Source organism: Microtus oregoni, unplaced genomic scaffold (assembly GCF_018167655.1).
Source record: "Microtus oregoni isolate MIOR12 unplaced genomic scaffold, Mior012 000014F_ref0000157, whole genome shotgun sequence".
NCBI lineage: Eukaryota > Metazoa > Chordata > Mammalia > Rodentia > Cricetidae > Microtus > Microtus oregoni.
This window is the reverse complement of record NW_024543073.1, coordinates 10,290,411-10,362,499: the sequence shown is the minus strand read 5'-3', so window position 1 is coordinate 10,362,499 and position 72,089 is coordinate 10,290,411. Positions and strand designations below refer to the sequence as shown.

At 37.2% G+C, this 72,089-nt stretch overlaps 1 pseudogene; it reads right to left on the bottom strand.

Moving 5' to 3' along the window:
* Positions 1-13,381: 13,381 nt before the first annotated feature.
* On the bottom strand, positions 13,382-38,391 carry LOC121455605 (annotated as a pseudogene).
* Positions 38,392-72,089: the final 33,698 nt, after the last annotated feature.

Here is a 72,089-nt window from a genome sequence, read left to right as displayed (position 1 = left end):
TTCATCTCTTGTTTCCTTCACTTGTGTTTGATCCTGTCATCAAGATTTCTCTCCTCCTCCTTCTCCTCCTCCTCCTCCTCCTCCTCCTCCTCCTCCTCCTCCTCCTCCTCCTCCTTCTGTTCCTCATCCTCTCCTGTCAGGATGCTGCTCCTTTATGCTGGTTACATCAGCCTTATTCTTATACCTCTAGTCATTTGTGACCTCCTCAAGAAAGCCTTCCTGATCCTTTGGACACATCAAGCATTTTTAGACATTCTTTAGTTGTATATAATTCTTCTTCATGATACATTTCAGAAGAGCTCAGTTAAAATTATTCTGACTGGTCAAACGAATCTCAGCACCAGTACTTTGTGTTTCACTAGAAAAAGGATTTCATTTGTTTATTATTTTTTCAATCTTTATCATTTGTTCAAAAATAGATATGCTCAGTAAATATTTTTAGAATGAATTTTTAATGAAGGCTTAAAATCATGGCTTAAGCCTAAGCTTATTATTTCTCCTGCAGTGCACATTACATATGACGTAACCAAGGGCTTTTTATTTGTTTGCTTTCACTAAAAGTTTCATGTTTGCAAGTATTCATATGACAGGAGTTTCCTACTTTTGTTCCTCCAAATGTTGCAAGCAACAAAAATAGGATCACTGTCAGAAAAATAACTGGAAGTGGGAAGGGAAGGCTGACAAAAGACAGATGAAGGTATCTGCTGGTATTCAAACTATTCTGCCTCAAGTAGCTTAATGAAGAATGATGCTTCAAAGAAATCCTGCGTGTTGGCTGGTTTGCTTCAGCCTACATTAATACTGAGGCTCTATAATCTTTAGTCTTATTTTAGATCCTAAATTGTCCTCCGGTTCCTTGCACAGAATGTTTCTCAGTGAGACGTCTCTGCCCTGGATCCTCACATCCTGACTTTGCCACATATATCCTTCAGATCAAGATGAAATAGCTCTTCCCAAGAGTTTTCTCTCACAAACTTACACCCCTCCTTATGAACCAGATTCCTGTTCACTACATACATACACACATACATGCATACATACATACATGTATATATACATACATGCATATGTGTGTGTGTTTCTTTAGGTCTGCCCATTGTCTGATGGTGGAACATGTCTGATATTCCTTTCTATTGTATCACCAAGTATCATGATCAGGACATAAAATTTAGTACATTTGTCTCAGGTGAACAAATGAATGAATGACCTTTGCCATCTGAGTACAACTTTTCCCTCACACTGACTGTGATTCAAAGTTTATCTTCTATTTCTGTAACATTACATTTTCCTAAAATAGCAGTGCATGTACCTTTTGCTTTGATTTTATTATAAATCTCCATATTTCATCTTGGCCCATCCAAAAGCAATGCCATATGCTTCCTGTACTTTGTGTTTTTGTAACCAATAATGGTCCTTCTTTACTCAGCTCTCAAAACAGTTAGTTTGATAAAATTCATAAGGAGTGACACATCTTGTCTTACAGGAATTAATGAAAGGCTAATTTATCTCTAACTTGACTTTAAACTGCTTAGGTTCTCAGGCCACTGTGTACCCTTCTATCCTATATTTCCCATCATGGTACCTTGCATATATATTTGATTATTATTGTTAAAATGACTGAATAATTGCTATATTAGTTAAGTGTTTTTTTCTGGTTGTACTGTTTTGTTTGGTTGTTAGCCTATATATTTATGCCTCTTTAAAAATATTTTATTGTAGAGTCTTGATAATAATTTTTAATTTTACAAAATTTTTTCTCATCTGATTATAGGAATTGTCTTTAATTTAGTACATTAAGATTTCCAAGTAAATAAAAATGCCCAAAACTTAGTCATGAATCTCTCAAATCATAGACTAATAATAGAGCTGCTTTTCCTTTCCAAAACATTACTGAATCAAAACACTGATTTTAAAACCAGATTATTAGACTCTATTCAAGAATTATTAGAATTCAGCAGGGCACACATAACAAGTGAATTGAAAGTTAACATAATCTCAAGTCTTCTCAACTTCCAACCTATAGAGAGCAAGCTGTATTTGAGGATGAACAATGAGAATTGGAACAGAGACTGAGGAACTTGTCTATTGAAATATCCTTGGATAAATCTGTAGGCGAAAAACTGAAGGATTCCTGAAAAAACAGTAATTGGTAGTGCAGAAATAAATTTCTGTGCTCTCCTCTTTTCTCTCCCTTTCCTCTTCTTCCCTCCTTTCTTCTTTTTAGCAAGGCACTGAAAGTTCAAGAGACCCATGACATATTTTACAACATGAACATACTCAAACTTAAAGATCTTTTCCATACTCCTGTTCTCTTATAAGTGAGTATCATGGACTGGTAATTTGTAAAGAATAGAAACTCATTTTTACAGTGCCTAAGATTGGCAAGTCTCAAATCAAAGCTCCAGCATTTGACATCCTCACGTAACCTTTAATTGGGTTGTTAAGATTTTACTGAACAGTAACAATCCAATAACATACTAACAATCCAATAAAAGTTTGTGCCAAGTGCAGTATCATGAAGCTCTCAGACTCTATGTAGAAATGTGTTCATATACTCACTAGTTTATCCCCTTTCCCTAGATCAACAGCCTCCAGTGGTGATTTGTTATGCAACAAGCACAAAGAGTTAATACATAAATCTATTTGTATCTACTTTAAAGTATCACTTCCCTTATTAGATGGTGAAGAGACTGATGGTTACTACATGGTAGGGTTTATATGAGGATTATGCAGAAAATTCAATATATATATTACTGGTTCAAAAATATTCCTTTCAAGGAAACTCATACACTGTTAGTGGGGATGTAAATTAGTGCATCCATTATGATAACAGTGTGGCAATCTCTCAAAAAACTAAAATTGGGAGTATCTCATGATCTAGCAATTCCAGTATGGGGTATATATCTAAAGAAATTGAAATCACTATACCCCAAAGATACCTTTCATTAAATGTTTTTCACAGTGGCTAAGGGATCAAATCTGCAAAAGTATCCATCAGTACTAGACGGGGTATAGAACTGTCATGCAGTTGCACAGCAGAGTACTGTTTGGCCACAAGACATGAAATCTAATATTTTTTTATCAGTATGAATTACAATCAGATGAATCATCACAAGTTCTTGCTCCTTTGTGTAAGCTAATAGACCAGGATTGGTAGGAAAATGAAATGGAAGAGTTATCTCTGGAAACTAGCAAGGAGAGAAGGTAAGGGCAAAGACAAGAAGCTGAATAGCCATACCAAAGCACAGTTAGAGTGGAGGAATTACTTCTGGTATTTCTTTAACATAGTTGAGTAATTATTGGGTCAAATAATCTACAATATCTTTCAAAATGACCAGCGGGATATGAAATTGCTAGTACATGAAAATAGTAATGTCTTAAAAGATGATGCTTAATATGCTGCTTTAATTCTTATTCTACATGTACCTGTTGAATTACTATCATGCATTCAAAAATGCACAAACATTATGTCCTTCAATCAAATTATATCTCACAAAATATAAAAAAACCTATTCTTTTCTATGGACCAACCAAACAAAATGAAACTGCAGTGCAAGGTCTACAGTTGGGCATTGGGTCCGCTGCAACTTGTGCTAGTTTTTATTGCTATTATAATATTATTGTAATATTGGCTACACATGTATAGGATGCAAGAAACTGCATAAGCACTTTGAATTAGTTACCACACCTTTCTTCATAACTTGATTATAACAGAAATTTTGAAGGAAAAAAAACCTAACTGAGAATAAATGGACATTTTGTGATCAAATCACTTTTTGTCATTCTGGAGTTCAAACAGACATGATATCTTTTCCATTTCCACTGTGATGGGACCTTCTTGTGGGTGTTTGATCCTCCTGAGATCCACAGTTCACAGCTTAAGAACTGTAACAATTTCCTAAACAGTGCAGTAGCATGATAATTCTCATATCACATTGACAGTGTTTTCTGGGTGTTTACTGTTTGAATTCCTTGTGTAATTTAGGCACCCATTCTTTGTCAGAGGTACAGCAGGTAAAGATTTTCCTCCCATTCTGTGGGTTCTCCAGCTGATTATCAACAGTGCCCTTTGCAGAAGAGAAGCTTTTTGCTGCCGTTCATTTGTTTGCTTGTTTATGTTTTTGAATCCCAATCAAAGTTTGTCCTCAGTCCTCTTTTCCCAGTCTATCTCCTTTATCCCATTCACTCCTCCTCCACGGTTTCTCCTCAAATACAGGTAGGCCTCCCATGGCCATGGTATATGAAGTTGCAGGGATACTAGCTTCTCGTCTTCTCTTAGGGCTGGATGAGTCAATCTGGTAGGGGGAATGGGTCCCCAAAGCAGGCAACAGAGTCAGTGACAGCCCCTGCTCCCACTGTTAGGAGTCTCTCATGAAGACCAAACTGCACAGCTGTAACATATATGCAGAGGGTCTAGGTCAGTGGTAAAGGAGAACATGCTACCACCCACAGACCAAGAGAAATTAATTAACAAGGAGTACAGAGGCTTTTTAATTTCATGAAGTCCCACTTAACTATTTTTGGCCTTATATCCTGGGCCACCAGAATCCTTTTCACAACGTTCCTACTTGAGCTATGCCTTGAAGCATAATCCCAGCACTTCTAGAAATTCCAGAGTTTCGGGTCTAACATTGAAGTCTTTGATCAGTTTGGAATGGATTTGTGAGCAGGCTGGAAAAGAACTTCTTCATTCTTCTCTGTCCAGATAACCATTTTTCCCAACACCAGTTGTGATGATGCTATCTCATTTCCAATGCATCTTTATGGCAACTTTATCAAAAATCAGGTGGCTGTAGGTGGGTGGACTAGTATCTGAGTCCTAGAGATTATTGCATTGATTAATGTGTCTATTTGTGGCGGCATCATGCTGTTTTTATCACTATGGCTCCGTATTAGAATCTAAAATCAGGTGTACTTTCCATCACAGCCACATTTCCTCCATTCTCATCAACATTTTCTTTATAGCAGCCATTTTGTAGCTTTGATTTTTATTTCTACAATGGCTAGTGCATTGAGCATTTTCATACATTTGTCAATAATTTGTATTTTTTTAAAAGATGTACATTATTATGTTTAATTATATTTGTGATTGTGACAGTTTTTCATAACCAGAAAGGCGCTCATTTAACTAAAACTTACATGGTATTTCTAAAGATGTACAGCATAAATAACAGGTTGAGAAATATTTTATTTGATTGGGTTTTGAAAAATTTAATTTGGTTTCTTTCTCTTTCCTGCCTTTAATCAATTTAAAAGTGTCAAACCAATGCAATATATAATTCTAAATGCAGCTCCACTCATTTTAATCCTTTAGTAATTTTGTGAAGTTTTGAGTCTTTTCTAGAGACTGCTTTGATCACAGTAGAGCCTTCCCACTAGTTTCCTTCTGGAAGGCACTGGGTGTCATAGGTGCTTATGAATATGATCTACCCATTTCCTCTCAGATAGTTCATCATAAGAAAGCTCGCGTCGATGACCCGCCTTGGAAATGGCCATTTAAAGTCTTTCTGCTCTACCACACATTTCAGTTTGTGTAGAGTTCATCCATTTATTTTACAGAATATTTCAACTTGTAATTAAATCTGAATATTTGAAATTGTTACACTGATTAGCAATAGTGAGAGAAGCAGTTTGCTTTTAAACCCCCTAAACTGTGAGATACAAAAGAGTGACCAGGAGTGGTTCCATTTTTAAAACTTTTCGACTCTGAAAGAATCGTTATTAATATTGCAAAACATTCCAAGGCATTGCAAGCAGTGTATCATTTACAGATCTTAGAGTTGCATGTTTCTTAATGAAAAGTTTCTCATAGTAATGAAACATGAGAGTAATTACTGAGAGTAATGATACAAGCAAGTGGGGCTTTGAATGAAAAGATGGCTGTTCTACATCAGAGACTGTCCGGAAGTAATTTTCATGTCCTTCTGTTTTATAAAATGATCTTCCCTTCCGCTTTAAGTGGAGTGCAACCTTCAAACAAAAGCGGTCATGCCACATCTTGTTGTAGCCAGGCAGTTGGAAATACCAAGGGAAGAGACAGTCATTTCTTTCCACGTACTCAACTAGACGTATTGCTTTGAGGTTACGCATTCTGTTAAATTATGTTTTACATCATGCATGTACCTGGATGAAGTTCTGGAGCTGCTGGCTGCCCCTGTTTATAAGACATGTAGAAATCAAGTTCTACTCTTCCTACAGACAAAGGATGTAGTTCATAATCCTACTAAAGAAATAACTACATGACAAGCCAATGAACATTATTTTTTTCTATATTTTGCTCTTGTAAATCCATACATGTATTTCTACAGATACATTAGTCATGAGATTAACATATTTCTTGGTATTTTTACCCCCATGCCCAATTGTGTTTAGCACATAGAATGATTGTACTAATCATTCTATATAGCTCAGACAGAATCTACTTAAAATACAGTCACTATGGAAGTACAAATACTGTATACATATTCCCTCTTTTTACTTTTTATTATTTCTTTTAGATGCAATAAGGAAAATCATTTGCACTTGACTCCCAGAATCTCCTACACTGTTACAGATTTAGTTTGTCTGCTGGAATATTAAGGTGGGCATTCACTTTCTTCCCCTTTTGAACTCATGGTTCAACTAGGATGAATATTAGTAGGGGCTCAGTTGTCTATAATTATTTTTCTCACAAAATATCTGTATGTCTTTTCTGAGGGAAAGTGTTTTAGAATGGAAGGAAGCAGGGCCATGTGGCTCCTTGCAATGAACAGACCATGTGGACTTCACACGACCGTTGAGACTCAGCCCAGTCCTAAAATTCAGCAAGTTACCTATTTACTCTGAGACTCCAGAGGTTCTTCATACTCAGTTATTTTCACCTGGAAGATTTACCTTACTCTTCCATGAAGCTGTCCATAAGGATAGTCTACACCCATCACTCCATTTAGAAACATCCTGAGAATTTGAGGTAGCTAGGTTCTTAGACAGAATTTTTCTTCTATATAAAACTTCACGTTACTAGACTTATTTGACCTGTATTTATCAAAAACTTCTTAATTTCATCTAGCAAGATGTCTCAGCGGTAATGGAGAGTCCATTGGGTGATTGAGAGTCTGAAGGGAGGATAATTTCAAAGTCTATCTAGGAATTTATGTATTTTCCTCTATTTGAAGAGAAGGTTGAATTAATTAGGAAGAGGACCTTTGTTCTTTCCTCCGTTTCCTCATGGTGCTCTCATTCCTACAACTTTTTGCTCAGATTCCTACTCTACATATTTAAGAATTGAATATTTAAAAGTACAGAAACTGTGCTAAATAAACTATTGGCTCATACACTAAAGGTTTCATTGCTTACCACAGTGAAAGAAACCACCACTGAATTCAGTCTACACTATCCTCTGTCTTTGCTTTCCCTGTTATGCATCTGGCATTCTGCAATGCTGCTTCTTCCTCCTTTGGGCACATTAAATATTTTAAGACTGTGTTTGCTATTTAAACTCACTACTATTCTCTTATTGGCTAAGCCAAACATTTTCTGTGATTGTTTGATTCTCTTTTAATTGTGTATATATGTGCTCATTGTGTGTATATTGCTATAAGAAAATATTCTATAGTTTTAGAAGTTGTTTGCTCTGCACTTGCTGTTTACTCAACTCATATTTTATCCTCCTTGGGTCTTTGATTGAGTTAAATATCAGATACAGTTTCCCTTAGTTATGAATGATGGTAAATTATGTACAACACTTTAGACTCACCAAGATAGGATAAATAATGGAGTATTTTCTCTGAAATTGCAAAACAAAAATGGACTGGATATCATGAATGTAATACTTACCTAATAATGGTTCTTATTATGTATAGTTCATAGTGTTAGAGTTAAATCCTTTCCTTTCGTTTAGACAAAAGGGGAAATGTTATAGAATAACCTTTTTTTTTTCTACACGGTGAAAATGTGTCTTTGCCAAGATGCCTTCTTGTTGGTTTAATAAAAAGTTAAGTGGTCATTAGCAAGGCAGGAGGTATAGGTGGGACAGCCAGACACATAGGATGACGGGAAGAAGAAAGGTGGGATTGCCAAAAGACTCAGGGGCAGCATGCTGGATGACAGGTAAAGCCATGAGTGGCATGACAATTCATAAGTTAATGGAAATGGGTTAATTAAAGTTATATGAGCTGAGATTTCATAATTAATAAATCTCCCTGCAGTTATAACTGGCTGCTGGAACAGAAAAATCCACCTATACCAAGTACTATATAGTAGGGAGGGATAGACACAGGCTAATCTGTGGAACCAGACAGTCTAGTTCAATCAATGAGTTTCAGCTTTAGTAAGACCTTGATTTAAATAGCAAGATGAACAGCGATAGAGGAAACCATCCTAAAAGGACTTCTACTCTCCAAACACACTCATGCCATGTACATGTGCACTTGTGTTGTATGATATACACAAAATAAATACACATTACCCACTACACATATTAAATTTCACAATATTCAAATGAATTCTCGAGTGACAGCTCCCTGCCTTGGCACAGCTTGCTAGCACAGAACTCCCACTGCCCATTTTAGTGGTAAAAGCAGATTAGCACAAAAAGGCAACAAACTTTTTCTTCAAGGATTCACAGTCCTGTTTAGCATCTGGATGAAATTCTTAATGTTTATTTATGTGTCCAATGAGAAAAAACTATATATGCTAGCTGCCTTGGCCATGGCGGCTGGTTAAGAGCATGAATCCATGACCTATAATTGCTTTCATGATGAGAGCTTTTGTGTGATGTCTGATTTTTGCTTGTTACCAATGCAAACTTATAATTTTCGTCAGATGCTTGAATTATTCAATTAAAAAGTTTAGCCTGAGCAAGCCAGCCAAAGCTATAGGAAATGACAAGTCATATAAAATAAATTGTATTTCCACTGGAACACTATCAAGAATGTAAATGCAGTTCTGGAGGCATTTGGCCAAGGATGAGCTAGAACTGGAGAATTTCTGATCAAAATCCTGTTTTTCTTTTACACTTCACAGCAAATGGCATCAGCTTCCATTATGCTTAATTGGGAAGCTGAAAGAATTCTTCAGGGCCTATTTTGTGGAGTTACAGAGCTTACATTGACCACGACTATCTCTGCTGGGCCTCCTTATTAGACAGTTTTCCCTCTTGTAGCAACTTTTAAATGAGGCCAGATTCAAATGTAGGTGGCTTGAAAATTACCAAAACTATAATTGTGCAAGTAAGATAAGGCTAAGGATAACATCCATCCTCAGCAATGAATACAAATGCAGAAGGCTTCAGCCCAGACATATCTACTTTTGGTCTCTCTTCTGAAGAATTCAGAAAAGAACTGTCATAGGGTATGGTTACTCTTTATTCATTTTATACATTATAAATCATTCCTAAAATTCTTTACAATTTGACATATGTATACTTTGAATACTGACCATTCTTACCTCCTAATTCCCACCCACCCTAGTCCACGCCTGTAATCCCCACAAATCTCTTTCATACACAAGGGTCTATTTGTTTCATTTTGTAACCCAAGATTAACGAGGTCTATCTTTCTACATAACCATGGATTTGGAACTACTGACTGGAGCATAAGGGGGTCAGTTAGGAGCACACAACTGAACACAGTGATTCCCCACTCCCAGAATGTATCCATAGACATGAGCCTCTTCCCACATTCCTTGACTGATTGTTGATAGGGTTGGTCTTGTGTGTTGGCTCAGTGAAGATAAGTAGAGTTGATGTGTATTGATTATTATAATAGTTGTACTGAGTCCAGCGAATGGAATTTCTTAGCCCTTCACCCACTCTTCTGGTTCTTACATAGTTTATACATCCTATTCTGCATGTTTCCTGAGCTTTAGAAGGGATGGGACCTGGATGTGATTGTTTTACCTGGGCAACTGTCCTACAGCATGGCTTTGTGGCAAGACCCCTCCTGAATACCAGTGAAATCTGAAATGTAGGTGTCTGGAGTGAAAAGGATATTTTTCTGTTAAGCAGAAACCAGGGATCTTGTAAGGTATTGCCAGAAAAAGGGGAGGGAGCTGTGTTTATGCTCAATGGTTAATTTTTTCTGAAGGAGGCAAACGACAGCAAGAAAAATGAAAACATAAATACACAAATAATCAAATTCTAAGCATTCTAAGTAGGACTCTCTGGTTAGGATGGTGATATTTAATAGCATTTGAAAGTCACTAAAACTGGTGGGCTGACCAACCATGCAACTACCCATATTCAGAACCAGGGTTATGAGTTGTCCCATCCTAAGATCTACCCCATCTGTGATCTGCTGTAAAACATGAATTGTCAGGACCTGTAGATCCAAAGCTGCAGGACCTCCAATACACAGGACAGCAGCAGGGTACCAAAGAGGAGTCCCAGTGAGGGCCAGCATTGATAGGGTAGCAAAAATCAGAGGCCTTGAACCAGAGCAATGACTCTTTGCAAAGAACACTTGCATATATATATATATATATATATATATATATATATATTTCATAATGAGATTTATGACAAGGTTTTTGTTTTGTTTATTTTTTCTTTTTTTCTTTTCTATTAAATTTTATTTTCTTTTATTTTGTGGGGTTGGTTTCAAGGGCAAAGGGTAAATACAAAGAGATGGGGAAATGAATTGGATCATGATGGATGATTTAAAGGACACAATCTCTGATCACTTAAGTGGTTTTGGGTCAATTAACATGAAGATTTTGTCTGATATTTGTGTTGACAAGTTTAGCATTCTAAGAAATGTATATGAAGCATAAGTAATTTATTTAGAAAAAGATCAAATATGAAAGGTAATATATTGCCTATTCATAGACTTTTATAAATTCTTAATCATTAAATATGTATTTCTTTCTAATTATAATATTTCCTTATAATGCTTTGATTACTATCAATCTCAGCCTTTTGTTAAATACCTTAAGTTCAAGGAGGATGAATTCAGCCATTCATCTATGAGGAACTGTGCCTGTTGTCCCTGATCAGGGGCATTCAGAAGTCACCAGGCCATCTCCACACAAGAGATCCCGAATTCTTCCGGCACTGGCCCCATGTCTGGATGAGAACTGTGACTGAGAAAGGAAAGGTGAGCACCTGACCTTAGACCTTGATCCTGTGAAAATGATGTTTGGGCTTAGAAATAGATTTTATACCCTGTGCTGTTCACAATGTGTACAATGGCTGTGTTTTCAGAGGGCTGTGAAAGTGCACATTACCTTTGAGCATCTTTATTCACTTAATTAAATTAATTAAATTTAATCAGCACAATGCAGCTAGGTAGGTTATGTTGTCTCCCCAAAATTTATACATTCTGAATAAAATATAAATGTTCTCCAAATAAACTTTGAATGCTTCATATAAAAAAGAACTAGATATAAAGGAAATAGAAGAATGTGACATATTAAACCTCTAAAATTATGTTTCAGGAGCAACCAATCAAAATAATTCTGGAAATTGAGATAGAAAATATTTTAAAGGCATTAGAAATAGAATATTAAAATCTGTCTTATTTATTTCAGATGCCATCCTCAGATTCAGGGGACTCCCTAAAACCCAAACATATTAGATAGATAGATAGATAGATAGATAGATAGATAGATAGATAGAGATAGATAGATAGATAGATAGATAGATAGATAGAATCCTTTTAATTTTCATCTGAACTGCTGCATGCTGGCTGAACCCAAGACACTTGTCTGAACTATAGCAAAAGACTGCAGTAAGTGAATTACTAGCCCCAGATCTTCCATTCTTTAGTCATGCCTTTTGCTGTTATTATGAAACTTGAACAATCCGAATAACTTCTTAAATGGTCTAATAGGAATCCAGAATATTGCCCCATGTCTTAATGGGAGGCACTGTCTTATTACTTCCCTTGGGTAATGCAAACTTAGAACATGGAAGAGACTTGTGCTTGAGGTATTCCCCAGAAAATATATCTGACTAGTTTCCTTTCCCCAAAAGGATGAGATTTGTGAAGTTTATCCAGATCAATCCAACTCAACTTGGAAGATGCATGAGCCAAAAACTACAGATGATTGAACAAGCAGACAAGATCCCAAACAGTGACATCACTCCTCTCATAGCTGATCTAGAGTCTCCCATCAGTATGGGCTAAAGAAAAGGTATAGCTATCACTACAGAAACTGTAGAGAACTACATCCAGCAGAAGATTCCCTCTCTCCCATCTTCTAAAATCGTGTCTATGTATACCAGAGAAGTCGCTTTTAACTCATTGTATCGAATTTGTGTTTTTTTAATTTTCTATTGCAGAAATTTCTTTGGCATTGATAATAACAAAAAAAAGAATGTTTTTGTTTCAACATTGTGTTCAGTTAGTGGATTTTAGATGATTTTTGACAATAGGAACAAACTCAAGCATGATAAATTAGAGATAAGACAAGTAATTCTGTTCCCAGCTCCCAATGTTAAAGTATCCATCCAGGAAACCCCAGTCAGCTGAGAACCAGTCTGCATGGTGGATATTTCTTTACAAATAATAATCATTATTTTGTGTCTTACAGAATGAAAACAAAACCAATTTTATACACGGCAACATGACATCTGTGTTTTAGTTTTAGAGACTGTCACTCAAAGATTCACAAACATTTTTCAGCCTTTAAAAATAAACTTTAAGTTATATATTAATAATCAAGGACATTGTTAAATAAGATTTCATTTAAACTATATTCAAAGACAATTTGTCTTTCAACCCTTTGAAATGCCCTCCTTAGCTAATGGAATTTCAGATGTCTGTGAAAACACAGCCATTGTACACACTGTGAACAGCACAGGGTATAAAATCTATTTCTAAGCCCAAACATCATTTTCACAGGATCAAGGTCAGGTGCTCACCTTTCCTTTCTCAGTCACAGTTCTCATCCAGACATGGGGCCAGTGCCGGAAGAATTCGGGATCTCTTGTGTGGAGATGGCCTGGTGACTTCTGAATGCCCCTGATCAGGGACAACAGGCACAGTTCCTCATAGATGAGTGGCTGAAGCCATGGAACACCACTCTGGGTTTCATGCGCGGCACTGCTATATGAAACCCTGGGATTAATCTCTTGTACAGAGGGCTAATTAAGAATTTATAAAATGTAGGTCCAAGTGGTGGCGCACTCTTTTAATCTGAGGAGGCAGAGCTAGGCAGATCTCTGTGAGTTCGAGGCCAGCCTGGTCTGCAAGAGCTAGTTCTAGAACAGGTCCCAAAGCTACAGAGAAACCCTTTCTTGAAAAAACAAAACAACCAACCAAACAAAATAATTAAAAAATGCCCAAGCAATGGCATCCTGGTCTGGGCAGAGATTCTGCAAGGGTGGGGATGAGTTCACATGCCTGAAGATTCTCTCAGTTGTTTGCCAGTCCTTCTGTGGCCTTTTACATGGACTTCAGTACTATTCATTCTTGGTTCCTCTTTATTTTTTGTGGATTGCCCCATTAAAACTGTGGCAGACAGGCAGGTAACCAGTGATTGTCAGAAAAGTCCATCTTACAGCTAGGAAAATCCTTCTGAGACCCTGAGACCAGCAGTAGCACATCCACTGTCAATGCCCACAAGGCAATGCCTCACGATAGGTCTTGTGGTTTATACTTTTTTCTGTACTGCTTATAAGGATCTTATCTATAGTGTGGGTCTTGAAAAGACTGAGAATCTGCTGGCTTTTTGCTATAGTATTCAATGAGTACATTTAAGAACCACTAAATGCCTGGTGGGGAGTAATCTGAAATTTTCCCACCAGTAGGTATGCCATGTATTACTGATGCTCTAGAAGCTGCTGGATTTTAAACCAGGTCTGCAGGAAGTCCTGAGACACCAACCTCTTCCAACTGGATGTCTCAAGCATAGGTAATGTACTTCCCCCACAGAGGCTGCTGGAACAAATGGCTCCAGAGAATCATTTAACTCCTTGTATGTGTTTCTTCAGCAGCATCCTAAAGCTGACCGGCTTCTGAAGCATCTTGTCCTGTATGTTCATTCAACTGGGAGCACACTGACTGGTTTCATCCAGGTCACAGAAAACAAACAAACAAGCAAACAAACAAACAAACAAAAAAAAAAAACCCGTCCTCAGCAGAGTTTCTTTAAGGGAGTCTAAAGCAGATGGTTTGTCTTTCTCTACTGTGCACACAATGAGGAAGTCCTCTGGTCAGGACTTTGGCTCCTGAGTGGTTCAAGCGCTCTTCTCATACAATTGATGGTGTATGTGCGTAATCCACTAGCTTAGAGACGGGCGTGAGAAGGAAATGGTAGTTCATCAAGTTCATCTGCCGTTTCTACATCATTGCAGTTTTTCACAGCTGTTTTCTGACCCGGGTATAATTCTGTGCCCATGTGGAAGCTCACACCTGCTAGCAACGAGGGACGACCCCAAGAAGTATTGTCTCAGGCTTAGTCGCCTGCAGAACAATGATCATCTGAGGAGGATCCTCCACCCACAGACACCAACTGCATGAGAAGTACCTGGGTGTTGGGCATGTCTGGGGTGCTGTCTCCATCAGCCTGAGCTCCATTTGTAAGCAATACACACCTACTTTTCTTTGTTTCTTTATTCTCTTCCTTCCTTTCTAAATTCTTTCCTTCTTTCCTTCCTCCCTTCCTTCCTTTCTTTTGTATTTGTCAAGACAGGGTTCCTTTGTGTGTAGTTCTGGTTGTCCTGGAATTTGCTCTGTAGATCAGGCTGTCCTCGAATTCACAGAGATATGCCTGCCTCCGTCTCTGGAGTGCTGGGATTAAAGGTGTGTACCACCACTGCCTGGCCCCTACCTATTTTCTTTTTTTAAAAAAAAATATTTATTTATTTATTATGTACACAATATTCTGTCTGTGTATGTCTGCAGGCCAGAAGAGAGCACCAGACCTCATTACAGGTGGTTGTGAGCCACCATGTGGTTGCTGGGAATTGAACTCAGGACCTTTGGAAGAGCAGGCAATGCTCTTAACCACTGAGCCATCTCTCCAGCCCCCTACCAACTTTTCAATACAAGCTGGTCTATCCCCTGACAAGCTTCTGGGTTCCCATTGGCCCTGGTGTTTCAGGCATTCAATCTCCAAGCTGACTGTCAAGGACAGGGACTGGCTTGCTCTGTGACTACTAGCCTTATGATTTCTTCTTTCTAGAGGTTCTTCTCAGGGTCCTGGGCCAGAGAAGGACTCAAGCACAGGTGGCTACCTCTGCACTGACCAGAGATCTTCATGGTCGAAGGTGAATTTGTACAGTTTTTCCACACTGATAGTTAACAGAGCAGTGGCTCACTGCTAAAGGAAGGCAACCGTATGAATTATTGACAGGGGCTTCCCAGCATACACACCATATCCCCTGTCAGTCACATATAAAAAGATAATTTGCTTTGTTACGTTATGGCTTTTGCCACCATGTCTTTTTCTAGATTGTTATTTAAAAGTATTTTTGAGATGAATTGTGTGTGTTCAAGGGTTAAGAATGCAAGTCAGAAGGCAACTTTGGTGAGATGGTTTCCTCCTCGCACATTGATGAGGCAGGCTCTCTCTTCTTTCTACTATCTGACCTGCATGCATCTAATAGTCTTCTTTCCCCGCCCCTCATCTCAACGTAAGAGTGCTGGGATTTTAGATATGGATAACTGCTTCTCACTCTCTTTGTAGATTCTGGGGAGAAAACTCAGTTTGTCAAGAGTGTGTGGCTAACGTTTTCACAGGGTGGCCCATCTTATTGGCCCAGATGCTACTATGTACATGTTTTATTTACTTAAAACATGGTCATTACAGTCATGGAGGATGCTTTGATTGGTCCAGAATAAAGTGGGCTCATCAGCTTGTCGTGAACACTGAAATTTATGGCTATGATTTGTTGACATTCTATTACATTTATCTTTGGTCGTTGATAAATAATCACCTCCAAAAAGAACATTGAAGTTTAGAATCAAGAGGTATCTTTAGGAACTGTGCTATCTAGTTGTTTTCAGTTTCCGTTAGTCAGTGGAGTTCGGAAGGGAGACTATCCATGAGAAAGGAATCAATCAATTTTACAGCTATTTGAAACATGAGTGGGTTGGCAAGCCTATGCTTTCTGTCTAAATATAACCCTCCCAAACTCTTCCTTCATGCTTCTTGAAAATTTCTAACTTGGTATGACCTATAATTCAAATCTGAGCAGAGTGTTGATATGGGTTCAAACCAAAGCAGCTATAGAATCAAACCAGGTTGCTTGGTAACGAGCTCTCCTAATTGTTTTATTCAAGGACTGTCGATGACCGCCTGACAGAAAGACAACATCAAGTTGAGTAAACAACAGTTACTTGAACTCATTTCAGCATGAGCTTTTGGGACATGCTTCTTACTGATGTTTTGTAGCCCTGTTTTACTTCACTTTAAAATTTATTATTTTATTATTATCATTGTTGCTTATTTTTATTATAATTGCAGTGTTAGGGGATCAAACTCAGGATCTTGGACATGCTAGTCAAGGCTGTGCTACTGAGCTGATTCCTCAACTCCAGTACTCTGATATTATAGAGAGTTTACAATTGTTTCTAATCATTTAAAAATGTTGGTGCATGGTCTTTTTCAGTATATGTGATGATTTTGAAAAATTAGGTATCTACCCATTGAGTAGCATTTTAAGCCATTTTCTTTTGCTTGCAAACTGACGGGCAGCTTGGTGAGTTCCCAAACTTTCTATCATACCCCAAGTCTCTTTCAACCAAATTTCTCAAAATTTGATTTGCACAAACATTGTGGTGAACATTCCAGTTCACCATTAATTCCAGTTCTCATAATCACAGACTTTGATTTGGTAGAAGAGGGACAGATCTTAGGACTGTATAATTTTAACTATCTATTCCCTCTCTCTTGAGTGGCCAGTATCCTGATTAACAACCAAGAGTGGGAAATGGATGGTTTCACAAGCAAAGTTTAAACTTAAGAACAACACTTAACAATTTGCTTTCAATCTTTGCAAAAGTTTTAGAAGTCCCATGCCCCCCCCCCCAAATTAAACTTATGGTGTTTGAGGCCTTATCATGTCTGTTATGTGGTCTAAAGTCCTAGACTCTAAGATGATTATTCTAACCCTTAGGAAAAAATTTTCTCATTCGGCATCAAGCTTGTACCTATTCTTATGCAGCCTGTAGGCTTCCTGTGATGTACACCAGGATGGCAGGCTGTATGGCTTCCCTGCTCTACTGATGCTTGATGTTTGTGGCTCCCACATTTCCACCCTTAGCTTTCATTGGTCTTCATCTGGACTTGATGCATATTTCATTGAGATGTAATGGGAAAGGGAAACTGTTGGATAATGAGCACAGATAAGTAATTATTTCCTATAATAAGATTTCTTTCTTGTTGGTGCTCCTTAGGGAATATGTGTGGACTGTGGGATGTGAAGCTAATAAAAAGGTTATCAAGGGCTTCCTCATTACTCATGTTTTGGGTGGAGGATGAAAATTTAAACCATCTGTAAACATTATTGAAATTTTTAATCAGTGAAATATGTATATAACATTTACAAATAATTTGTTTGTGCCTTTTCACCACAGGAAATAGAAATAAAACACTATGGGGAAAATATACTGGTTCTTTGTGTTTTTTTTCCAGTTACGTGTTTAATAATTGGCTTCATCAGAGTTATAGTGCTGTGATGAAACACCATGACCATAAATGAATTGAGGAGGAAAGGGTTCATTCAGCTTGCATGTGCACATTAATGTTCCTCATGGATGGAGGTCAGGACAGAAACTCAAACAGAACAGGAACATAGGTGTGGAATTCCCGTCTGTATGATGTGAATATGTTTTATTATTCACATTGGTTAATAAAAAAGCTTCATGGGCCAATGACTTAGAAGAGTAAAGGCATGCAGAAATCTGAATAGAGATATAAAGAGAGAGTAGGCAGAGTTAGAGAGAGACGCCATGTAGCTGCTGAAGCAGACATGCTGGAAACCATACCAGTAGGCTACAGCCTCATGATGACATACAGATTAATAACTTAAGATGTAAAAGCTAGTTAGAAATTTGCCTGAGACTTCTGCCAAACAGTGTTGTAATTAATACAATTTCTGTGTGATTATTTGGGTCTTGGGCAGCAGGGAAACATAAGCACAGCCTCCGTTTACAGAACATTAAGGCAAGAGCTGAAGCAGAGGCCATGGAGGGGTGCTGCTTCTTGATTTTTTTCTCATGGCTTGCTCAGTCTGCTTTCTTATATGACTATCATTGACTCAGGGATAACACCACCCACAATGGTCTGGGTTCTCCCACATCTATCACTAATTAATAAAATGTTCTACATGTAATGATAAATGTCTTTAATCCAATAGGCAGAGTTAATTGGATCTCTGTGATTTCAAGGTCAGCCTGGTCTACATAGTAACTTCTAGGATAGCAAGAGAGCTACATAGTAAGACTCTGCTTCAAAAAACAAGCAAACAAAAAAAAAAACAAAAAAAAAACAGAAATAAAAATAAAATCCTTACCTACCAAAATGTCCTACAGGCTTGCCTATAGCCTATCTTATGGATGCATTTTGTTAATCGAAGGTTCCTCCTCTCAGATGATATTTTCTTGTATCAAGTTGGCATAAAACTATCCAGCACAATATTGCACTCTTTTAGACAGAGGACAGCTACCGTCACATGAAAGTAATGAAGACAGGATGCCTGGAAATAGCAAGGTATTCGTAAGAATTTAAGATGTGCTGCTGTAGCTTAAGTCCCACGGCTGAGATCTGTGCTGACAAGCATACGGCAGTCAGCAGCCACATGTGGTTATTATTATTATTAATTCAATAAACAAAATGATATAGTGATTAGTCAAATTAGTATAACATAATTAAAAATTTAAAAGTAATCTCTGAGTCACAGTAGTCGTACTTCAGCCTTAAATGGCTAAGTATCACTACAGATACTTAACCTTTTCTAAAAGTCGATCGGACACTTCTGCATCTGAGTCTCTCAGCTTATTGGTCCTATGTGGCCAGAGAAAAGTAAGAAGTTGCCATATAAACTGCTGGTATTTACTGCAGTCGACCTCTTGGGTTAAGATGATCTTGTGTAGATGAGTAGTCTAGAAATTTCTACTTATGACTGTGTGCCGAATAGCAATAAGTCTCTGATAAGATATGTTTTTGAAGTATGAAAGTGTGTTTTCTTCTTAAACTACAATTGTGCTGGAGATTTTTATTTCATTATAACCTGTAGAATTCTCAGTTGTGCCTGAGGTTTGCCTTGTTATTTTTATTTGAGAATTAGTTACTTTAAATTGTGTTTACAAATTACTGCATCTTTCCTGCTTAAAGAAATGTATAAAAAGGTGTGGATTTTATTTCATAGTTTTAAAAATAATCGTTTCCTTTATAGTAAACAGAAATGCTTTTAAATTCATTTTGTAATAAATAGAAAAAATAAATAATCAAAATGAAAAGATTCCTTAATGCTATTAAAATTCAGAAAGAGAAATATTTGTTAGTGCTTTCAAATTTTTATGTAAGACTATTCATCGAAATACCATCTGACTCCAAAGCATATATAGATCCACCCTCTACTGACAGCTTATGTACTTGCTTCCCAGGTCCTTGCCAAAGACTTCCCTTGAGCATTCTATAAGCCTGACTTATAAAAAGATTTGATTAAGAAAAGATAATTTATGGAGAACTGTGTTCAAATCTCTCTTTACTAGAAGAGGGTAATAATACAAGTAGGTATTCAGTGGGCATGGATATTAGGATACTAGTGTCCAGATATGTTCCACCTGTGATCATGATTCTTGATAATTTGTCTCTCTATTTGTAGACTATTAAAGATCTCATTGCTTAAAAACTATGAAGCAGTAACTCAGAATTATCTCCCTAACTCTTTGCTTGAACTCTTGCCCTAGCTTCAGCAAACTGCTTCTCCTGCTTCAGTTTTATTAAGAATCATGAGACCAAATCTAAATAAGAAAAGTCTTTATATGCTTGATCCAGACTTTTTCTGTTGCAAGCTTTCTTTATTGAAATAAAAGTGCACCAAAGTGAGTCTAACAGGTAAACAAATGTGTTTGTCCTTAGGAAATTCAAGCAAAGTAAAAGTAAAAAAAAATATAAGAAAAAAAGAATTGTGTAGTTATAATGGAGTTCATAAAGAGCAAAGGATAATTCATTTAACATTGGGGGCTGTGAACTTCAAGGTCATAAAAGCTTCATAAGGTGAAGACCTCTTTACATTATTTCATGGTAGAAAAAAGAAAGCAAGAGAGGTAACCAGTTAGAATTAAGGGTGCTTTTATTAAGCAAAACAAAGCAAACCAATAACAAAACATTCCCATGATTGTAAAACCACAATCGGTGATTAGGTATAGCATGGATAATAAAAATTCAGAGACAGATATTAGGGTTCAGTCTAAAGATCAGAAAAACAAAGCAATCAAGCACTAGAGGGACTATTTACCTCTACCAAATCTTCAGAAAGAAGGGGCAAGATCCTGTCTGCACGCATCCTCAAACTCCTCACTCCACTGAGTTCCTGTGTCTTCTGCTTTATATTATTCTCTTCTATCCAGCCATATCACTCCTGTCTTCACTTCCCTAGTGCTGGGATTAAAGTGGGTGTGATTTCCAAACATTAGGATTAAAGATGTGAACCACTACAACCTAGATCTCTTTCTGGATCAATCTTGTGTAGCCTAGTGTAGCCTTGAACTCACAGAGATCCATCTGTGAGTTCCTGTCTCCTGGGATTAAGCGTGTGTGCCACCACTCCCTGGAATATATGACTGACTTTTGTGTCTGCTTGGCCCTCTGATTTTCAGGCAAGCTTTATTTGTTAAAACACAAATAATATACCACTATAATTATGACTTAATTTATTCATTAATGGTGGAGTCATCATGGCTTAAACATCTTCTATAGATCAATCTTTAGCAGTGTTACATGGGGACATTAAGTTTCCAACATAGCAACCGTGGTAGACATCAAAGAACAAGGAATGGCAACATGATGGTGGTACTAAAGGAATAACAATATCGGTTTGATTAGAATAAGGACAGAAGTCAATAACAAACAGTTTTGCCATGATTATGCTTTGACCATAGGGCATACAGATTTAAAAAAGTCACAACTTGAATGAGAGATTAAGGAACAAAACTATCAAGAGTTTTGCTACAATATACTATTTTATCTCCCACTCTTTCTCTTTTCTCCATTTTTAATGTTTTGTCTCTTAAGATTTGTTTTATTTTTCAGTTGTGTATATGGGTGGTTATCTGTGTGTGGATATATGCATGGGAATGCAGGTACCTACAGAAACTACAGGTTTCAGATCACCCTGGAGCTGGAGTTACAGGCAGTTTTGAACTGCCTGAAGTGGATGCTGGGTATTGTGGGAATTCATCTAGCCACTAGCCTTTTAGAGATAGCCTTTTAGATACCAGCCCATTAGGGCATGGCCTGAGGTACTATAAGCACAGACAGGAAGCATGCTTGCCCCTCTTTCTCCTTTTGCTTGGTTGGTGGTCAAAAACACAGCCTTCAGTTTCAACTGGGAACCTAACATTGGTCCCCTGGAAGAGCAATACATGCTCTTAAACACTGATCCACTTTTCCAGCCCACTTGATCTGTTTTTCAAATTTGTGTTTGTAACAATATATGTACATATTTTATTGCATAATTTAAAATTTGAGATAAAGCATACACAGTGTACAATTTTCATTATTTACAATAACATTTTTATAACCTCACTGTGAATACTGACTTAGTTAAGACAGTACTTGATCTCTCAGAGTGTCCTCAGAGGCTCTGGTTAAAAGACTTTTGGTAAATTATTAATGGATAAACTGCTTTGTGAAAGGTTTGTTTTAATACAGAATAGATATTAGAAGTTATTTCTTCATTCTCAGGCAAGGACTAGAACTCTTTGTGAATAAAGCATATATGTAATACATATTTTCTTCACAAGGTTTGTCACAATTTTCTTGTGATTGGGAACATTAGACAACACTTGAAAACTACATTTTGGAGCCATTTTAAATAGCAAAATCTCCACCCAAAATAAAAGCCTAAAAATGTGAAAATGGTGCACTATATAAACCTTGCAAAGCTTTGTCTTACATCTTAAGAATTGAAAGGAAAATGCAGTGCATCCCTCTCCCCCTTCAACATTCTCATCATCATTTGCATACTTATGTCTCCAAATGACTCTGAACATGCCGCATATATCAATTAGAGGTTGGAACAGATAGATAGAGATATATTTCAGTTAAATAGGTATTCCTCATATCTTTCAGAGACCTTCAGAATATGGCATTTAAAATGTTTTGAGAACTTAGGACATTTCATGACAATGACACATAGCTACTCTTGGCAGCATCAATCTACTTCAAGAGGAAGATGGGCATCAAAGAGTCTCCTTATGGAGTTTGCTAGCCATTTGGGCAAGAGACTGCTTTTGTCTGGACTGCTTGATGTTATGCTGTGTGAACTTGACATGGAGACCCATGGAGAAATGACTGCTGAACTTGCCTAAAGGTGAGACTGTCCTTAGGGTTCCTGTTTCATAAAAGAATCTGCAAATTTGTTACATTTTTATCTTTTAGGATTGTGCTTACTGTGTTAATGTTGTTTCATATTTTTTATAACTTTATGAATCTATTATCATTCTTTCATTATTTATTCATTAAATAAAAATCTGTTGCATACAGGTTTTACTGAGTGTTGATAGGGCAGTGGAGTTACAGAAAAAGAAGCAAGTTGACAGTCAAATCTGAGTTTACCCTTTTCTTGATTACCAGTTCCAACTGTGGTACTTTGTGAATTTCCTTGTTCATTCATAGTTATTCTTCCTTCTCAATGCAAGAGGAAGAAATTATGAGATTTGCTTTTAGCCTGTACCCTCATTGTATCTTTTAGTAACAACTTTACTTTGGGTTTATTTTTTGTATTTTCAATTTTATTAGGTTCACAGTAAAATAGACAGCTCTTGATTTATTTATGATATTAAATAATGACAAAGGAAATAAAATTATCACAATCAAGTGTATCTGCATTTCCTATGAGGATGTTCCTTGCCTAGTGTTGTCAGAGGCTGCTTGTTTGTTTTCCCACTGCCCAGACCCAAAATAATCACACTCACACTGAAATTATATGAATTGCAACACTGTTTGACCATTGACTCTAGCGTATTCTTATTAACTCATTTCTATTAATCTGTATTGCCACATGGCTGTGATCTACCAGCAAGGTTCCATCCAGCATCCAGTGTCTGTCTCCTGTGGTATCTACGTGGCTTCTCCAGGACTCCACCTTCTTTCCTTCTCTATCAATATGCTTGGAATTCCCGCCTTACTTTTCTCTGCCCTATCATAGGTCCTATTAGATTCTTTATTAAACAATGATATTCACAGCATACATAGGGGAAACCCACATCAGCCTAATTTTATCTTTAGAAGAAAGTTGTTTCAGGAACACCTCTTTTATGCATCCTCACTGATTCTATACTGTAGGGAAGAACTTAACATACAGTGGTTGATAGTGATAGTGGGCATAACTTCCTGCTTCTAATGCTTTTAATGGGTCGAGAACAAAGATGACTGCCTTATATTTAGTATCTCAGTTAGTCATCATAATCTACCATTTACATCAGGTAATTTATATATCTTGGTAAAAGACCAAATAAAAGGAAAGTAACCTCTGTGTGTTCTAATGAAATTTAGTCATTTGTGATGCATACTTAATTCTTGGTGAGGTGGTTAGTATAAAAATGTCCCCAGTAGGTTTATAGGGAATGACACTATTGGGAGATATGACCTTGTTGTGGTAGGTGTGGCCTTGTTGGAGGAAGCATGTCACTGCAGGTGGATTTTGAAGTTTCAAATGCTCAAGTCAGGCCTAGCATTTCTCTCCCTTCTTGCTGCCTGCCAATTTAGATATAGAATTCTGGCTCCTTTTCCAGTACCATGTCTGCCTTGTTCACTGCCATGTTTCCTGCCATGATGAAGTAAACCTCTAAACATATAATTCTGTCCCAATTACACGTTTTCCTTTATAAAATTTGCTGTGGTCCTGGAATCTCTTGACAGCATTAGAAACCCTAACTAAAAGACTGTTTCCTTTAAGAAAGGAAATGAACCAAATAAAATTCAATAATAAAAGCCAAGTTCATGACAAAGCAAGTTTTTTCCTGATGTTTTAAGTGTGTTAACAAATTCATGTACTTATGCATCTACTGTACACTGTAGCATTATATAGTTCTTGGTGATAGTGCATTCCTCTGTTTTAATGTACAATATGAATACTGCTCCAGAAAACACTGTATATAGATTTTTCTTTCTCCTAAAGTTAATTATGTGGTTATGATATCAATTTCTATTTACTCAAGTATATTTCACACATTGTGCTAAGAACTTTGAAAGTATCTCTTTAATACCTATAATAATCAAGTGTGGAAAGTGTTATTATTATGTGCATTTTTAGACTGGAACACTCATTTTGGCTAGAACTCAAGTGAGGGATGCGGAAAACATAAAATTCCAATTTATACTTGCTTCTCTTAACTCTTGCCTCTCACAGATACTCCATTAGTTGTTCTACTTCCTTGTTGGTACTGAACAATAAATATATATATGGCCTGTTTAGTATTTCTACTCTAGTTCATTAAAGTACATGGATTCTGACATCTAGAAACTATTCTACATATTTTGGATACTGATATGGGATTCCCCTCTGTATGCTATGAATATCATTGGTTAATAAAGAAACAGTCTTAGGCCTGCACGGGGCAGAACAGGGTAGGTGGCAAAAATTAAACTAAATGCTGCAAGAAAGAAGGCAGAGTCAAGAGAAGCCTGTAGCCCCACTGGAGACAGATGCCAGAACTTTACCCAGTAAGCCATAGCCTCTTGGCAATGCAGATTAATAGAAATGGGTTAAATTAAGATGCAAGAGATAACTAATAAGAAGCTAGAGCTCATGGGCCAAGCAGTGATTTAATTAATGCATTTTTCTGTGTGGTTATTTAAGGAGTCTGTATGGCCAGGAAACAAACAAGCAGTCCCTTACTACAAATTGGCGTTAATGTGAACAACTAAAATCCACTTAAAGCCCGAGAGAGCTTGGAAAGAAAATCTAGACACAGAAAAGCAAAGTTTAGCCCCAGCTACACCAATTAGAGGAAAAGATGAGTAGACAAGATAAGAACACACACAGATCTACAAAGAGCAACACGACACCAGTGAAATCTAGTGAACCTACAACAGCAAGACTTGAACAACCAAAGATTGATGAAGGAGAAGAAAATGACCTAAAAAATAACTTCAGGAGAATGTTTGAGACATATGTTATATGTTTCCAACATATGATGGCACATAATATACATTATTATTACAAAACATAAGGAAAGGAGCATATCAAGAAAATACTCAACCAAAGCAAGACTGAAAACCAGCTGGGCAAACTACAAACTGCATCATCATGTCTGATATAAAAACATTCCTCAGATATCCAACTCTGTTCAGATCTCTTGACTGAAACATAATTCTTTCTCTTAGACTGGTTTCACTCCCAGTTAGCAGCTCTCTTCAGCAGGTATCGCAAGACTCTGACATTTTGTCTAAAAAGCTATCAAATGGAGAACTGCCATATATGCTCCTTAGATTTGGATGGTTAAAGATGGACAAGGTCATTTATGAACAGAACCAGGGGAAGTAAAGCAAAGGTGGAGACAATATTTTGATACAATGCAATGCCCCTAATGCTGTCAACATAGACTACAACAAGAAACACTTTGGAAGTCACTCATACACCAGAGCCTATGAGGAAATATTGAATACTGACAGGAGTGAGATAGAGAAAGATATCAAGAGAGGGAAACATGAAAGACCCCATGAGTGGATGACATCACAGTAGAGGAGCTGGAGGCATCTACAATAGGCTCAGGCGCCAAGGCGCTTTTCAGATTCTAAAGAGAAATATGGGAACACAAAGAGATACCCATGGAATGTTAGCCCTCAGTCATAATTCTCATATACAAGAAGAAGGACAAGCTGGACTTCTCAGAATACAGAGGCATTAGTTTGTTGTGCCATAGCAGCAAGATCTTCTCCTTCATTATCCTGCAAAGGATCAAGAACAGAGCAGAGGATGTCCTAGCAGAGACTCAGTATGGATTGAGAGCTATCAGGAGCATAATAGATTATATCTTCACTTTGAGGCAACTGGCAGAAAAATACAAAGAATTTTGAAAAGACTTATATGTCTGTTACATTGACTTTAGGAAGGCATTCGATAGCATTTGGAGGAAAGGACTTTGGGAAACAAAGGTACTCAGAGAAAATCATAAGAATACTAGATAATTTTGGTTGTGGACCTAGCCTTTAATGGCCAAGCCATCTCTCCAGCCCAGGGGAGGGAAGTGGGAGGTGGGGAGGAGGCAGAAATTTTTTTTCAACAAAAAAAATGGATAAATAAATAAATAAAAAATTTGGAAAGACAAAAAAAATGGAAATACAATCAAAAAAAGGAGCAGTAGTATAGCAACTGGAAAATTTATATATATATATATATATATATATATATATATATATGCAAGGAATATGTGTCCACATAATGCATTTATCTCTTTAAATTAAACAGACATTCATAAAATCAATTTTCATAAAAAAGAAAATGTAAAATTATCTCAAATACACACTAATTAATAAATTAATAAATGAACAAAATGTGTCATATGCACCCATATATTTAATTTAACAAAGAATGACACACTTTGGTTTTAATGAACCCTTCAATGAACACTTAATATGTATCTGTTATATTAAAAATTTTTTTTGTTTTTTGTTTTTAAAAACAAAAAACAACAAAAAAGAATAATAGATAATGCCTATAAAGATACCCTTGCATCAGTCATAGTTTGAAGAGAGAGTCTAGCCTCTTTGACATCTTTGCATATACCTTGTATATGCAGCTGTCTATCCTTCTTTGGTCTTTTTTTATTGATTTTTATTGAACTCTACATTTTTCTCTCTTCTCCTCCCTGCCTCTCCCCTCCCTTCAACCTTCTCCCAAGGTTCCCATGCTCCCAATTTACTTAGGAGATCTTGTCTTTTTTTTACTTCCCATGTAGATTAGATTTATGTATGTCTCTCTTAGGGTCCTCATTGTGGTCTAGGTTCTCTGGGATTGTGATTTGTAGGCTGGTTTTCTTTGCTTTATGTTTAAAAACCACTTACAAGTGAATACATGTGATAATTGTCTTTCTGGGTCTGCGTTACATCACTCAATATGATATTTCCTAGCTCCATCCATTTGCCTGCAAAATTCAAGCTCTTTTTTTTAACCTTTCTGCATAGAGATTTGTGGTGTTTAGCTGCCAGTGTTGCAGGGATGCATCCTCTCACCACTATTCTTTAATATATTTCTGGAATTAATAATAGCAACAGCCCTGGAGGGTGAGGAGAAAGGTGTGCAGATGGGTGGTGTGTGAATCAACAATTTCCATTTTGTTGATGATACAGCACTACTTGCTGAAAGTCCAAATGAGTTGCAGGCCATCGTAAATAGAGTGGCGGAAGTAAATGAAAACCTTGGTATGAAAATAAACATCAAGAAGATTGAAATACAATATATGGGAATGGCACATAAAGATTTTCACATTGTCATAAAGAATCAGAACCTCAAGCAAACAGGCAACTTTATCTATTTGGAAAGAAACCTCAGGTCAACGGAGGAAAATATTTCAGACATCAAGAGGTGAATAGGAATAGCAAGACTCCATTCCAGGTACTTGGAAAGATTTGTTCAGCAAGAAACAAAATGACAACAACAAAATTACAAATATATAAGGCGCTTGAGCTCCTTTCTTTATAACTCTAAAGCCTAGACAGTGAAATGCTCCTCAGAATAGTTGCTGACTATGTTTGAGATGGCATGTTTCAGGAGGATTCTAGGCATCACACTGAAAGATAGGTTGTGCAATGATGACATCTCTGTCTACAGAAGGAAGTAAACTACAGGATACAGCAATGGTGCTTGATATACTTTGGCAATAATATGAGAATGAGTGATGGCAAATACCCAAAGATAGCACTGCTTGGAGGAGTACACGGGATAAGGCAAAGAGAAAGACGCAAAAAACACCGGAGAGAGTCCATAAAGGAAGACTGTGGAACTTTGGGTATGACAATAACACAAGCATCTAGAACTACTTGCCATAGGAACAATTGGAGAACTGCCATAAATGGGCTGCCCATTCATGCTTAGCATTGCCGAGACACAGATGATGATGATGATAATGATGATGATGGTGATAATAATGATGATAAAAACTATCACACACACACAAGTAAAATGTACTCAATACCTGACTTGTATTGGAGTTCTTCTTGCTTTGTGGCAGTTATCGCAGGCAAAATATACAAAATACTAAAGATTAAGGAAACGTCTATCTTATTTAAGCCAAAGTCACCCAATTCTAGAATCGACAATAATGTAGTTCTGTATTGTTTAGAATTTTTGTCTATTTTCTCACTCTTTCTGTACAATCTTTTATACTCAAAATTTTATTGTCTGCACTCTCCTTACCAAATAAACTGACTACAAACACTTCCTCTGGTTTTCTTCCAAGGTAGAGCTAAACATGTTTTAAGTTATTATAGCCTGTTTGGGCTTGCTTTGTCTTTTTCTCTCTTACATTAACTTTATCATAATTGAAAACTCTGTAACAATAATAAGCATATAGTGGCATGTGTTCAATTTAAAAAGATTGTTTTTACTTGGATAATACTGTAGTTAACTGAGTTGAGAAACAATTCTTGACTTCTGAATCCTCCTGGCCACCAGAATATAATAATACTTAGGCATTCTTGTTTCTCATCTCACATTTGACAAAAAACAAAACAAATAAAACCAAACACTTATTCTATTTATTTTTCTAACCAGGATACTTAAGTCTAACATTTTATATCTTCTCAGTACTCCTTCATTTTCCATGTCATAGCCTTCATTTTCCATGCTTTATACTGATTATGACTTGAGAGACTGAGTAAATTGAAGATTAGAAAGATAGTTAACAATAGAATGAATAGGGATGTAGGGAAGTTTTTGAAAGGAGGAAGAAAGACCAGGGAAAGTACTTTTCTTACTGAGATATTTGGGCATGAATAAAAAATCTTGAATGATGTAGTGATGTGGGATTCCCCTCTGTATGCTAGGAATATGTTTTATTATCATAGGTTAATGTAGAAGCTATTTTGGTCTGTACCAGGAAAGAATAGAACTAGATGGGGAAAAAGGCAGAGTCAAGGAGACACATTTTAACCTCTGAAGAAGGACACCAGAACCTTACTGATAAACCACAGTCCCGTGGGGATACACAGATTAATAGAAATGAGTTAATTTAAGATAGAAGAGCTGGCCAGGGATATGCCTAAGCTATTGGCCAAACAGTTTTATAATTAATATAGTTTCTGTGTGATTATTCAGGTCTAAGTGGCTGGAAATGAGCAAGTAGCCTCTGTTTGCAAAATGGTGCCTAATGTTCATTAATGTACATACACATAAGCCTAAGAAATTATGTAAAAAGGGTTTTTAGACCCACGAAAATGGGAGTCAACTGGAGTTTATTGGTAGTCACAAATTTTCAGATAGGTTCTGTTTGCTGATGGTGAGCAGAGGCATAGCTCCTTCTCTTAAGAAGGTTTTCTGATTCCATATTATTAATAAAAACTGTAAGTTCTCATTAAAAGTTGGCTTTCTTGTTTGTGCTAGTAGCACAGCTCTGGCTCTTTCAGGAGGTCTTGCATTTAAATGGGGTTTGTGAGCAGTGGGCTCCCTGAAGCAGGGACAGTGAGTATGGCTCACAGAGGTGCTGAACATACCACCACCATATTGGATGGGGCAGAGCCAGCAAGCAGGGCTGTAGAGTTGGTTTGAGCTATGCCTGCTTAGCTTTAAAAAAAGGTGCTCCTGGTCACAAAATGATTATAGATGTACAATAAAGACATATTCAGATAAAAATAGACATCTGTATGAGTCATAGTGTATTTATATAATGTAGATAGGCTTGGAAGAGAATGGAGGAAAAGTATAGACATGAGTACAGTCATAGATTAAAAGAGTAAAGATAATAAAATATTAAAAATAGAGTAATAAAATGTATGCTTAGTAAGCCACATAAAAATGGAAAATATACAGAGAATTTGGATTATATGTTATTGTGTTTTCTTAGAATATTTTGACTGAAGAGAGACATTTGATTCTGGGGGCTACTAAGCAAAACCAACATGAAAGTATCTTGACTTCAAAATTTGAGTCGAAGGCTATGTTAAGAAGTTCTAATTTTGTTTTCACAGAGGATGGGAACCTGTGGATTCCTTCCAGACTAATATGGCTTGATGGAACAAAAATCCCCCCAAAATTCAACATGAACCCTAAAAATACTTTGTTCAACAAGTAGCAGGAAGCAGATTGGAGAAACCTGTGCACAAATTTCAAAAATGATATTTTATAAATGTTTATTTTTATTTTAAAGGGGGTGGTTACAAATGTTTAATGATCATAGTCAATTTCTAAAAAAAATAATGTGGATATGATATAGAGATGAATACTTTGCATTGTTATGAATCTTGGTCTACTGATACAAATTTAAGGTTGCTTTTGTTTCAACATATATATATATATATACATATATATATATATATATGTATATATATATATATATTTCTGCTCTTGGCTAAGGTATTGTGTTTATGCAGCTCATTTAAAAATTTAATGTGTAGTTAAGAAATACAGATTAATAGATAGTCATCTGTAACAATTACATTTTAATTATGCTAGTTATGTATTCTAGATATATAGAGATATATTTCAGTTAGTAGATAATCTTCAACACTTCAAAGACCTACAGAATATGGTATTTAAATTGTTTTAAGAACTTAAGACTTTTCTTGACAATGAGACATTTCTGCTTCTAGAAGAACCAATTACTTCAAGAGGATGTTGGGTATTGAAGAGGCTCTTTATAGAGTTTGTTAGCCATTTGGGCAAGAAACTGCTCTTGTCTGAACTGCATGATGAAATGCTGTATGAAATGGGAATTATGACCCACAGAATAATGACTACTGAATTTGCATAAAGAAGGTGAGACAGTCCTTCAGGGTTCCTGATTCATGTAAGAGTATTCCAGACATTCTGCAGGACACAAAAGAAAGTGACTGACAAACTGCCAATATAAGCTAAACAGTCTTTCAAATTTCCTGCTTCATGAAAATGTTTGCCAGATACTTTGAACCTGTAGGCTTGACGATGCCCCAATGTTACAGCAAAACTTTGGGTGATCAGACAGCAAGAAGTCTCTTTCAATTCTAGAGTTTTAGAAGTTGCTTACAATGCACTTTCTCTTTACTTAGGTAATATTAAATCCTTCTGGGGTCTTGATGGAGTTGAAGACAGGTATGATAAAAAATAAATTAGATATGAAACTTTAGACTCACAAAAAACTATTATAACTGTAATTCTTGCTTGATACCTGTTTTGTTATATGTAATTTTACTATTTTAATGTTAAACCCTTCTTTTTTTATTTAGACAGAACATGGGAGATGATGTGGGATTTCCCTCTCTGCTATCAATATGTTTGATTACCATTGGTTAATTAAGAAGCTTCTTTGGCCTATAGCAAGGCCCAGTAGAACTAGGTAAGGAAAGTAGGCAGAGTCAAAGAGATGCCATGTAGCTGTCATGTTCACCAGAAACTTACCAATCGGCCACAACCTCATGATGATACATAGGTTAATACAAATGGGTTAATTTAAGATGTAAGAGCTAGCTGGGAATACTCCTAAGTTATTGGCCAAACAGTGTTGTAATTAATATAGGCTTTGTGAGATTATTCAAGTCTGGGTGGCTGGGAAATGAACAAGCAGTCTCCTTTTAAAATGTAGGATACTTTTTCTGGTAGCATTTTTAAAATTTCCACATATTTAAGGTATATTCATGAAGAAATTTTCTATTTTTTCAATCAACATGACAAACAGACAAATCTTTCTACCAAATAAGAAAACAAAAATCACATTAAATTGAACAAGAGTAATACAGAACCAATAAAGCAAATCTTTTAGAAAGTCATTCAAGCACAAAATGGAATTAGATATATGACAAAGATGTCATTGTGGATCAGTGAAGCAATACCATTAATGTGTTGGAATGCTTATGGTCGTCTCTGCACACTGCCTGACAATACACAATAGTTCAGAATAGGAGTACAAATGAGAAACACAAATTGTTGAGGATTCAAGAAAATAAAAATGTCAACATTGTAAGAAATTCAGGACATTGAGTGATTATTTCAGTAAATCACAGCTTTAAGAAACTATTATATATTAAAACTTCTTTCATTTTAAAAAGTACCCATGAAGAGAATAAAAATTATGATGGAGAGAGGGAGACAAATGGCAACACACTCATATAAAAGGAGTTAAACAGCAGAATATAAAAATAAATATTGTAAATTAAGTAAACAAAGACAAACTCATGAGAAAGTTAATGTGAACGTAGTTTTGACATATCAGAAAAATGCAATTGGCTAATGCACATATGAGCACCTATTCTAGTTTTTATTCACCAAGACTGTCCTACAGCCAGAGTCAAGGCAAAGACTGAAAGCTCAAAGGTGCAGCTGAAAGGCATTGAAGACACAAGAAGAGCTTGATCCATGTGTCACTCACATTCTGGAGGATGAAAATCTGTGCTTCCAGAGGCAGTGCAAATACCCAAACACCCCTGAAGCATGCACCCAGTGAGCCACCATCAGGTTCAGACCCTGAGCCTACCACGAAGAAGACAGAAAAGAACAACACACTGTGTTCTTTCTAAATGTCAAGCCCCACAAGCATTAGCTCAATGGAGCTGTGAAGATACTCCGTGACACTGCTGTGGCTAAGACCAGAACTTTGATCAGGCCTGACAGAGAAGATGTCATATCTTAGACTGGCTCTTGATTATGATAGTTTGTATTTATCCAATAAAATTGGAACATTTACACTGAACGTAGCTGACTGATTCCAAACACCACCCACCTTTAACATTAAAAATTATTTATTTCATTAGGTACCATGAAAATTAGAAAAAGTATCACAATGAGATGATATGTTATGTAACCAACACTAGATTTATAATATTTTACAAATCTGTCATGAAGTGCTGGTGATATAATATTTGAAAAATTATTCTTCCTGTGGAGATCAGTTGAATGTATGCATACCATACATATCAGCAATTACATTTTTTGAGTTTATCCAAGATGATTTTTTTATATTAGGTGGAAATTAAAAGACAATTTTCAGGCTTGATACTAATCAAACAAATGAATAATTTTAAAGTTTTCACAATAACTTCATTATCTATCCTTAGGAAAAGTATAAACATATTGCTGTTCACAAAAACAGTGTACTGAATGACAGCCACATTTGTCAATCAGATTTTCCCAAAGTCCTTAAGAAGCAGTACCATCTCTCAGTGTGTTAGATGTTCAAATAGGCAAAGTAGCTTGTATATACATATTAGTTAACATTACAAAGCAATATGTAAGTGTGGTTAATATGAAAGCTTCTGGATAAGTGTTAGTGCTTGGAGGAGCACAATGGCATAGTCATGAAAGATGAAGATCACTTTCAAGGTATCAGGATCTTCTCCCTCTTAAGGTAGTTCAGGGTGCACAGATATTGATCACTAGTGTTTAATGTGACCATACATATTGGAAAGGTACATTTGGATAAGTCTGAATAACAAATGCTCCTCTCTGTCTCTCTCTGTCTCTCTCTCTGTCTCTCTCTCTGTCTGTCTCTCTGTCTCTGTCTCTCTCTCTCACATACACACACACACACACACACACACACACACACACAATTGATTCACTAAACAGTGCCTTTTAATACCGTGAAAGCTAGCCTTCGGGTTGGAGACATTCAGGTCAGCTCCAGCTTAGGGGCCTGTTGGGCCTACCAGTGTGAGTGCTGTTTTCATCAATAAGGATTTAACTTCTGCTTATGGGTGGCAACTGTGGGGAATAGCAGCAGGCTTTATGAGGAATAGCAGCAAGAGATATGGAGAATAGCAGCAGGCAATATGCTTACTTTTGTTTCTTCTTGTTCCCTCACCATGCACTCCTAATTCTACATTTATCCTATTTTATAACTTGAGAAAGCACTCTACATCATTTTTGGCATTTTCAGTTCTATAGCCATGGGTACTCTATTGGTTAATTTTAACTGATTTTTAAATATATTACTTTACCATATTCTGTTTGGCAGTAGTGTTTCCATAGTGCCTTCTCTCCTTTCTGAGTGGTACTGGTACTGAGGTCTAAATAATAGGCTGATCACTAAGAAGTTCCCCAAATAAAACTGGAAGAGATGTATTAAATCAATGTATTCACAAACTGCCAGGAATAAACACACACACACACACAAAACATGAAAAAGAAAAGTGTCATGGTAACTCAGTTATCAACCACAAAAATACTGCTATGCTTGAGATACTTGAGAAAGGATTCAAAGGTCTGTTTCTAAGAACATTAGTATCTACAAGGAGTAAAGAAATAAAAAGGCATGAAATAAATAAATAAACCAGTCCAGGACATAGACATGAAAGTCATTGTTGTCACATTCTCCCTTTTTGCAGTGATATCATCCTGTACTTAAAATGCTAAATATTCTGCCCAAAAGTCTAAGACCTTAATAGTCAACAAAAGAAACACACAAAAACTGACACATAAAACTCAGCAGTTTTTCCATGTTTCAGTAAGGAATTTGCTTAAAAAAAATTTAGGCAAAAAAAAAAAAAATCCCACTCCTGTAGTTTCAGGATAGATCTCATGAATCTTGAGAACACCATTATTATTTATTTTTAAATATTTATTTATTCATTATGTATACAATATTCTGTCTGTGTGTATGCCTGCAGGCCAGAAGAGGGCACCAGACGCCATTACAGATGGTTGTGAGTCACCATGTGGTTGCTGGGAATTGAACTCAGGACCTTTGGAAGAGCAGGGAATGCTCTTAACCTCTGAGCCATCTTTCCAGCCCCAATTATTTTTTTTATATTACTACATGTAGTTGTTACAATGAGAAGAAAAGCATATTTCAAAATCAGAATCTTTAAACCCTATATACAAATGTGGTAAAAGGTTAAGTGGTAAGTTGTTACATAATTGCAGATAAACATTTAAATGTTACATTGTTGGGCCAAAATTATCTCAGGGCCTGTACTTCAAGGCCTGTAGGAGAGAGAAAAGCCTGGCTCAAGTTTGAGGGAACCAAGTGAGGATGAGACAGCAAAATCTAGGTAAATGCCACTCTAGCCAGAGGGAGGGCTTGGCTATCACACGATGTCACTTAACCTATATAAGCTATTGCTCACAGTAATAAACTAAGTTCCTGCTTTAACTTAAACCCCATCATGTCTGATTGTCCTGCGTGGTGGGGCTGTGGAACGGTGGAGCACACTCATCTTTCTCTGGGGAATAAGAGGCTAAGGAGACCTAGCATTACATCATGAGGATTTCTTTGGTGGAATTACCTATACAGTGGTTAACCATGATCTATGAACTTTAGGATATTTATTGGAGTTTGCACATAGATTCAGAGTATATTCTGAGTTTTTTCTTCTTAGAATAATGAACTACAGTATTCCCTTGCCATATAAATATTTTATTTGTATGTATTTCAACAATGATCTTGATTTATGTAATGGAGGAGACTTATCTATGCAGTTTGTCAAAATAATAAGTGAAAAATGGTGTCTGGTTTTAATATGTGATTTTCATTATTACATAAGATATTAAAATCTTTAAATAGTTGACTGCCATTTGGTGTTCATGGTATTTATGTATGCTTCTTGTTTGTATGACTTAACTTTTTGTAATGAATTACATGTCTTAGAAATCAATATTTCATAGAAAAATAAATTTCATTCTGAATTTTTTGAGAGCCACCTTTTGTAATCTTGCTGTCAAAAAAGTGACTTTTTCATGCAGCTAAATCTTTACAGTTTTTATTCATTAACATGTAGCACCTGACTACAAATTTCTCTCTTTACAGTTCAATAGATCATCTTTTCAGATTGCGTCAGGTGTCTCTGTTCCAGAAACCGAAACCACAATGCACACATAAACCTCTTGTTTATCTTCTTGTATAAATGCGTGTGTGTTTTAGTTTATGATGGAAATCATATACTGTGTTTTGTAGAATATTCTAGCATAGAAGCCATTTAGCGCGTAAACCCGTCTTTGTCTTCCACTCTCCATGCCAATCACCTATGATTACTTTCCCTTTCCTGAAGGTGGGGCCCCTTTTCATATACTCTTCTCCTGTAGAGGATAGCACCTTCCCTTGTCTTTTCAGTTCACTCAACTGTTATTGTCCTGCTCAAGTATCATTTCTTAGAGATGTCTTATTGGATCTTCCTTTTTATTTTATTTTATTTTATTTATTTATTTATTTATATATTTTTTTTTGATTTTTCGAGACAGGGTTTCTCCGTAGCTTTTGGTTCCTGTCCTGGAACTAACTCTTGTAGACCAGGCTGGCCTCGAACTCATAGAGATCCACCTGCCTCTGCCTCCCGAGTGCTGGGATTAAAGGCGTGCGCCACCACCGCCCGGCTGGATCTTCCTTTTTATTTACCTATAATAGTTTATTACGGATATCTTTTGTCACACTGTGGGTTTGTGTGTGTGTATATGTGTTTCTCAGGGTGATCTTTAAAACTTTATAAATATTTGATGATTGCTTCTATGCTCCATAAGGTGATAGACCTCCTGGGTACAGAAGTCATGTTTGTGTTCACATATCATTTCATCCCCAGGACATGTGTAGTGTCTAACATGATACTGATCACCTTGTCTTACAAGGGGCTTGGATTTAATAACAAGTTGAGCTTGTTATTACTGGTCATTTCTCTACCCAATGCTAAGGTCATTAATTATTAACTTCTGAAGATTGCTAGTTCATTTCTCTTGTCTTTTAGGTTTGTGGCATTTATTAGGATTATGCTATTTAAACTCAGATTTTATTGTTTTAAATTCCTAGTCATGCCTAATGAGTGACTTACAGTGGTTTCCGGTAGATTTTCTATGGATGCCAGCATGATATATTTATGGGCTTGTTTGTAACATTCAACAGGAAATTTTATCCAGGTCTCAGGAACTGTGAGGATTTCTTCTCTGTGTATCTCTAAGATCTATCACAAGTATCTCTAGATGGAGCTATTTAACCTTTTCTTTTAAACACCAAAATCATAGGAAATAAAGTCAAAGGAATTTGTCAAGGTGTTTGGTTTATGGATTCTAAGTCACAGCTTTTTGGGAATTGCTAAATGTTGTTCCTGATCATGTGCCCAGATTTAATCCCTTCTTTTATCCTTTTCCTTATCACAAAAGCAGGTTATGTCTCTGAATGTTGTGTGTGAGCAAAATAATTCTTTGGTCTGAGTTAAATGAGACAGTTGATAAGAACATTGTTACTTACTATGTAGCCCAGGCTGGCCTCTATGGCATGTATTCCCCTGCCTCTGCTTCTGGGTGGGGAGGTTGCAGCTGTGTGCCACCACCTCAGCTTGCAACACTGTGTCTCTAGACAATGATCTCATTGAAGGGAGAAACCATAGCCTGGTTATGTTACAAGCCCAGATCCCAAAACTCCCTGATATAAAATGGTAGTTGCCAGCTACATCTGACTGATTACATTGTCGAAACTAATTAAAATGGAATAAAATTTAAAATTCATTCCCTCAGGTACACTGAATCAAGATTAAAATGAAATTGAAATTCAGTTTCTAGGCACAGTCCAAGAATAATACCGTATGCATTTAATAGGTTTCAGATGGACATTACATATATGGATTTTTTTTTCACCATAAAAGCGTGAGTTGACAACACTGTTCAGTAATTGATTCCTTACTCAAACTGTAAATATTTTAGGTATGTTCTTTTGAGAATTTTCATTGGAAAGATAGAATGAAAAATAAGCAAACCATCAGCTCCTGCTGAATTCTAGTATGTTGTAGAGAAGACAAAAGGTGAACAGCTTTGTGTAAAGGGTGTGGACTGCACAACAGATCCAATGTGCAGAAAGACAAAGGGGCTGACTGTTACTCCGGAGTACAACCCAGCTGAGCTGTTGTTTTGTTTTGTCTAATAGTCTCGAGCAGGTGTGTTGGTAAGCATGGTTTGCTTCAGAGATACAGAAAATGTCGCTTTCATTCTAGATCTGCTGAAGTAGTGAGGATAGGGATTTCATAAATTTCAAAATGTATAGATTCTTGCTCACATGCACAATGCTCTAAACCACATTCCTTATCAGAAGCCGTAGGAGAGAAAGCACTTACCACAGCAGGAGTACTATTAATGCCCGTACTAAAGCCGAACATAAGCAAAATTTTATGCTGGCTTTCGATGCCCATGATCTCATTAATTTTTTAAGTTCCATTTGCTTATATTATTTTCCTCTTGGTTTTTAAATAAATTAGTTTAATGTTTGTTTCTACATGAAAATCATGCAGGGGACAATAAAGAAATTTCTCGAAGGCATCAGGACCATAACTTGATGGTAATATGGCAGTATTCCAAGAGACAGCCGTGGCTCTGCTGCTGAATACAGAGCACTCACTTCTGCTATGTGCTGCACAGACAGACGATGCAGGTATAAATCTTCTGACAGTTGCTGTGCTCTGTGGTTTAAGTTCTGTCATTGGCTTGATTGTATTCTTTAGCAACCGCGAAAGGGTGTTTATGTGTGATTGCTGTCTCTGGGAAAGCAGCACCTTAATCGTGTTTTCTCTGTACTCAGCTGGGAAACTACTCACCGTCAAAAGTAATGACAGTAGAGCTTGCTGAAGAGGGAGAGCAGAAGACAGGATGGTCATGGATAGTGGGAGTATGGAGAGCAGAGAAGTCAGCATGTAGTAGCCAGTAGAAGGTCAGTTGTCATGTCCTGTTTAAGTTTGTTGAAAGACTAAGGGAATGAGGAGGCCCATCTCCAGCTCCCTCAAAACTGTGATCCAGAGGAAAGACTGACTTCCTAATTCTGTAGCCAGAGAAAATATAAAAAATCAAATATCTAAGGGCATAAAAATGGCACATCCTAAAAAATAGAAACTAACTATTTTCAAATTAAGTTGCTAGTGTTTATCCTGTATTGTGGAAATGCCTACAGTGGGAAGAAGAAGGTTGAAGCTCATTCATGGGAGGAGGATGGGGAGGACCCTCTGTCTAAGATTCTCTCCATTCGAACCTCTAGCGTACAGCCTCACTATTCCCAGGGGGTTGTGAGTCCCTGATTGGATGATGTCATTTATCTGCTTATCATTTCTTTTACTTAGAAGCCTCACCTGAGGGATGCACTGTTGTGCCTCAGTATCTCTCAGTTGGGAACCCCAGCTGGCTACTTCAACAGGTCTTCTCCCATTAGGTGTCTGCTGGATAGTAAGTTTCTGCGGGATGTTCAAAAGCCTCCTGATTTAATGGTGTTACCTTCTGTTTACTCTCAGAATAAAACTACTCCAGTTGTCTCTGCCAGATGTTAGGATCTCCAGGGTTGATGATCTTTTGCTGTCTATCTGTGCTGTCTCCACTGCTAACTATTTGTTCCACAACTTTTGCATGTTATACACATAGCTCACCTGTTCAAAATCTAAAGTCATATTATCCAAGATCCTTCCCTTGAAGAGGTAGAACTCAATGAAACCTGAGAAAAGATGTTTCATTCCAAAGAAGTGGTTAATTTCGTTTTTGATATCTTAGCATTATGAGAGGTAAGGAGTAATTTTTCACCTAAGGGTGGAGTGGCTAATGGTAGTTTCCTGTGCTTCTAAAATCTCAGGCAGGCCAGAGATTGACTGTGGGCTTTTTACTACCGTTGGTAGAAGCTGTAGTGGGAAGCACTGCCCCACAGAATTTGAAATAAGACTAGAATTCTTTCTCTGATTTCAGATAGTGTGTTTCTGTGTTGAGCAGCTGAGATAGCATCTGCCTGGAAAGAATTTTTAGTGAATACCTGCTGTAACATAATGTGCTCAGTTTTTATACTAAAAGAACATGTGTTGTTTTAATCATGTCTCACTTCAATCTACTTACTTAAGATTTTATTTCATTTAAGACCTTGGTTAAAGGCAAAGCATGGAAGACTAAAAGCAAATTACATGCCAACAAATAACAGTAAAGTATAATGTTTTTCATAAGGGTGGTTATTTCAGGCCTACTTCATTTAATTCTTATGCACTACCTAAAGATATCCTCAGTAAAACAAAAACCAATGTTAGAAAGAAAAGCATGTTGATGATATTCTTTTAGTTCTTGGCAAGCAACCCTTGTGTTATTTTGTAAGTGGGTATTATAAATATCAGTCTGAAACTTATAAGTGCTAATTAAAATATGATTCCTTCTTCTTTTGATACTAAAATGGTAAGAAATTTTAGGTTTATATGTATTCACTCTATATGAAAAAGAGAAAAATGTTATTATTTAATAGTTATTTAAGGCCTCAACAATTTAAATAAATTATATTTATAGTCTCTTTAAAATTAAATACAAATAAGTAATTGACATGACTATCATTCAAATATACTTAGCTATTAGTATAATACAATGGTTTATTGATCTAAAATCTTTAGATATACATTATAACATAGGTTGGTGAAATTATTTTATAGAATTCTTGGGACATGGGATTTCTACATAAAAATTATTGTAAAGTGAGTTTCCAGAAAGCAAAGTTGGAAGATACATTAAAATATCTGTAGGTACTTGAGTTACAAGTATTTGCTGATGCCTTACTTGTTTCCCCATTTCTTCTCTCCCCCTTTCTGTTCTTTTAAAGAACAAAGCATTAGTTTTTCATTATTTAGTCCTATACAAAAATTCCCACTCCTCAAGTGTAGCGCGCTGCGTGGTGTCACACCTGATGGAGATGTATAATCAACTCCTGAGATGTCTAAGGCCTGACCTATGCTATGATCACGCAATGATTATCAGCTGCCTGCATATGCGTGAACCTATGGGCAGTGCCCACCTGGCAGTTCGGGGTTGGCAGCCCTTGCCTACTTAAGGGCTGGGAGAGGTTTGCCCAGAGAGGAGAGAGAGAAAGAGAAGGAGAAGGAGATGGATTTCTGTGAATAAAGTCCTGAAAACTGCCGCAAGAAGAGCTCCGGGTGTTGCGTTTTCCTTGCTGGTCGAGGGTGGACGCGACACTCAAGGAAACTGACTTGATGTTCACTGTATTCTGAGAGCATTGCTCTACTTCCTTGAGTAAAATAATCCTTGCTACATGGCTTCCCTGTCTGCTAGATATCACTCATTCTTTCCATTTCTGTTTCTTTAGATATATCCCCCATTAAGAAAAATTACTCTAATATGTAATTTATGGATAAAGCTAGGGATGGAGTATAGGATCTGTGTTGATGCTTATGATTCTGTCCTTAGGAATTGGTATTCTTTATAGTTGAGAGATTATATTAAGTATATACATAAAGACATCTGACCTATTGGATGTACAGGACTTCTAAAGTATGTAGGTAACAGGATTTCTTAGAATTCAGGCCTAGTCAAAGGCAGTTCAGAGTAATAATTCTTAGGCAGAGTGACAATTCCTTGGGTAAATCCTAACCAAAGAGTTCCTATGTTGCGACCTAGGCGGTCTTATCTTCTTTGAGTTCAAATGCATATTTGAGCATTGGCACTAAATTTTTTCATTTTAAAAAAAATATTGATTTTTATAGAGCTCTACATTTTTCTCTGCTTTGAAGTTCAATATATTTCTAATAATTAACATTTTTCTTGTTTATTATAGCCAGTCATAGTCTGTTGCTTAGGATGGATGGACTTGAAGAAACACCATTCTTTCAAGAATTCAAAGTCTAATTTTGCAATTTTTTTTCTTTTTTCGAGAGAAGGAAATGTGCTGTTGGCATCTCATGGTGATAACCTAGAAGTTTATTCTGATACTAGAACCCTTCTTAAGTAGTCGCTTTCCTCAGTGTATCTGCCAGGGTAGTTATAAAATCCCGAATGCTCAAGTGGAAGACTGTAGTCTCACTTACTCTATTCTGCTGCCGGGTGTGGACCATCTGCAGCCTTCCATCCTCTGTGAATCAAGAAATCTCAGCTGCGCTGCTTGGCCTAGCCATACATAGATATGCATTTTTTATAAATAAAATAATCAAGATAAATCACGTTCTAATAAATTAGTAGTGTATATGACATTACTGATAAATGGCATTAGAAGATTGAATACTCCAATGAATTTTTAATTTCTCTTCAGAAGGAATGTTTGAAACCTGAGATTGTGTGGTTTGAGAATATTATTAATGTTTTGGTTGCAGCCTACGTCCTTATTTCTCTGCTCAGCTTATGTCCATCTCATGTCCATTATTGGCTTAGGCAATGGGCAGATATTCTACCACCTCTTATGTATCAGACAATCAGGCAATTATCTAATCTTTGAAGACTTTACTTCTGAGAGAATAAATAATTCCAGACTAGGCCTATTTTTCTCTTCAGGTGGAACCCAGTGCCCTCTATGAACCATGGTAAAGTCCTTGAATTTAGCTCTGGCTAACTATCAAACAGAGCTATCTCTTCTGACAAAGTAGTCTATCTCTTACGAAAGACTTAAACTCCAGACAGCCAATGCATGGGTGAAGGGGAACATATTTTAAGAGACACAATATTTTCAATTTAAAATATGGCAAATTTGGCCCAGTTAGTTTTAAAGTGCCCTACGGAAAGACTGAGAATATATCCTAGAGGTAGAATGCTTGCCTAGCATGTGAAGGGCCCTGAGTTTGTTCCTAAGCACTGCCCTGACATTCCCTCTACAGAAAAAACAGGAAAACCTGTCTTGTTCTTAAGAAACCTGCATTTGAGAGAAAACTGTAGAGCTCAATAAAAATCAATAAAAAACCTGCATTTAGAGACCCACCACTGGACAGTGTTTAGAAACTGGGAGCTTTTGGAACACTCAGTCCTAAATGGGATGTCATCTTCAAATCTCAAGAGGAAGCAGACAGATTGTTGAAGGGATGGGTGACTCCACGGAAGCAATGCCTTCTAGACACAGGAAGACTGATGCACATCTGAACTCACAGAGACTGTGGTAACCTGCAAAATTCATGTCAGATGAGGTTTCAGCACTGGGGGGGGAGGGGGGTGGAGACACATGCTCCCACCCCTAACCCAACAGATATCTATAATTGACACTCACTTGTGAATGAAAACTTAGTTTTCTTTAGTGGAGTCTCTCTGGGCATATTAGTCACACTTCAGGGGAGAGCCCACACCCAGGAGTGGACAGCCAACACAAAATGAGCTCAAAGAACTTTTTGTAAACATTTTGTCTTATATTACTTTGTTTGGGCATTTTACTATGTCTTAATGCCTTTTGCTTGTATGTTAAAGTTTCCGTGTATGTACTTGTGTTCTCTCTCTGTGTGTGTGTGTGTGTGTAAGAGATAGTTTATTGTGTGTGTTTTAATTCTGATCTTTTTTTTTGTTCATTTGACTGCCTCTTTGTTCATTTTCTAAAGAGAGAAAGAAAAGGCATGGAATTGGTTTGATGGGGAGGTTGAAGGATCTGGGAGGAAATGGCAGAAGGGAAATGATAATCAGAATACATTGTATGATCTTTTTCTGCATTTACTGTGTAATATGTTACTGTTCTTTTGCATGTCCTACCACCCCTTTCTCATAAAAATATTTTAATTATTATACAAATTATGCTTTGTTGCATAATTTTTGCAGATTGTTTTTGCTGATTCTCTTCCCTTTCTCTTCTCGCCATCCCCCTGACACATTGTACCCTTGTACACCAGTAGTCTTTTTTCTGTTTTCATGTTACCTGTGTTCTTTGCCCTCACCTACTCCAAGGGTCTCATACTTAATGTGACAGCCTATACAACACTCACTATATACATATACACACACTATATAAATATATATATGTATATATCTAGCATCATATAATATATATTATATACTGTTGGTTAGTTTTTGACAACTTGACAAAACCCTAGACATTTCTGAGAAAAAGGAATCTAAACTGGAGAACTGGCTTCATTAAATTGTCCTGTGAGTGTATTAGTAGGGAATTTTCTTTGTTAATGACTGATTGTGAGGTCCCAGCCCACAGTGGGTGATGCCCACTGTGGGTAGGTGTTCTTTTATGATATAAGAAAGCTGGAGACATTAAGGAGAACAAGCCAAGAGGCAGCTTTTCTCCCTTGTTCTTGTTTCTGCTGGTGCTTGAGTTCCTGCCCTGATTTCCTTTAGTGATCAACTATAATGGGGACACCAAAGCCAAATAAACACATTCCTCCCCTCCAATTTGTTTTTGTTCAGTATTTATCACAGCAGAAAAAAGAAAATGCATGCACACATGTGTAAATTTTAAAAGTTAGGATCCACATATGAGAGAGAATGTCTAATTTCTGTCATTCTGAGTCTGGGTTTGGAATGCCCAGGTTTAAATTCACAATAAAACCTTTTCTAAATAAACTTGAACTTCATTTCACAAACATTCACCAGAATGCCTAAAATCTGACAAATAAAAGAACACTTGTTATTGCTCAGCCTTCTGTTAAGACATAATAAAACCTTGCAAGTGAAAAGCAGCATATGCACACTCGACATCAAGATTATCAGAAGCCGTGCACGGATGACAGACACACTGCCAGCCCTGGTTTGCTGTCTACACCCTTTTGTTCTTGGATTCTCGAAGTATCATACCAGATGTTCCTAAACAGTTCTTCAAATACCGAGACTGTACAGAGAATGTTGTGAGTTTTTTTTTTTCAGGCCACAGTGTAATAGAATGGTTGAAATGACACCTTTAAAGAAGTGATGTCTTCAGGTGTTATTAAACTTTACACCTTCCAAAGATAAACTATTTTTATAATATTGGTAGAATATCAAATGGAATATGTTTCAGTGTCACATCTGTAAGGTAGACTATCTACATTAATCACGAGCTCTCCACTACCCCAAATGGTTTTTTCAGGTTTATTCTATTTGATGTTGCCTGTGAATATATTTAAATTGTCTAGGAGTGGTGCTAAGGAAAACACAAATTAAAATGATCTGTTTTGTTAATGTTATAGAATGAGAAATAACACAAATATTTTTAGTTCTGAGATAATGAAGTCATCTACTTAAATTTTTCTCTTGCCCAAATTTTAATCTATTCTTTACTTTGCTAATATCTGGTACTGAATACCATTAGGTCTTGATTGTTTCTTTTACAAAATAATTGCACACGTTTATACATGCTGTATAGTCACTGTCTGTTCAGTTAATGAAATATGTGCACACTGTGTTCTTTTTGATAATTCGACTGCCCATTCACACCCTGCCAGAGAGAAGGTGGGAAAACACCACACCCTGAGACAAAAGTCCCTCTTGCTTTTCTGTTTCATTGGCAATGTGTCACGGATTTGGGAAAGTCTTGAGGAGCCTCTGACCAAGTCCCATCCACAGGAAAGGGAAGGAGAGCATTGTGGACAAAGGAACTGGGGCTGAAGAAGAAAGAACAGAGAGACAAGCAGGTGGGACCTCCGCCGCTGGATGCTGCCTGGGTGTGAAGTTTGCAGTGCACCTTTGGTCGTGTCCCTCATCATCTTTCTATACCCCCAGTTCTCCACTTAGTTGATAGTACTTGGAATAAACTAAAGATTTTCATCTCTTTCCTAGAATTAAAGCTGAAATGCATGCCTTACCTTGGAATAGAAGCAATGACCTGAGTGCAGAGTCTACTATAGGTGATTCTCAGTACTCTTCCTTAGGGGAGCTATTGAGCAGTAGGTGTCTCCAGAATAAGATAAATAAATGAAACCAAGGAATGCAGTTACATTAAGAAATGAGCAAACAGTGTCTTGCCAGATCTGGAAGAGGAAGGGGCCCAGACAGGGAGACTGTACAAAAAGAGCTGTTTTCACAGGCTGTTGCAAGGCAGGCCTACACTTCAGTTTGTCCATCTGGTCCAAAAGGACTCCTCCACAGCACTGGTTGCCATGCTATTTGGGATGTATTTTTAGTATAAATGAGAACTATGTGTTTGATGTATATTTTCCTTAAGTCTATTCAATTATCTCTGAGTTTGAAAAGAAACAAACTCATTATCAAATGTCACCTCGTTAAATGTGTGACTGCCAAGAAGAACGGCTTGTTGATGACTGTCTTCATAGAGTGTCCCTTCCCCCCTAAAAGAAATCATTTTCATTACTGGCTTTGCCACCTACAAGTCATGCAATTTTAGTCCATGTGGCTTAATTCTACCTCAATTTTCTTGTCACGAAATTGAGAAATAAATGAGATGAAATCTGTGAAGCCTAGGACACCAAGTCTGTCATATTTGCAACAGAAACACAAATGAGTGCTGATCCTAGATTGATTATTGTTTTCAGGAGGCTTAGTTCCTTTAGACAGTCTGGAAAGGCACCACATCATCTATTTAAAAATTTTAAGAAATATTTATATATTTATTTATTCGTGGATACCTGTGCATGTGTGTGTGTGTTTGTGTGTGTGTGTGTGTGTGTACCCACATAGCATGTAAGCTTGAAGGTCAGCAAACAACTTAAAGGAGCTGATTCTCTTCTTACATTCGTGTCCTGATTATCTAGTTCAGGCTGTCTGGATTGGTGACAAGCACCTGTAATCTCACCCTACATTCTCAAGTTTTTGAGTGGTTACAATATAGGATGAGGCCAGCCTCTACAAGAGCTAGTTCCAGGACAGGCTTCAAAGCTATAGAGAAACCCTGTCTTGAAACAACAACAACAACAAAAACAAAAGAAAAAGAAAAAAGAAAAGACCAAAAAACAGAATATAGGATGGAATTGTATACAACATAGAAATGCACGCTTGATTTTTTGCTTTAAACTTTGAATTTTGAATTAACTATAAATAATCTTTTAAGGTTAAGCTTGTGAAAATGGACCACCACAGGATGTTGATGAATATATTTAGAGTGTTTTGAAATACATAGTAATTTAAATTGCTAATAAAATATTATCTAATGAAATTCATTTGAATTTCTGATTTATTAATGAAATAACAAAGACTGTAGTTGCCTTCTAAATTCACAGAAATCCTTAAACAAGTCTCCAGAATTGTTAGAAAATGTGTCACCCTTCTTATGAAGTAGATTAAATATTTAGTGAACATTTTCTTTTTATATGCTTTTCTTTTCCTTTCCTCCCTTTTATTGAAAGTATTTTTCCCTCATATAATATAGTCTAAGGTTTTCACTACCCTTACTTCTTCCACACCCCTTCAGGATCTATGCTGTTTTGTCTGTCATTAGGAAACAAACAGGCTTCTAAGTGGTAACAATAAAAAAAAATACAAAGTAAAACGTATCACATCATAACTGAACAAAACAAACAAGCTGAAACAAAAGAACACAGGAGGGAGAACAGAGAACCACGTTCTTGCACTTTCAAGAACCCTGACACAACACTGAGAAAGGAACCTCCGAAGATGCTGTTGAGTGTGTTTTCCCTTGGCCATCTACTGCTGGGCATGGAGCCTACCCATAAGAGTAAAAGTCTTCCTTGGAGGAAATTAAATATTCATTTGCAAGTGATTATCAATTGGAAATTGCTTCTGGGTTAGGGTGCATATAAGTAGCTTATTTATCACTGACTTAATTTCCACATATAAATGGGTCAATGCTATACTTGTCTTTCTGGGTCTGGGTTACTTCAGTGAAGATGGCTTATTTTCAAGTTCTATACATTTACCTGAAAATTTTGTGATGTCAGTTTTAGTTGCTGAGTAATATTTCATTGTATAAATGTACCAAATTTTCTTTACCTATTCTTCTGCTGAGGGACAATGAGGTTGTATCTAATTTCTGGCTATTATGGATAGAGCAGCAATGAACATGTTTGGGCAATTGTTTCTTGGGTAGGCTGAAGTGTCTTTTGGGTACATCCCCAAGTGTGGTGTAGCTGGACCTGGAGGTAGATTGATTCCTATCTCCCTGAGGAACCACCACACTGATTTCCATAGTGACTGTACAAGTTTGTACTCCCCCCAGCAATGAATGAGTGTTCCTCTTAGTCCACATCTTTGCAGGCATGAGCTGTCACTTGTTTCATTGATCTTAGCTATTCTGACAAGTAGGTGTGATAAGAAATCCCAAAGTAGTTTTGATTTGCATTTCCATATTGTCTAAAGATGTTAGATGTTTCTTTACATGTTTCTCAGATATATGAGTTTCCTAGATTGAGAATTTTTTATTTATGATATGTACCCTGTTTGAAATTCGGTTATTTGTTTACTTCATATCTAATTTAATAAATTCTTCATATATTTTGGATATTAGCTCTTTATCACATGTATAGTTGATAAAAAATATTTTGCCATTCTGTAGGCTGCTGCTTTGCCCAAATAATGGTGTCCTTTGTCATGCACGAGCTTCTCAGTTTCATGAGGTCACTTTTTTTTATTTTTATTTTTTATTTTTATTTATTTATTTTTTTGTTGAAAAACATTTCCGCCTCCTCCCTTTTTCCCATTCCCCCCCTTCCTCCCACACCTCTCCCCCTCCCCCCACAAAATTGTCAATCTTCCGTCCTATACTAACAATGTTCAGAAATTCAGAAAGTCTTTTTTTCCTCTGCAAGTAGGGAAGGAAAAATTGGGGACTACCCCAATTTCTCTTCTGTTAACTTCAGTATATCTGGTTTTCTGTTGAGATTACTGATTCATTTGGAGTTAGATTTTGTGCATAAAGGATGTTTTGTATTCTTCTACATATAACCATTCAGTTTGACCAACATCATTTATTGAAGATTCTGTCTTTTTTCCAGTGTGTATTTCTGGCTTTTTTTATGAAAAAAAATCTGATGTCCATATGTGGGTGGATTTATGTTTGGTTCTTCAATTCCATTGGTCAATGTATCTGTTTATGCACCAATACCATGTGTTGTACAACTTGAAATAGGGAATGGTGATACCTCCACCAAGCCTTTTCTTATTCAAGATTGTTTTGTCTATTCTGAGTTTCTTACTCTTGTATATGAAGCCGAAGAATGTTCATTCAATATCTGTGATAAATTGTATTGGAATTTTGATGGGGATTGCATTGAATCTGTAGATTGTTTGGGTAGGATGGCCATTTTGTACTACTTTTACTACTGATCTGTGAGCATGAGAGATCTTTTCATCTTCTGACATCTTATTCAATTTCTTTCTTCAGTGTCCTAATTTTTTAGTCCCATAAGACTTTCAATAGCTTGATTAGAATATTCTAAGATGTTTTATTTGAAGCAATTGTGAAAGGTGTTGCGTCCCTGATTTCTTTCACATTCTTTTTGTCATTTGTGAGCATTAGGGCTGATTTTGTGAATTAATTTTGTATAATGTCACTTGGCTGAAATTGTTTATCAGCTATAGGAGTTTCCCAGTAGAACTTCTAGGGTTCCTGATGTATACTACCATATCACCTGCAAATAAAGATACTTTAACATCTTCCCTTTCCATTTGTATCCTTTTCTCTCTTTCTGTTGTCTTATTGCCCTATCTAAGACTTCAAGTGCTACTGAAAAGGTATGGAGAGAGTGGACAACTTGTTTTATCATTTATGTCAATGTTTTTATTATCTGTTATTCATAATACATTAATGATTACCTAATAGAAACTGAATGGAAATTGGTAAACTTACTTTATACAAGCAGAAATAGAATGATCTTAATAGATTATGGAGAGAAGATTGCAAACATCTTCAAACATATAAAATATATAAATAGGCTATTCGTATGTGTGTTATGGTTAAGCCTATTTTTCTTTTGGTAGACGGCCATTTTTACTATGTTAATTTTACAGGCCCATGAGCATGAGGGATCTTTTAATCTTCTGATATCTTATTAAATTTTTTCAATGTCTTGGTTTTTATCATTTAAGTCTTTCACTTTCACTTGTGTTAATATACAATCTAATATAAAAAAACTATTAATGAATAATTTAATAGCCTTATACCCTGTAAGGCACCTGGTTGTATATTTATGGACTGAATCACTCTTTCTGTCCTTCATATGACTCTTGATCTCATGCCCAGACAGGTTCTTGATTTTCACTGTCAGTTGGTGACCAGATGATCTATACTACCAAACTGCTGAAAACATGAGCACTTTAATTACTCAGAAATTCAAAGTTAGTATTCTGCTTTGGGATAACTCTCATGCTCTTTCCTGAATGAATAGCTATGATCCGGTGAGTGCTACAATTCCATGTTTGAACTCCAAGCAGACTCTGGGAGATACTGGTCATCAATGACATCAGCTCTGAATGTCCTGAAACTTGGTGGGTGGTTGTTCTCCAAACATTGTTCCTTGAGGTATAGAAATAGAGCAAATCATTCTGACGCTGTGAAAGATGGAGTCACTGCATACTGCATGCTACCACAGGATAAAATAGAATGGGGTGACAAAAACTGCAAGGCAGATTTCAATTCAGCAAAAAGACAGTCTTCATAATTAACAAAGAGCTAGCAAACCTCAGTTAATGGCTTCTGCAAAGCATTTTCACCTTTAGCCGTGGTGGCCAACGGCAGTAGAAAAGAGTGAGTGATCTTTCACATCAATGACTTAATTGTATGAGGTTACTTGTTTTTTTTTTCCTTCAAGTTTTAATGAAAAAAAGGAAAAGGTGATTACATGATAAAAAAATTTTTGAGGTTAGTTGGGCATGATCATGGTCCCTAAGGACTTGCTTGTGAAAGCACAGACGTTGCCTGAAAGGCCAGGTACAGTTTTAAAATTTGGAATTTCAAATAAATTCATTAAATGTCTCTAAATATGTATTAAAATGTTCCTCTTTATTTCTGTTTTGTAAAAATAATCACAACTAAACGTCATAGGCATGGTCATTCTAGTTGCATCTCTTCTGTATACAATTACATGTTCATATAACTCACAATTCTGAATGTTTATTTAAATAAAGATTTCTATGGTGGAACCTCACAGGAGTGCTAAGATGTCATAAATGCATTTCTTTTGATAGTAAATAATTTTATATTCACGGTGTTTAAGAAAGGAAAGGAAGCAATTTATCAAGCATCAAGTATATCTTACGTATTTTTCACAACTCATTTCATTTACTGCTCACAGTAGTTATAATACCTACACACAATCAGCTCCATTTGTATCTACACATGTTGAAGTTTGTAAGTTTGTATATCTTGCCTGAATTAATTCCCACAATTTATGGTTTTAGATTAAGAAATCAGCTGGCAGAATCCGGATTGAAGTTTGGAGTGGGGTTATAAAGCTTCTGTGCTCTCCTCACACCCTACTCCCTAAAAAGGTAAGTGGAAAACATGAACCTGATTTATACCTATTCTAGGAAGTACTAGGAAATTCACTGTTTCCTGCTTACTTAGTACTGCTGTTGATATTCAAATGCTGATGCATTTATGAGAGAGATATCATTGCATAGACAAAATGGCTACTAAGACAAAAGTAGAAGCCAGGATTGAATCCATAATTCAGCAAAAGAGAGACAATTGGCAGTGCATTATATGGTTTGTAGAGATTGCAACAATGGCTCCCATGGGAATTAGCAGCCAAAATTATCACCTTATATCTCCTTTGCTTTTAATTAAGTTGGCATGATCATATTCTCTTTTTATCTGAACTTTGAGGGTGAACCTACTTACAATGGCACATGGATTCAAAACCATTTTCCTTCTCTCTCAAAAGGGAGTAGCTTATTTTGAAGATCAGCCTTATTGTGAGTTTGCCACAGCTATTTCTAGCCAAAGATTTTATAACAATTCAATAGGAAAATTCATTGTTGAGAATTAGCTAGTACTGAACATATTGAGGAGTTAATTGTAATACTATTTCTCTAGAAAGGTTAATTGGCTTTCTCTTCCACAAACAAGAAAGTATGACTATAAAAAGGTAAAAGACTATTAACACTCAGCTATAGGCTGATTGCTGTGAGGACTTCAGTTCTAAAGATAAAAGCTGACATATGCAAAGATCTGATTTCATGATAATAGAATATTTTTAATGTATGAGCTTAGATGTATAGTTACATTAAGTAAGACTTTGGAGGGCTTTGTGTACATTGGGTAATGAAAGAAAACAAATTTGCCCCAAATATTAGATACAGATCTGACTACCAAATATGTTTATCAAATACATTGTTAATTGAAATAGAATCACATCACTATTCTTCTCCTGTCCAGCTATGCCCAGTTTAACTCTCTTAAATCCCTTCCACATCCCCCATTCTCAAGTATAGTGTCTTTCTCTTTGATTATTATTGTTTATATAACGACATATATGTGTATGTATATACATCTATAAATACATATTTATATGTACATATTGTATATGATAAAACTGTATATGCATATATGTTTAAAACGTGCTAAGTCTGTTTTTGTTCATTCTGAAAGAAGACTGATTCTTTCCCTCCCAGCATCCAGTAATTGTTTGTAGATCTTCATCAAGAGGTAATTTTGTGAGATCTCCACTATCTGTGTTGATCAACTGGTCTTGTCACTGTGCATTGTTGATATTTCATAGGTGCAGTTTCCCTATCATATTTTTCTATCATAGATAGACAGTACCACCTCACAGAAGATGTCCTAGTTTTTATATTCTTTCTGTTCCCTCTTCTTCAGTGTTCTCTGAGCCTTAGTTATATGGATTGCGTTGTAGTTGGTGCCACAGTTAACTCTTCTCTGCATTATGGCCAGTTGTGGATTTCTGTAATGGTCTCCATCTGATGCCCTAAGAAGATTCTTTGGTACAAGCTACACTCATCTGTGTGTATAAGAGTAGATAAATATCTAAAATGGAGTTAGAAATTATACTGGCTTTGTAAATAGCAGCAGTAAGTTCTCTACTAAGTTCCATGACTTCACTAATCGTGGATAGTTGACTAGGTTTACAAACCCTACTACAAATTCCCCCTAATGAGTTGACATAACTTCAACTAGATAGCTGTTGTTTACCTGCAAGATAAGGAAACTTCCAATATTTATCACTGACCAGAATATGACTGTGGCTATTGTATATAAAATGTCACAAGCTTAAGAGATGGAAATCCTGAGTTGTCGTAATAACAATTACTGACTAGCCATGTGATTAATCACTTATCAACTTTGCAAAAGGGGAGTGGTTGAGTTATATTTGACTTGGGATACATTTTAGATCTTATTTTAAGTTTTTAAATGTTTAAATGTATGAACTTTTAAATTACAAAGTTTACTTTTAGGCATGTGTGTGTGTGTGTGTGCTTGCTTCTATTCATGTATGCACATAAGCATGTGTCACCTACGTATATCTATTAAGAGGCTTGTGAGGGGGGACCTAACTCTATACTGGGCATGGCCTAATCAGATGACATTTAGAGGTGTCTCACAGGCAATATAGGACAAGAACTGCCCCCAAATTGTCGAGCCTTAAAAAACTTCAAAAAAGGATAAGCTCATTCATACAAGAGGAAAACTACCTCCTCATCTCGACCCTCCTCATCTCATTTTGTACATCTGTCTGTCAGATACTGAGATTCTCATGAATCTTGTAGCGCAGATTTTCTGAGAAACTATATTCAGTGGCTGAAAAATGAGATGTCATCTGACAACCCAAGCACTGGGATTGGAATCATGTGCTAGATCTCAATTTCACATCTGTTGGCTTCACCTCCTTGCCATGTGGATCATTGTGGGGGCTGCAAGCGAACGATTTCTGTACCCATAAAGCAAAACATACTGAACTCATCAAGACCAAGAATTAATTATATAATAAAGCATGCAAAGGATCTGAGATGTTCCTGATGGCTCTCACCTGTGTTGTGCTGTGAAACTTCACCACAACCTCAGGTCTGAAATGTTGAACACATATGCTCTGTACTGCATGTGCTCTCACGCCATGAAAGTCAACAAATCCTGGGTCATCCTTGAAACTACTACATGTCATGATTCACAAGGTTTGTATTTTTTTATTTTTTATGATACACAAATACTGATATAATTATGGAAGTCAAAGAATTTTAATGTTTTCTTACTATCATTCTTCCGTGTATAACTATCAGATTAGATGTCTTTGTGATTGCTTTGTTAGAATGTTTTGATGTAAAAACAAATACAGTTTGAGCTACTGACTTGAGTTTTATAGAAATTGCCAAATTAATTTTGCCTTGAGATTCGGACACTGTTTCGAACACTTTCTGAAATGGCCCAACACACAAGCCTGTCATTTTCACTACATATTCATGCGAAGTCGCTTTCTTAGCAATTGTGAGTCTAGAATCAACATATTGATTGTTGAATGTTGAAGACAATGTGTGCTCTGTGGTATTAAATATTCAGCCTTTATCATTTTACATAAAAAATAAGTATGATCACTTAATTAGTATGATACTTTATTTTAGCATGAAATAAATGGTAAATGTACATGTATAATTAGAGAATTATTTAAAAATAAAATTTGTTATGATATCTTATATTCTTTTTTTTTATTGAGAAAAGGAGAAAAAAAATAAAAACAAGTTTCCACCTCCTCCCAGCCTCCCATTTCCCTCCCCCTCCTCCCACCCTATGCCCCCTCCTCCCACCCTTCTCCCCCTCCCCCCCACTCCTTTCCCCCTCCCTCTCCAGTCCAAAGAGCAGTCAGGGTTTTCTGCCCTGTGGTAAGACCTAGGAACTCCCCCCTCCGTCCATATCTAGGAAGGTGAACATCCAAACTGGCTAGGCTCCCCCAAAGCCATCACATTAGGTAGGATCAAAACCCCGTGCCATTGTCCTTTGCGTCTCATCAGCCCTCATTGTTCGCCATGTTCAGAGAGTCCAGTTTGATCCCATGCTTTTTCAGTCACAGTCCAGCTGGTCTTGGTGAGCTCCCAATAGATCAGCTCCACTGTCTCAGTGGGTGGGTGCACCCCTCGTGGTCCCGACTTCTTTGCTCATGTTCTCCCTCCTTCTGCTCCTCATTGGGACCTTGAGAGCTCAGTCCAGTGCTCCAGTGTGGGTCTCTGTCTCTATCTCCATCCATCACCAGATGAAGGTTCTGTGATGATATGCAAGATATTCGTCAGTATTGCTCTAGGATAGGGTCATTTCAGGTTCCCTATCCTCAACTGCCCAAGGAACTAACTGGGGACCTCGGCTTGGGCGATATCTTATATTCTTATTTTATGTGCCTATGTTCCAATGTTTGGGTAAAATGTTCTGTTTTCTTTTCTTTTTAAATTTTGTTTTCAAGACAGGGTTTTGTTGTAACTTTGGAGTTTGTCCTGGAACTAGCTCTTGTAGACCAGACTGGCCTTGAACTCACAGAGTTCTGCCTGCCTCTGCCTCCCCAGTGCTGAGGATCTAGCATCCTCTCTTGGCCTCTAAAGGCACCAGTCATGGGCACAGTGTACATACATATGTCCAGGCAAATACTAACACACATAAAATGAAGATAAAAATAAGTAAAATAAATATTTCAAAATAAATTTCATCTGTAATGAATATATACAAATAATCATTCTTGTTATAGTTCCCCTGCAAATATAGCAAGTGCATAGTGTTAATTTTGTATTAGCTATTATAAGTAATATACAGATTTAACATACACAGGAAAACTTACCTTGTTTATATGATGACCTAAATATCCTTACAATTCATTAGAGAGAGGTTTTGAATCACCTCACAGGATGCTGAAGGACCACTGGGCAAGCATCAGCTGAAGCTTAGTTCACCTGACTTTACCAAGAATTTCCTTGGGGTTCTTACCAAAGATAGCATTGCTTTTATTTCTGATTTGTGAAACTTTCTTCTCCCTGAATACATCTTTTGTTTGTTTCATGTAGGCAGTGTTTCAAGTAGCTGGGGCTGCTCTTGAAATTATCACTTAGTCAAGAATGACCTTGAACTTCTGATCAGCCTGCCTCTACCTTTCTACTGCTGGGATTATAGGTATGTTATAACATACCTGGTCCTAGTTCCCTGAACAGGTTTCCCTGATCATTTTAATAGTCAAATAAATGTGTTATGAATCACTGTTCATGTCTTACCACAGCTCCTATTTCCCAGTGAGGAAAACATAACAGAAGCATTTCTCTTATAACCATTTTTCCCCCTAGAATTTCACATCCTGCTTTTCTAAGGCAAATCTAGTCCACAGTGTCTGCAGGTCCTCATGCTGAGAAAGGGTTTCTTCTGCTCTCTGAATTCTGAGGCATCAGATAAGAAACTCCAGTTACCAGGTCCATTTTAAAGGAGGGCGGTGTTTATCTTGGCATTTCACATCAGTGTTTATCTCTTCAAAGGAAGAAACTCAAGTATGAAAGTTCTGTGTTTTAGATTTGGATTGGCCCAGTGATGACATTGGTAAAGGTGATTCACAATGTACCAAGTGAGAGGCCTCTGTGGGAGCTGAGAGAAGAACGCTGTAGAACTGGTTAAGATGTTGAGTCTTCTGGGAAATGTTGAAGATAGTTTAGCAAATGCAGCTGCAGAGAGTTAGTAAGCAAACCCTTGAAGATCAGAAAAATGGCTCTGGCTGCCCCATCAGCACGGAGGCCTGATCTCTCAGCGCCAGGAGAGCCAGCATTGGGGTGAGTTTCTGGCCCCGCCCGGTGCCAGCCTGGGACAGGGAGCTCAGAGGTTCCTTGGACCCCTATCCTTCCTGGGCTCTCTGCAGGGCCTCTACTCCAGGCATACCGCCTCTTTCTTCCTAGCCCACCCAGCTTCCATCCAGAACCCTCCCCACTTCGGCCCCACCGCCCTCTTTCGGCACATAACATCACCCAGCCCAGCCTGTCTGGGCACTGGGTCCGAATCCTCGTGGCACCCAAGCGGGTGGGAGTTCCTTTGCTTCTATGGCCTGCCTGCACCAAGCAGGGTAGGCGCTTTGTTTGCAAGCTGCCCCATCAGCACGGAGGCCTGATCTCTTTGCACCAGGAGAGCCAGCTTTGGGGAGAGCCAGCGTTGGGGCACCAGGAGAGCCAGCGTTGGGGAGAGCCAACATTGGGGAGAGCCAGCGTTGGGTAGGCAAGGAGACCTGATCCAGTAAAAGAAGATCCATAAGGGAGCATTTGGAAGAAGAGATGGGCAGACGCCAAGGCAAGAATTTGCCCAACAAGCTGAAAAGCAACATGAAGCCACCAGAAACCAGCGACCTCACAACGGGAGGACATGAACACCTTAATCAAGAAGAAGTAGAAAAAGATTGACTTCATGAAAGTGATTGATGCCCTTAAACAGCATGTAAAAAATGCCGTTATAGAAATGGATGAGAAATATAACAGAAAGTTTGAAGAATTGAATAAATCAGTGAATTATACCCTAGAAAACCAAGGAAAAACAATCAAACAGATAATGGAAACAGTTCAAGACTTGAAAACTGAAATGGAGGCAAAGAAGAAAACACAAACAGAGGGCCGGATGGACATGGAAAATTTAAGTAAACAAACAGAGTCTACAGAAACAAGCATAACCAACAGAATACAAGAGTTAGAAGAAAGAATCTCAGATTCTGAAGATACCACAGAGAAAATAAACACACTGATCAAAGAAAACAGCAAGTCCAACAAACTCTCATCACAAAACATTCAGGAAATATGGAACACAATAAAAAGACCAAACCTAAGAATAATAGGAGTAGAAGAAGGAGAAGAAGTGCAGTTCAATGGTCCAGAAAATATATTTAATAAAATTATCGAAGAAAACTTTCCCAACCTAAAGAAAGATATACCTATGAAGGTTCAAGAAGCATACAGAACACCGAATAGACTGGATCAAAAAAAAACATCCCCTCGCCATATAATTATCAAAACACAAAGCATACAGAATAAGGAAAGAATATTAAGAGCTGCAAAGGAAAAAGGCCAAATCACTTAAAAGGTAAACCTATCAGACTTACACCTGACTTCTCCATGGAAACCATGAAAGCCAGAAGGTCCTGGATAGATGGACTGCAGAAACTAAGAGACCATGGATGCAAGCCCAGATTACTATACCCAGCCAAGCTTTCGTTCACTATAAATGGAGAAAATAAAATTTTCCAGGATAAAAACAAATTTAAACAATATGCAGCCACAAATCCAGCTTTATAGAAAGTAATAGAAGGAAAATCACTAACCAAGGAGTCTAACAATGACCACAATAACTCAGACATCTAGAGACCCTTCATCAACACAAATCAAAGAAGGGAATCACACAAATTCTACGACTAAAAAAGTGACCGGAGTTAACAACCACTGGTCATTAATATCACTTAATGTCAATGGACTCAACTCACCTATAAAAAGGCACAGGCTAAGAGATTGGATAAAAAAAAAGGACCAACATTCTGCTGTTTACAAGAAACACACCTCAACCACAAAGACAGGCACCTACTCAGAGTAAAGGGCTGGGAAAAGGCTTATCAAGCAAATGGACCTAAGAAACAAGCAGGTGTGGCCATACTAATCTCTAACAAAGTTGACTTCAAACTTAAATCAATCAGAAGAGATGGAGAGGGGCATTTTATACTCATAACAGGAACAGCTCATCAGGATGAAGTCTCAATCCTGAATATCTATGCCCCTAATATAAAAGCACCCATGTACATAAAAGAAACATTGCTAAAACTCAAGGCAGCCATCAAACCGCACACACTAATAGGAGGAGACTTCAACACTCCTCTGTCACCAATGGACAGGTCAATCAGACAGAAACCTAACAGAGAAATCAGAGAATTAGTGGAGGTAATGAATCAAATGGACTTAACAGATATCTATAGAACATTCCACCCAAATAGCAAGGAATATACCTTCTTCTCTGCAGCTCATGGAACTTTCTCAAAAATCGACCACATAGTTGGTAACAAAGCAAACATCCACAGTTACAAAAAAATATTAGTAACCACCTGTGTCTTATCAGATCACCATGGATTAAAGTTAGAATTCAACAACAATGCTAGCCCCAGAAAGCCTACAAATTCATGGAAACTGAACAGTCAACTACTGAACCATACTTGGATTAAGGAAGAAATAAAGAAAGAAATTAAAGTCTTCCTGGAATTCAATGAAAATAAAGAAACAACATACTCAAACTTATGGGACACTATGAAAGCAGTCCTAAGAGGAAAGTTCATAGCACTAAGTGCCCACTTAAAGAAAACAGAGAAAGCTCACATTGGAGACTTAACAGTCCACCTGAAAACTCTAGAAAAAAAAAGAAGCAGACGCTCCTAGGAGGAGTAGAAGACTGGAAATAATCAAACTGAGGGCTGAAATCAACAAAATAGGATCACAGAAAACAATACAAATGATCAATGAAACAAAAAGCTGGTTCCTGGAGAAAATCAACAAAATTGACAAACCCCTATCCAAACTAATCAAACGGCAGAGAGCGAATTTGCAAATTAATAAGATCATGAATGAAAAGGGGGACATAACCACAGACACAGAGGAAATTCAGAGAATCATTAGATCTTACTACAAAAGCCTATATGCCATAAAACTGGAAAATGTAAAGGAAATGGACACTTTTTTAGATAAATACCATATACCAAAGTTAAACCAGGACCAGGTGAACAATCTAAATAGACCTGTTAGTCGCGAAGAATTAGAAGAGGTTATCAAAAACCTCCCTACCAAAAAAAGCCCAGGACCAGATGGTTTCAATGCGGAATTCTACCAGAACTTCCAAGAAGAGCTAATACCTATACTCCTTAATGTATTTCACAATATAGAAACAGAAGAGTCATTGCCAAATTTCTTTTATGAAGCTCCGGTTACTCTGATACCAAAACCACACAAAGACTCAACCAAGAAAGAGAATTATAGACCAATCTCACTCATGAACATCGACGCAAAAATCCTCAACAAAATACTGGCAAACCGAATCCAAGAACACATCAGAAATATTATCCATTATGATCAAGTAGGCTTCATCCCAAGGATGCAGGGCTGGTTCACCATACGAAAATCTATCAATGTAATCCATCATATAAATAAACTGAAAGAAAAAATCATATGATCATTTCATTAGATGCTGAAAAAGCATTTGACAAAATTCAACATCCCTTTATGATAAAAATATTTGAGAGATTAGGGATACAAGGGCCATACCTAAATATAATAAAAGCTATATACAGCAAGCCGACAGCTAACATCAAATTAAATGGAGAGAAACTCAAAGCCATCCCACTAAACTCAGGAACACGACAAGGATGTCCACTCTCGCCATACCTCTTCAATATAGTGCTTGAAGTTCTAGCAATAGCAATAAGACAACATAAGGGGATCAAGGGGATTCGAATTGGAAAGGAAGAAGTGAAACTTTCGTTATTTGCAGATGATATGATAGTGTACATAAGCGACCCCGAAAACTCCACCAAAGAACTTTTACAGCTGATAAACAGCTTTAGTAATGTGGCAGGATACAAGATCAACTCCAAAAAATCAGTCGCCCTCTTATACACAAATGATATGAAAGCAGAGAGGGAAATCAGAGAAGCTTCACCTTTCACAATAGCCACAAACAGCATAAAATATCTTGGGGTAACTCTAACCAAGGAAGTGAAAGATCTGTTTGACAAGAACTTTAGGCATTGAAGAAAGAAATTGAGGAGTATACCAGAAAATGGCAGGACCTCCTTTGCTCTTGGATTGGGAGGATCAACATAGTAAAAATGGCAATTCTACCTAAGGCAATTTATAGATTCAATGCAATCCCCATCAAGATCCCATCAAAATTCTTCACAGATCTTGAGAGGACAATAATCAACTTTATATGGAAAAACAAAAAACCCAGGATAGCTAAAACAATCCTATACAATATAGGATCTTCTGGAGGCGTTACCATCCCTGACTTCAAACTCTATTACAGAGCTACAGTGATGAAAACAGTGTGGTACTGGCATAAAAACAGAGAAGTCGACCAATGGAATTGTATAGAAGACCCGAATTTTAACCCACAAACCAATGATCACATCATTTTTAATAAAGGAGCCAAAAGTATACAATGGAAGAAAGAAAGCATCTTCAAAAATGGTGCTGGCATAACTGGATGTCAACCTGTAGAAGAATGAAAATATACCCATATCTATCACCATGCACAAAACTCAAGTCCAAATGGATTAAAGACCTCACTATCAGTCAGAACACATTGAACCTGATAGAAGAGAAAGTGGGAAGTACCCTACAGCAGATGGGCACAGGAGATCGCTTCCTATGTGTAACCCCAACAGCACAGACATTAAGGGCAACATTGAATAAATGGGACCTACTAAAACTGAGAAGCTTCTGTAAAGCAAAGGACACTGTCACCAAGACAAAAAGGCAACCTACTGACTGGGAGAAGATCTTCACCAACCCCGCAACAGACAAAGGTCTGATCTCCAAAATATATAGAGAACTCAGGAAACTAGACTTTAAAATGCTAATTAACCCAAATAAAAATGGGGCACTGAACTGAACAGAGAATTCTCAGAAGAGGAAGTTCAAATGGCCAAAAGACACTTAAGGTCATGCTCAACCTCCTTAGCGATCAGGGAAATGCAAATCAAAACAACTTTGAGATATCATCTTACACCTGTCAGAATGGCTAAAATAAAAAACTCCAATGATAGCCTTTGCTGGAGAGGTTGTGGAAGAAGGGGTACCCTCATCCATTGCTGGTGGGAATGCAATCTTGTGCAACCACTTTGGAAATCAGTGTTTCGGTTTCTGTAGCGGCGTAAACGAATGCAGACAGAGTGTAAATATATATATATATATATATATATATATATATATATATATATATATAGCTTTAATGTAGAAATGGACTTACAGAACCACCGTTCCCTCGGAGACCAGGAAAGCAGAAGCAAGAAGCTGGGAGCTTGCTCACCAAATTTATAGGCAGACATTAGCCCGAGGCGAACACGCCCCTTAAGGGGCGGGACTTATCCCTACATCTCCCCTTTTTGTCTAAATAAGACAGAACTAAACCAAATACAACTACATACAATAACAACAAATAATAATTACAACAAACAATATTGAGAACAAAAGCTTTGCTAAACATTCTATCTCAAGAAGTCCAAATAATGTAAAGAGTAACTACAATTATATAATCTTCAACTCAGTCAAAGATCTGAGAAGGGAATAAACACTACTCAACAAACGAGATATATCCAAAATGTGCAACAATTGACAGAGACAACTGACTACCTGGGCAATCACCCAAAGTCTCGTTTGCAACGTTGAGTCAACCAATTTTGGCTAAGGCCTAACATAACTGACATACCATTATTAAAGGCAAGGAACTTTTCAAAACTATCTTACCCTGTCTTGGCAGGATATGACAGTCCTGTTTTATCCATTGATGCACGCTCTGTATCTGTGTCAGTGGTTGAGGTATGGGCATTTCTTTGCCCAAAGGCCAGTTCTGCCAAATAGAAAGGCTCCAGGTGGAGTGTTTTTGGTGCTCAACATTCTCTCGGGAATAGAGCGGTGTTACCAGGAGCAATTGTGTCTCACTATCACGAAACTCTGAGTTAGATTAAAGGCCATTTTCTACAGCTCTTTGAAGAGGTTGAAGATTATCTATCTATACTGAGTATAATCTCTATATATCTAAAGAACCTGATTAGTCCAATTATAAATGACAAACTTAGATGACAATTAGTCTATATAATTCTCAATATCTATCTAACTTAAAGACTAAGACAATAAACGACTGTGAAACAAATGAGGACAATGACCTCCAAATATAAACAATGTAAAAATATACATTGCAGTAGGTAAATATATATCAATACACAAATATTATATAAGTATCTTAATCAGAGGTAGAAATGTACACTGCAATATGGTAAATATATACAATATATATCAATACAATATATGTCAATACATAAAAATGTTTTAAACAGAGGTAGAAACATGCATGCGTACAATAGTCAATATAATTTAAATTTGTATCAATATACAAGAATCTATACCAATATATTTGTCTATTATCCCATCATCCCTCTTTTTTTTTTCAAAATGATCCCTGAGCTTATAAAATTCCTCCCCCAACCCTCAATAATATACTAATTATAATCAACCCATAAATGATGTCCCTAAACCCAAGGGCAAACTTTACTGGGAGAGGGGACGTCGTTCTCTAGAATTACTTCCAGCTGTCACAGGGGCGACGCTCTTTTTGGGGGATCCTGTGAAAGTAAAATGATGGTTACATTTCAAGATAATGTCTTTTAAAATTGCAAATAGTCTCTGAGTATTTTCGTGCAGGTCTGGCCAAAATGTTGTATAAGATGTGCACCATTTCAGCTAACCAAGTTGGAACTGTCTTGTGCAGCTGGTACCCAAAGCAGGTCTTGTAGTAGCGCTATCAGTATCATGACGTCATATCAACCAGGTGGAATTGTTGTTATGGGGCCCCATCTTCTTCCTGGAAACTTCAAATGTCACTTCAGGAAAAACTCGTTGTTCATTATGAAAAACTTAAACATTAATCATATAGACATATATAGACATATATATATATATATATTCAATGAAAGACATGATAGATATATTCAATGAAAAGTATGATAGATATGAAGAAAAGCAAAGATGTTTTCTAAACTCATATTTCTTTCTGTCCCATATCATGGCTCTTGACATGAGACAGAAACTCCAGAAACTCTGGGTTTTTCTCTTACTAACAGGCTTGGAATTGGAGAGGGACTGAGCCAGAGTCCAACTTCAAAACCAGCTTTATAAATTTAGAAATATGGTTTAATATTATTTACACAACCCATTCAGTTGTCTTGATATTTCCTATTGGGCAGGTATTTTTCCATCTGTCAGTATCCAAACATCCAGGGTCCCTTGAATTTCTCAAAGATGAGTGTTTTCCTGTGGAGATAAGAATAGAACCCTGCCCCCATTCTATATGTTTTTCTTACCACCTGTATGAATATCATCGTTGTGGATGAGTTGTCATTTCTCCTTTCCAAGAGGTTTCTCCTCTTCAAATCGAAACTTTATTAATTTTGATGGTATCCACAATTTTTCTTCTCCTGTGGAAACAAGAGCAAAACCCCTTCCCCAACGTAGCACATCTCCTGGCTTCCACTGAGAGGTCAGCACATCTTTGAAATAAATCGGTTGATTTAGTTCAGCAGACTTTTCCATTATCCAATGTCTTTCTGCTGCTGTCGTTCCTTTCTCATTAGCGTTAAGAAAATTCAAGGTTAATAAAGCATTATGTAATCTATTTCTGGGGGTATTTTCAGTCCCTTTCTGTTTGTTCAGCATATCCTTTATAGTACGATTTGATCTTTCTATAACTGCCTGACCTGTAGGATTATTTGGTATACCTGTAATGTGTTTTATATTATAATAATCAAAAAAGCGTTTCATTTTCTTAGATACCTATGCTGGACCATTATCTGTCTTTATTTGCGCAGGTATACCCATGATGGCCATAACTTCCAATAAATGTGTGATTACTGAATCAGCCTTTTCTGAGCTCAGAGCAGTAGCCCATTGAAAACCTGAATATGTGTCTATGGTGTGGTGTACATATTTTAATTTGCCAAATTCTGCAAAGTGGAACACATCCATCTGCCAGATTTCATTCCTTTGGGTGCCCTTTGGATTAGCCCCTGCAGGCAGTGGCGTTTGGTTATAGAAAGAGCAAGTAGGGCATTTCTTTACTTTACTCACATTTCTTTACTCACAGAGATCTGCCTGCCTCTGCTTCCCAAGTGCTGGGATTAAAGGTGTGCTCTACCACTGCCTGGCCGGCCTCAAACTTGTGATCCTCCTGCCTCTGCCTCCTTCAGCAAATCCTACCAGCGTGGGCCACCACAACCGGCCAAGTCACTTTGTAACAGACCAAATCTGACACTGTGGCAGCTTTTGTTGCAAAACCGCAAGTACTTGAGCTTCTGCTAATTCAGGCAGTGGGGTTCCGCTGCAAAACTTAGCCAAGGCAGGCAGAATGGGCCTGTGTCGCCGAGTGTGTCTCGGACTCGGCAGTGGGGCCGGAGTCACAAACTGAAAAACAGCACCCGGGAGGGTGCTGTGTTAGCTAGAGGGCTACCCGCTTGAGTAGGGGGGCAAAATAGCCCGACGTTGGACGCCAAAATGTAGCGGCGTAAACGAATGCAGACAGAGTGTAAAAATATATATATATAGCTTTAATGTAGAAATGGACTTACAGAACCACCATTCCAGCGGAGACCAGGAAAGCAGAAGCGAGAAGCTGGGAGCTTGCTCACCAAATTTATAGGCAGACATTAGCCCGAGGCGAACACGCCCCTTAAGGGGCGGGACTTATCCCTACAGGTTTCTCAGGAAATTCAGGATCAACCTACCCCTGGACCCAGCAATACCACTCCTGGGAATATACCCAAGAGATGCCCTATCATATGACAAGAGCATTTGTTCAACCATTTTCATGGCAGTATTATTTGTAATAGCCAGAACCTGGAAACAACCTAGATGCCCCTCAATGGAAGAATGGATGAAGAAAGTGTGGAATATCTACACATTAGAGTACTACACTGCGGTAAAAAACAATGACTTCTCGAATTTTGCATGCAAATGGATGGAAATAGAAAACACTATTCTGAGTGAGGTAACCCAGACCCAAAAAGATGAATATGGGATGTACTCACTCATAATTGGTTTCTAGGCATAAATGAGGGTCACAGAGTCTACAATTGGTGATCCTAAAGAAGCTAAGTAAGAAGTTGAACCAAAGGAAAAACATATAGTTATCCTCTTGGCTATGGGAAGTAGACAAAATTGCTGGAGAGAAAATTGGGATCTTGGGGGTGGGGTGGGATGGGGGTAGGGGGAGATGGGGAGAGAAAAGGGAGAAGGGGAGGATGGGGGGAACTTGGGGAAAAAGGAAGATTGGGATGAAGGAAGGTAGGATGGGGGAGCACGGAAGCACAGTTCTTAGTTGGGGGAGCCACCTTAAGGTTGGCAAGAGACTTGAACCTAGAGTGGCTCCCAGGAGCCCAGGCCGAGGTCCCGAGTTAGTTCCTTGGGCAGCTGAGGATAGGGAACCTGAAATGACCCTATCCTAGAGCAATACTGACGAATATCTTGCATATCATCATAGAACCTTCATCTGGTGATGGATGGAGATAGAGACAGAGACCCACAATGGAGCACTGGACTGAGCTCCCAAGGTCCCAATGAGGAGCAGAAAGAGGGAGAACATGAGCAAAGAAGTCGGGACCACGAGGGGAGCACCCACCCACTGAGACAGTGGAGCTGATCTACTGGGAGCTCACCAAGGCCAGCTGGACTGTGACTGAAAAAGCATGGGATCAAACTGGACTCTCTGAACATGGCGAACAATGAGGGCTGATGAGAAGCCAAGGACAATGGCACGGGGTTTTGATCCTGCACAATGTGCTGGCTTTGGGGGAGCCTGGCCAGTTTGGATGTTCACCTTCCTAGAAATGGACGGAGGGGGGAGGACCTAGGACTTACGACAGGGCAGGGAAATCTGACTGCTCTTTGGGCTGGAGAGGGAGGGGGAGAGGAGTGGGGTGAGGGGGAGAAGGGTGGGAGGAGGGGGAGAGGGGTGGGAGGAGGGGGAGGGAGGTGGGAGGCTGGGAGGAGGTGGAAGCTTGTTTTTTTTTCTTCCTTTTCTCAATAATAAAAAAATGAAAAAAATGGAAAAAAAAGAAAAATAAAAGAAAAATGGCTCTGAAAAGGCAAGTTTGATCAGTGAAATTTTACTTCTTTTCTTTTCTCTTTCTTTTTTTTTTTTGGTGTGGGTATTGGGGTGGAGGTGAGGGTGGGGTTGTGAAATGTAGTTCACGATGTCCTCCAATTAGTCATGTCCCTGCCTTAGCCTCTTGAGTGCTGAGATTACAGATGAGTACCAGCGTTGGTGATTTATTTTAGTGTGTGATAACTGTTATTTTTTACTTTATGTAAAAGATTACAGAGTGTTGTAAAATGAAAATATTAGCCATTTTTCTTTTTTAATAGTATCTAAGGTTACATTATTTATTATTTGCATACAAATGTGTGTTTCCGTGTGTGTGTGTGTGTGTGTGTGTGTGTGTGTGCATGTGGGTACCACTGCACACATGTGGAGGTCAAAGAACAACCTTTTGGAGTTGGTTCTCTCCTTCTATCATTTGGGTTCCAAGTATTAAATTCAAGTCCTCAGTTTTGATGACTATTGCCTATATCTTAAGACAGTCATTCTCCCTAATGCTGTCACCATTTTATACAGTTGTGGTGACCCCAAACACAAAATTATTTTTGCTATATTTTTGTTTTTCCTAACTATAATTCTGCTACTGTTGTGGATCTTAATGTAAATAGCTGATATGCCACCCCTGTTAAAGGGTCATCTGACCCTCTAAGGGGTTATGACTCACAGTGAGAACCGCTAGAATCTAATCCATCTTTTCATACCCTTGGCTACTTTTCTTAAGGAAAATTGTCTCTTAAGAAATATGCAGGGATAGAAGGGTTGTGAGAAAAGTAAATTTTACTGCTATAAGTGGAAAAAATCATACTCTTAAGCTATGTGTGGTTTGGGGTAGGTTTTGCACGTGGAAAGTTAGAATGAATTCCTAGATATTGAAAGAAATATTTGGCCCATGTGACCTGTCAGCATGTAACAGAGGTGAAGAGAAATGTCTCTCAAGTGAGCAATAGATGGAAATAACAGATATTTTTATCTAATTAAAAAGTTGTTAGTCATTATACTTTGTGGGGATAGGCTGAAGACAGCAAGGCTGAAATATTAATTCATAATTTGAGTTTATTATGTTATCTACTACTTGTTCATTACTTGTCTATTTTTAATTAGGATTATGATGTTTACCTAGAGAGTTCATCACTATTTGCTTTAGGAAATTAATTCCATTTGCAATTGGGTTGGCACAAAATATATAAAATCTTAGAATTAAAAATGATTTATTCCAAATTCAAATTTTATTGGTGAGGAAATTGAGGTTTTGCAAGTCTAAATGGGTGCTCCAGGGACCATACAAAACTCTACTAACAATGAAGGCAGCAAATTGGTTCTATGACTCCCCATGTGGTAATAATTCTGCTATTCATATTGGCTTATGTACTGACTGTGTTTTCATGCATATGTGTGTTGGGCCACAAAACTTGTAATATATATGCCCCACAGCACTTGTGTAGGAGGAGGCCTCCTCTATCCAAGTATATGAGATTAAAGTGCTAAGTTATAAGTATTATTTTAGACTATAAACTTTTATGAAATTCTACCTGAAATCAGAAGGGTTTCTGAAAGTTTTCCCCAAGACTTTTCTATGTGCAAATGCAGATTTGAGGAAAAAGTAAGTGTCCCTATTTACCTTTTAACTTAGAGTTCATTTTCTTTACATTTCTTACATTCTTCACTCCTTCCCTTTCTCCATCCTTTTTATAAAAAGTTTTATCTATAATCTTACCGATGATGCTTAAAGACCATACAAGCTATTATACTATAGAAAATATCATATTTATGGGGCAACTATGGAAGCTGCATGGTGTTGAATAATAATGATGTATACCTGTTGCATTTAATTGCACATGGCATTTTCTCATATAGTATCACATATAATAATTTAAGGAACTTTATAAAGCAAACAAATTAGGATTATTTTATAGAGAGAGACATTGGCTTTCAGATAGGGTAGAACAATTTGTCCAAAGCTAACTTGGCACTTTACATGAAATAGGAGCTCAAGGGATGCCTGTTGTCTGTATTTATGCTCAGGACACTGCAGAATTCACAGTGAGGAGGGCTTCATGCTTAGGAGCACTCATCCCATTCAGCCTGGCAAGGCAGTTCCATCTTCCAAGCCACACCCACCCCACCCTGGCTGAGTTCCTTCGGTTATTGGATGGCCTCTGGTGGGGCGCTAGGACAGCCTGAACCTCATGTACTTTCACATCACTGCTTCTTGTCTTCTTCAGATGGCACCCCATCAGTTCACCCCCATTTTCATTCCCTAGTGACTCTTTCCATCATCTCAGGTAAAGTCTTCTATTGTAAATAAAAATGAAGATGGGGTGGGGTAGGAAAATATAACAGGAAAGATAATAGTGATCAGAGCATGTCATGCATATGTCTTCAAATGTTACAACAAAATCCATTATTTTGTACAATTAATATATGTCAATAAAAATGAGGGTTAATTTATGTTAGGACTTTCATGTATTAAGGGAAGGAAGATATTCTCTCTCTCAAAAAGGGAGAACAGCTTCTAGTAACCATCATTTACAAATTTCCTCCCTCATGCTTCAACAGGCAAAAAAAAAAAAACAAAAAAAAAACAAAAAAACAAAAAACAAAAAACAACCCATTGTCATCTGGAACTGTCCCTGGCAATCCCCTCTTCTTTGAATCTGAGCAGTCTTGGACTGAGATTATACAATACAGCATTTGTCCTCATTTTCCTTTCTTTGGAAGAAAAGAAAAGTGGTTTGATTTCCTTTTCAGATAATGTCTGACTTGCTTTTCTACTTTTGTGATAAATCACCATGACCAAGGGAACTTTTAAAAGAAAGTGTTGAATTTGGGGCTTACAGTTCAGAGGGCTGGAGTGAATGACTATAACAGCATGCAGCTTGGCAATAGGCAGTCAGGCATGGCACTGAAACAGTAGTTGGAAGCTTAAGTCTTGAGAAAGAAGCATGAAACAGATAACACTAAATGGGTCAATAGTAAGGGTTTCCTAAACCTCAAAGTGTGCCCCCAGTGACACCCTTCCTCTGAAAAGGCCACACCTCCTAATCCTTTCTAAACAGTTCCAACAACTTGTGAACAAGTATTCGAATATAGGAGCCTAGAAGACCATTCTTACACAAACTAGCACAAATATCAATAGATGAACATATTTCTTACTCTTTCATTGTGTTGTTTGAAAATTGCTTTGTTAATTAGAAATCAAAGAGAAATGTGTGATAGAAGCACTCTATGTATAATGTGTACATGTGTGTGTGTGTGTGTGTATATATATATATATATATATATATATATATATATATATATATATGGCATGAGAAGAAATGGCAGGCAGAAGACACCTACAACTAATTTTCAGAACTTAAAAACATACTGAGTGGCAGAGAAATTAACTTTGCAAATATTATTAAGGCTGAAGCCATCAATAAACACAGACTCTCAATGATTATTTTTATAATATTACTATAGTGTAAAATAACTTAAAAAGCAGAAAAGCCATTCAAAATTCAGAAGAAGAATTTGGACTGTAGTAATTGAAGATGATAGATGAGGACTTAAACAGAATAAGGTGCCAAATGCCAGGCACAGGAGAAATGAAAAAACAAAAATAAGCAAATAAACCAAAGCACACAAAAAAATTCTATCCCCAAAGCCTCTAGACACTTATGGAGTCTAGCTGTCACCCAGATTTAAAATAAGATCACCCATGTTGAACTTCTACTATACATAACTGTAAGAAAAAAAACTGTGGGGGGGAGAGGAGGATATTGGCATTTTATTTCACTGTGATTATAGAACAAAGCTAATAGCAACAGTTAAGTTTTCCACAATGCCTCCTACTTAATATGTAATAACACACTCTACTTAGTAGGTTAGCATTTAAGAAACTAATGTCTTTAACCTGATGTTTTAGGAGCACTAATAGAAATTTATTAATTATTTCACAAAGGTGGAACCTATATATGGTGAAGCTCAAATTTGAACCCAGGCAATAAGACTACAGTGCCTATGCTTTTAACCATTGCATAAAATGTTTCATTATTTATCTCTTTAGAGTTGGTAAACCAAAGTGCAGTGCTGAATTTCTTTCCTAGATTTACTTAGCCAGTGGAAAAGCTCATGATTGTTCCATTTTATTGAAGGAAACTTTGAGTCCTCTCTTCCTTTTTCTCTCTTCCTTTTTTCTGGATCTTTTCTTCCTTCTTTTTTTCCTTCCTTCCTTCCTTCCTTCTTTCCTTCCTTCCTTTCTTTCTTTTTTTCTTTTTTAAATTTCTTTCTTTCTTTCTTCTTCCTACTAATGAATATTAAGAATGTTGCCAATCTTTTATAAGATGAAAAGTCACAGGGCAGGGAGAGTCTGCGAGATTGAGGGCTGAGGAAAACATCAACCGGTGAGTTCTAGATAGTTTTCAGATGAGATCAAGAATTTCTGGTGTGATGTTGTACAGCAGAATGGCTCCAGGTAGCAGTAATGTACTGTACATTTTAAAGCTAGAAGAGATTTCAAATCTGTTGACCCTACAGAATACGAATAAATGAGAAGACGGATTAATCTGACTTAGAAATTATGTAATAAATATATAAAGATATCAAAATATCACATGGCACTTCATCAATATGTAGAATTTCATGATTTTTTACACATCAATTAGAAAAACTTAAGTTAAATGTTTCATTCTCAGAGTGTGGTTGCAGCAATGAAATTATTAGATCAATAGTTAAGATATTAAAAACCCACTGTTTTTCCATTAGGTTGTGTCAGTTTCCAGCCATAATGTAGTGTTCATTTTTCTACAATTTCATCAACACCTTAAAACTTGTTCTTATATTGAACAGAAGAAGTTCCATTAAAATAATTGCCACTTTGGATTTTTTTACACTAACCTTCTCTGTGCAATACTCAACAAAACAAAGCAATTCTCACCCACTTATTTTGTAGAAAACAGCAGCCCTCACTTAAGAAGAAATCATGGAGGAACTGCAGAAAAATTTGATTGCTTGTTCACTCTGTGCTTAAAGCCAAGTTGATAGATTTCATGTAGAAATTGAACCGTGAAGGTTGCGTGGTATGTGGTGTGTGTGGATGTGTGCGTGCACGCGAACACATGTGTGTGCGCAATGCAAGATGGTCATTTGATTGAGTTCCTTGAATGCAGCAAGACCACAAGGGGTTAAATAGCTCAGAGCTGGGGAGTTATTTTTTTAATGTGTACTTATTTGCCTTTTTGTTTGCCTGCATTTATCTATTAATACACATTATTTACTGAGCCAGAATTCTTTGTCATTATAATAAGGACATCTGTTTGCTAAACCTTGGGAATCTAGCTCTTTTGTAGAGTCACCTTCTTAGAACTTTAGACATTCTTTTAGTGTTTTGTTTTGACAGACCGTAGAACAGTGTGATACTTATCTTAGAGCTGTAAGACTAACTTTAAGAAATAAAGACTT